This window comes from Pyxicephalus adspersus, chromosome 8, assembly GCF_032062135.1.
Source record: "Pyxicephalus adspersus chromosome 8, UCB_Pads_2.0, whole genome shotgun sequence".
In the NCBI taxonomy this organism is placed as follows: Eukaryota; Metazoa; Chordata; class Amphibia; order Anura; family Pyxicephalidae; genus Pyxicephalus; species Pyxicephalus adspersus.
The window spans coordinates 67,332,997-67,405,085 of NC_092865.1; the positions used below are offsets into that span (position 1 = coordinate 67,332,997).

Sequence of the window (72,089 nt, forward strand, 5' to 3'; positions counted from 1 at the left end):
AGTTGCTGGTACTTCTAAAAGAAAGCTGTCAAGGTAGAAATAAAGAATGGTGACTTTGCTGACCAGTTTTTGTAGGTGCAAGCACCAAGATTGTGGTTGTTCTACTTGGATAATTACTTACTGAACAATTTTGCACACATGAGGTCACTTCTTACATCATCATGTTCTGGGTCAATATGTCAGCAATAGCAGCTTCCATATTTATGATACATTCTTATTTATATTAACCTGTACCAAGATATTGCAAATAAAATCAAATTAAGCATATGAAGGCATAAGCGAAGCTTACATTCAATAAAGATTTCATATAGAAATTTAAATAGATTTAGATCAGCGGTCACCAACCTTTTGGACCTCACAGACCACATGAATTCATCATTTTAAATCACTCGCACCATTAATTTGAATCTTTTTGAAAAGATAAATACATTTGTAAAACAATGATCTTCCTAATGGTGCTGACAAGGACTGTGCAGGTTGTGATTCATTGATCATCTCACCGTTAAGTGAAGTATTACTATTGTTACTATTATCATTAGTTGTATTATCTTTGGTATTACTAAAGAAATGCAAAATATTTGTTTGCTTTTTCTCACTCATTATGGGTTTATTTCATTCTAAGAGGAAACGAGAAATGATAGTTATCAAAGTCAGACTATTTCATGCCATTAAATATATCAGGTAAAGAAAATACACTGTTGAGGTCATACTTACCTAAAAGAGCATCTGAGAAATAAATAAAACAAAACAATCGTATGAGAAACAGTTTTCGCGGAGCAGGGTGGAATGGTGGAAACAATACTGAAGCGTACGGCTCGGTAACGGTTCCCTCATACAACTTAACACTACACTAATGTCACACTGCACCTCCCTTGTTTTTCGGTCTCTAGTACAGTTTGTGAATTTAGTGCAATATAAGGACGAAAATTGTCCTTATATGTCTCCGGAAATGTGAAAATTGTTCGAAAATGTGTCTCAATACAGGTTTCCTTTGTTGGCCATTTTCACTGAAGATTCTGTGGCTCCTTCCTATTGCTGTAGAAAGCTGTCAATGGAGTTTACCATTGATTTTCCTAGGTCTGTGTTAAATGGTGAAAGTGCAGCTATAAGAGTTCTTTGTTATCTTGATGTAGGTAAGTAGAACATTTATATCTCCAATTATATGTAATGCTCAGTTTTTCTTTTCTTTAAAAGAATGTGGAAGGGTTGAAACATTGATTCCTATTGCTGCCTGTGTCTCTGCTGACTATATTCACCCTGACAATTTAGAGGGTTGCTTTTGGTAACTAGTATTTGTGTACAGAAAAAGGAAATCAACATTTTGTGAGCTTTTACAGGGACAAGAGGTGAGGGGAAATTTGTGGGGAAACCTATTATGATGACAACTGTTTAAGAACCAGAAACAATCTACATTTGTTTCTTGTGTTTGGATACATTTTAACCTTATAAACTACTTTGTTTGTTCTTTTTTATGAACTTTCAGGAAAATGACAAGAATTTCCAAATATTGCCTCAGAGCAAAGGTGGTGCATGTTCTTGGCTTGTCTGTTTACCAGATGTAACCCCCAATTTATAGCTTCAGTTATCATTAGTGCTCTCTGGATCATATTCCTCCCTGCCTGGCAGTGCTGTGTTTTTGGCATCATGACAAATGGGTGAACTGTGTGTACTTTCCTGAACATCTCCCTGTATGAACACGCAAATAGGAGACTATTGCCTAAGTAGGTATTGTTCTGTTTTACTATTATAAAAATTGTTTCCTATATTTTGCCTAAAGCAGATCTCGCATCAGATATTTCTTTTTATCCTAAGCATAGCTAGGTAGACACTGTTTTGTTTTTTAACCTGTAAGGCTACTTACTACGTACCAATGTCCAATGATGGTCCAACCTCCTTCATGGATCCATCCTGGTTGATCCAAGAATGACTGCATTGGAAGTGAAGGGAGGAGAGCGCATCGGGGTGCCGCTCGCAGATTCTTCCCCCTCTCAAAGGAACAGAACAGCTGTCAAAAGTGTCCCATCAATTCCTCGTTCAAAATGCCCTTATGCTGGAATTTAATCCCAGATAGAATAGCCAAATACAAGCCCTCGGTTTTAGAGGGTGTGGTGCAAGAAGTCGATGTAGCACATATATGGTGGTCTTGTTCCACAGCCCAAACCTATTGGTCAGAAATGTTTAATATTCTCTCCTCAATTACACAGATTCAGATTGAAAAATCCCAGGAAGATGCTCTTTTTAATAGGCTCTACCAACAACTCCCTAAATATATAAAGAAATGAGCCAAACTTTTTTTCTGCTGGCAGCTCGCATAACATTGGCTAAAGCTTGGAATAAGGATAATATTCCTAACTATCCATTAACTTCAAAATTGTATTGGATTATGGTCAATGACAAACTGTCACACTCTTAGTCATACCTTAGACAAATTTGATCTTATATGGGAACCCTGGAAAACGTACAATGGGTCCTAAATGGTTTTAGTTTTTTATTAACAGATTTTCTAGATATGTAAGTCTCCCCATTTCCCTTTTTTTATTTCCCGTTCAATGTCCTTTCTGTTTTTTTATATTATTTTCCTGTTTATTTTTCATTTTTGTTATAGTTTTGTTGTCTAAAATCGTTATATATGTGTTCTATCCATTTGCCTGATAAGGGTGAATTCTATATTGCTTGTCTTATGTGTGTTTTTTGGTTGTTTGTTTGTTTATTCTTTTTGGAAAGTTGTTAAAACTTCAATAAAAAGATTAAAATACAAAGAACAGAACAGCACTGGTACAACCACAAAAATCTAACGTGGGTACGTAGCCTAACATGTAAGTTCACAGTACTTCCTTGACAATTCTTCCATGTGTTTTTTTTGTTCAGAAGGAGAGTGACAACTTGATTTAGACATCATCCAAAGCCAGTGTCTACTTCCTGGACAGAGTTGATGGCCCAGAAAGTTCTGGTGCCTGTGCATATTTTTGGTTATACAAAGTTATATTGTTACTATTTCATTACTTGGGGAGAGGAAATGCCAAGGGATAACATTCATCTTGGCATTAGTAAAGTCACTTTCCTGATTGCAGTGATTGATTTTTAGAATTTCAACAAAGGTACATTTTTTAACTATACAGATGCTTCATATTGTATTGCTAATGGCAGCTGTTGTTTACCTATTGAATAACAATAGAGCAGGGTGCTCACACTCATCCTATCCTCTCTCTACAGAAACGGCCAAGCAGACTGTCTGTACAGCCATCATTTCTAAATTATCACGTAATAGTCACAAAAGTTAGTTTTGGGCAACAGAAATTGCAAATGTGTGCCAAGCGCTACGGATTGAACTAATTGAATATCAATCCTTCTTCTGGACCAACTCTGTCTATAGGGTTTTAAATCTGGGATATGTTTACGTCCCTGGTGGTTGAACTTGATGGACTTATGTCTTTTTTTTTTTTCAACCTGACTTACTATGTAAATATGGGTAGATATAAGCCATTTGGTGCCCAAGATAATTACCAGTTTATAGTGTAGGAAACTTGTACAAGGATTACATTTATGGCAGATGTGATTACACATTCATTATCTATAGACACAGGTTTTGGCATAGCTGGGCCTCTCCAGTGGCAGATTTGTGATGGTGTAATGCTCAAAGAATGCAGAGCAGATGAGGGCCCATCCTATCTCTCCTACAGACAATAGTCCAAGTTTAATCTGCTTATATGTTGGCTTACCTGCCCTCCTCCCCTTATCAACATTATCATTAAATTATCATTATTAATCAATCATTAAATAAAATATTCAATTATCAATAATATCTTTTTACATTACATATTCATTGGTAAACCCAGTGATGATATCACTAGGTTTTTGACTACTTCCACACGTCAGATGATTCCCTTCCAATAATCGCCTCAGGGCTGATATCGGACGAGAATCTGGCATGAGTACAGCGCTGGTCATCTGTCCTGACGGATCAACGAACGAGGAACGATCGTAATGAAAGTGAAGGGGAGAGAGGGCAGCAGGGTGCCGATCCGTTGTTCGCCCCTCTCCATGGATCAGAATGGTGCTGTATGTACTGCAGTCGTTCATGCATTGTGCAGTCGTTTGCAAGGATCATGAATGATCCTTTCCAACGACAATTATTAACTCGTGTGTATTCACTGTCTTCGCTGAAACAGTTGCTGGTGAAGAATCTTCCAAGTTCATGTGTTTCAATAGCAGTGATTGATTCTCCACCATTAAATGTTTTAAAAAATGTCGGATTCACCATAAACAGACCTGTATGAATGCATAAATTTGAATCCATTGAATTCAAAGGGTGAGCCAAGGTTAGTAAAGGTAAAAAAGTAAATGTGGGAAGCAAAGAGCTAGATAGTGCTGAAAATCCTAGTAAATTTCAGTTGATTACCTTTTTGCAGCACACAACATACCACACTGCAGGGATCTCAATGAGCCCCCAGAATCTGTTCAACGGTTGTCATATGGACCAATGTTAGTGTAATATTTATATTACAACAGCTTTCCTATGTGGATTTAGCTGGGTCCACATGTTTAATGGGTAAGGTATAATAAACTTGAATTACCTGAAGCAGTCAGACCTGGCTGTGATACAAAGTTGTTTGTTAAAGATTTTCAATTCCAATAAAGCTGCTAATTAAGCTTCTGAAGCAAGCATTGTGAGTGAAGCATAGAAATCTTCGCACGCTACATGTTTAAACTTTAAATGTTTTATAAGAAACATTTCTCAAGCCGGTTGACATGGAGCAGATCTGGATAGAAGCAGCCAAGGATGGATCCAAGGTTGCAGTTAGCAAAAAAGAACTCTATGAGTAATTATTCCTTGATCTGAAATACCTTCATTAATATTATAGTATGTGTGTTATAGGTAAAAAACGGGTAGTATTTATTCGGTTTGTGTGATCACACAGCCTCTTCCTAACAGATATCTGGTCAATGGCCAACTTAAAGAAGAATACTCCTATGAAGTTCCATATTTTAACCCTCCCCTATATAATTTAGTTGCAGACCTAAAATGTAGATATTCACTTAATATTAAAGTTCTCACTTTGATGGGCTACCTAGTACTGATTATATTTAAAATGGAACCAAAGCCGGTGCAGGTCACTAGGGAATTTGCACAGCAAGCTTACATGGGGCCCCTGTGCGGCAGCACACTTTGCACTATTCTTGGATTGGGGTGCTTCTAATATAAGCCAATCTACTTAATCAATTAATTAGAGTAATTTGTTTTACCTTGCTTTAAAATCATTGATGGAGTTGGTAGCCTATTGCAAAATACACCTCATGTCTGCAACATTCCAAAAACAAAAAAAGTTCTACTATGATCCAACAGAAGCTTTCCTTCTGCTGCTCTTGGTGAGATCCCAAATATATGTGCACATGAGGACTTTAGACTACACTTGACTTTTCTGATCTGCATATATGGTAAAGATCAGTGATAAATAGAGTATTTTAAATAGATCAGCATGACCAGGAAATAGGTGAATTTCCTCATTTATTTTGTTGGGTAACTTCTTCCTGCAGCTACCAGTCATAATTTTAGTCATATTAGTCAAGAAATGGTGCTACTTGTTGTAGTAGCAGCATTTCCTGGTATGGAGACCAGTCAACCAAGCTGCTTCACTGTGTGCTTGATGACCGGTCTCCTCACCTTGTATCACTGCAAGCTAAGGATCGGGGAACCAGTAGATGATGTCACTCTAAATTCATATTGGGATTTTTATGTACTGAAAAGTAGAAAATATTTAGGTTTTGAGATCATTATTAACCTTGTAACCTGGCAACTTTAAACTATTTTAACCTCCCCTATGACTATATGAAATGGTTCAAAAATGTGTCTATCCAAATAACTAATCAATAGAGGTGAGTAAGCCAGCCTACACACATGAAATTCTTTTTGCCTTTTCTCTTCTAGAGAAAGAGCGGGAAGAAGAGTGAGCTGCACCCTGCTGTGCTCTCCTTACTTGACTTGACTTGACTTGACTTGACTTGACTTAGCACTTGTTTGTGAGTCCATGAATGATGTCAGGGACCGCTGTACACGTCAGAGGAGCAAGACAGTTTGTCGTCGTTCTCAATCGCAATCGTCGTTCTCCCCCTCCCCTTTCCATGGAGCAGAACGGTGCTGTATGTACAGCACTTGTTCATGCATCGTGCAGTCGTTTGTTGTTGGAAAGGATCGTGAAAGATCTTTTCTAATGGCAATAATTTCATGTGTGTACCTAGCCTTAGGCTAGGTACACACGTGCAATAATTGTCATTAGAAAAACAAACAACTGATCTAGGATATTCTACACTTATTGCCCATTTATCCCCCCGGCTTTTTTTTTTTTTTTTTCGTTTTCTTACCTTTTTCTAATCTCCCGTTGCTGTTTATGTAAATTGTCTGTTTTTTACTTTAGTTGTGGTATGTTCTGTGTTTACTGTATTTATCCTTGTTTCCAGCACTAACATATGGGATCTCGCTACTTATTCTGGATTCCACATACTTTGAGCATAGCACTTGCTACCAATGGACATGGACATATACTTTTACTGGACTATCTTTGTTTTTACTACGTGTCCTGCCCTATGTATATTGATCTCATATTTATTTTGCTTTGTTTGTTTTTTGTTGTTCCTGTTTAAAAATTTCAATAAAAATTCAGTTTAGAAAAAAAAGAAAACAAACGACTAAGGACAGATCAACGATTATTCACGATTGTTTTGAACGATCGTATAGTGCACGATTCTGTACATGCTGTAACGATACGATCATCCACCAATAATGTACACACACTAGATACAATCACGACACGATCACTACACGGCCGTACATTCTATAGATACCAAATGATCATCACCCAAACGGATCTGCCAGGGTAGCTATTCCTCATTCATAGGCGTCATTGTGCACTGTTTTTGTTATTACAATTTTAGCAACGGTCATTAATCGTTAGTTTCCAACAACAATTATTGCACCTGTGTACATAGCCTTAGACTTGCTAATTGCTATATGCACTGACAGATCACGCATTTGATAAAGTAAAACTGTATTTGAGAGGAGAAAAATCATTGGGCGTGTTAGCTCAACCTTTTATCAGGTGTGCATTTGTGCAGCAGCACATTTGAAATAGCTGTGAAACAGTAATTATGTTAAATATATTTAACTGCAAATGATCAAAGGACAAACACTGGGTCTGGTTTAGTTCATTACCTTTAGCAGTTTAGCTATTGTTCTTTTTGCTCTGTTTGTATACAAAACAACTCACTTATTTCTTGTTTGTGCTACATGCTTCTACATTGCAGTGTCATATAAATATTGCAGTATTGGATGGGCTTGATTTGACTATATAAATAAGCTTTTTTATATAAAGGTGAACGTCTCGGGAAGAATACCAGTCATAACCTGAGGCTTCCATTTTTCTAACTCCTAGAAGCATAGCCAGTCTGTGTATGCTCCTGCACAACGATGTGACTAGGCCAAAAGAAGCGCTGGGTTCAGATACTAAGGCTATGTACACACGTTAGACTTTTGTCGGTGGTAAGGATCTTTCACGATCCTTTCCAACGTCAAAAGACTGAAAGTTGTATGAATGAGCACTGTACATACAGCACCATTCTTCACTATGAGGAGGGGAGAGGGGAGAACAAAGAAGCGGCACGCCTCTGTGCTCTCTCCCCTTAACTTGAATTGAGGTTGTTCGTGGATCCGCCAGGACAGACACACAAACGGCATCGGACGGCCTCTGTACACACGTCAGATTCCCGTCTGATACAAGTCCTGAAGCGATGTCTTGCAGCCTGAAATGTTCCCTGTGACGCTACATTGCTCAGACACAGAAACACAATTATATCATATTTGGTAAATAAATGGCAAATCTACCAGGCTAAACTATTTTACTAACTTTAATCCCAGTATATATAATACTTGTTGCCAATCACCTAAATTGCAAACATTGAAATCAATTTAATGTAAATTATGTAATTGCTCTTGGGAAATAAATGAAATTTACCTTTGTAGTTAAGAACTTCCTTATAATGTGTGGGAGTTATGTTTGCTTAGTATTACAGCACACTGAAAAAGCATTATGTCTTCAGTCTGTAAAGCTACATACACACTTCCAATTATCATCGTTGGAAAACGAACGACGAACGTTCTTGCACGATATATACGAACGATCGTATAGCACCGATCCTGCACATAGAGTTAACGACACGATCGTTCGTAGATATTGTACACACAATAGATACGATCGTTTGAGCGATAGAGGAACTATGTGCACGACAGGAAAGTGAACGGACATTCGTTCATCACGCATGCTCTGAACATGGACGATCAAGGAACGACCGTACACACGAACGATGCTCAACGATCGTCGTCCAATCCGATCCGTCGGTCCGGTCGTTCGTTTCCAGCGACTTTCCTCGTTCGTCGGCGTCGTTGGTTACTTTTTTACGAACGATTTTTTGCCCAATCGATCGTTCGTCGTTCGATTGGAACGATAAAAATTGGAAGTGTGTACGCACCTTAAGAAGGTTTCCTGGCTTCATTTGCATTGAATTGGCAGGAAACCATTCATGAATCATGGGGGCTGCCATTGCTGACTTCCTATTCTGAAAATGTTGACTTTCCAGCTTGAATTTTCTTGGTTATTCACTTCCCAATGGGAGGGGCCAAGCAAAAACTACAAATTAAATTCCAAGGCTGCGTACACACGTCCAATCCACGGATGATGGACGAGGAACGATCGTAATGGAAGTGAAGTGGAGAGAGCGCAGCAGGGTGCCGCTCCGTCATTCTCCCCTCTCCATTGAGGAGAATGGTCCTTCCACCTGATGGTGCCTGCAAAGTTTGGACTCAGCACCTCTGGCAGAACCAGTAGGATGACACCAGTACTTTTTTTTTTTCCATGTTGCCTCACACTGTAAAGGGCATTCTTTCCTGATTATCATTGTATTGGGGGGATTCCTCCCACCGATATTCAACTCAATTTATCGGGGTCCCGAGAGCCAAAATGTATTTTAAGAATAAAAGGTTAAGAAAGGCTAATGTATATATGGTTACAGTTTTATCTACAGAAAACAATGCTTTTCAGATGCTTCTATCTCATGGCTGAATGATAAGATTGCAGTCTCAATGGCATGCTATTTTCTATTGATTTATCTGTGAAGAATGTTCTAATTTTAAATTTCCTGGTGCTAAATTATTAATATTGGTTAATTCTGCTGTTGCTCCTTTATTTATTGGTTATTTATAAATATTTTTGTAATAATATGTTTGTAAATATTATTATTATTATTATTATCAATATTATTAATAAACAGGATTTATATAGCGCCAACATATTACGCAGCGCTGTACATTAAATAGGGGTTGCAAATGACAGACAGATACAGGCAGTGACACAGGAGGAGGAGAGTACCCTGGCCCGAAGAGCTTACAATCTAGGAGGAGGGGAAGTGTCACACAAGTATAATCTGATCCAGTTCCAGAATGATGGTGTTATGTGTGTGGGTTGTATGATGCTGATGGTGTTGTGACAATGGAGGAATGTGTGGGCTAGAAGGGGGAATATGTTCCTGGTGACTCAGGTAGGATGCACATTACATTGTATTTGTGATAATAATGGCGACACATGGGGGAGGGGTGAGCTGGCATTCTCTATACTGGGATATACTGGTCAGACTGGTGTTATTGTGTTAACCGGAAACGTCTTCGTCTGAGGGCTGAGACGGGGCGGGATCTCGTCCTCGCCTCTGATTGGCCAGGCGTAGACTTGCCGGTCTGTGAGTGGTCGGGGCTCCCTGAACAGCTGAGATATAGCCCAGGAGCCGAGCTCATAGACAGAACCGAGACCCCCAGCCGAGCTCCGGTGTGAGGAGACCGCGGGATTCATCGACAGACACGGCGAGGAGCCAAAGCCCAGGAGCCAGGAAGGATGAGGGGACTATGGCCGCTGGTTCGGGGTCTCCGGCTCCCTGGGACACGTGTCAGGAGAGACCCCCGGGCCGGCCTGTGTACCGCCACCGAGGAGCGCCAGGTAAGCCTGAGAGCTGGGGGAGGGGAGCCCATCAATGGCTGCCAACATCACCTGCCTTACCAGGGGCCCCTTGTGGGCTCCCAAGGATTGGTGTAATGAATGGCCTGAGATGCCCATCAGGTGCAGGAATGGCCCAGATCTTAGAGGATGAATGGGGACACCAATACAAACATCAGGATTGTTATTATATAGGATATATGTGGCAGCAACTATCTATTATTATTATTATTATTATTGTTGTTATTATATAGGAATTATATAGCAACAACTATTTGTTGGTATTATTATTATTATAAAGGATTTATATGGCAAAATCTATTTATTATTATTATTATTGTTGTTATATAGGATTTATATAGAAACAACTATTTGTTAATAATAATAATAATAATAATATTAGTTGCTGCTATATAAATCCTATATATTAATAATAATAAATAGTTGGCACTATATAAATCCAATAATAATAATAATATTATTGGATTTATATAGTGCCAACTATTTATTATTATTATTATTATTATTATTATATATGATTTATATAGCAGCAACTAATATTATTATTATTATTATTATTATTATATAGGATTTATATAGTGCCAACTAATAATAATAATAATAATAAAATTATTAATCGTTGGTGCTATATAAATCCTATATAACTTTATATAGCAACAACTATTTATTATTAGTATAAACAGGATTTATATAGCGCCAACATATTACGCAGCGCTGTACATTAAATAGGGATTGCAAATTACAGACAGTGACACAGGAGGTGGAGAGGACCCTGCCCCAAAGAGCTTACAATCTAGGAGGTGGTATATGAAGATTATTTATTGTGCACCTGGCTGAAATAATCAGATATTGTGACAATTTCTATACCCTAAATCATCCGGAATTCCTTCCATAATACACAGGTGTATGGGGACATCAGTGGTGCACGATACAATCTGCAAAGATGTCTGCAGTCCCGGTTACCTAACAATCCTTTATCATTATTCCATACCAACCACATATGGGATCACAGGAAAGGGATATTCGGAGAACCGTGACTGCTGGCATCATATATTTACATTTCTGTAACCTGACATGACCCCTGGAGATCCTAAGGCAGATCTCTCTCTCTCTATTCTCTGAATCTCATCTATTCATATATATAAATTCTCTTCTATAGATGTAGAAGTAATACTAGACCAGGCACCATAAAAGATTTGCAGATCTTATTCATCATGAAACCCTTATATCTTGTATTCTCAGAAGGGTTACATCACCGTGACAGGTCTGAGTACAGATAGGACAGACAAGCAGTTTGCAGTATTCCAAGGTTTTAGTTAAATCAAAGACACAAATGTATTGCTTCTCCATGAAACATTGACGCGTTTCACACCAGCAGGCACCTAATTGTTTTTTTTTTTCGCTTTTCCTGTTGCAAAATGCATTAAGGTACTAATTAGTATTCATTGATCCTAATGAAACCCATTACTGATAATTGCTCCTCAGATATTTTGAATGTTTTTAGCTGTCTATACAAAGGTGAGGTCTGTGGGAATCCATGAGATATGGATTGTCTACATTCCTGGACAGCAACCTATTTTCTTTACAAATTATTATTTTCAGTAATGGGTTCATTAGAATCAACGAATACTAATTAGTACCTTGATGCATTTTTGCAGCAGGAACTGTGTTTAAAAAAAAAAAAATGAGGATTAGGTGTCCGCTGGTGTGAAACGCGTCAATGTTTCATGGAGAAGCAATACATTTGTGTCTTTGATTTTACTAAAACCTTGGAATACTGCAAGCTGCTTGTCTGTCCTATCTGTACTCAGACTTGTCACGGTGATGTAACCCTTATGACAATACAAGATATAAACCTCTCATCACTGTACATCATCTTTAGTTCGGATCAGCACTGCAAAACATCTAAATTCTAAACAAGCAAACATTTTCATACAACAAATATGTAATATTTATCCCAAAACATCAATAAATCAATATCCCTAGCAGTATCATGTTCTGCAGATTATTATTAAACAATATTTATATAGCGCCAACATATTACACAGTGCTGTACAAAGTCCATAGTCATGTGACTAGTTGTCCCTCAGAGGGATTCACTATCCAATGTGATGTAACTTAAAAGTTTAATATTAAAAGTGCAATAACCTTTTTTTTATATTCGCTCCTTTAATAAGTGCTTATAAACAAGTAATTGATTCCTGAATATATTGCACAACCACATGACAAAATCTTCCTAACCTGGCGCCTCATGCACTTATTTATTGATTCCTGGTGTTAGATTATCCCGGTGAATGAGGGCAGGGGGTATGCGTGGACCTAGCCGGGCAGATTTGGTGTGATCTAGTCAGGGATATCTCACCAGATGGGGACAACTACAACATAAACCAATCCGCCAAAAATGAAAACCAATGACGGGTGAAGTGAACAACACTATTTATAGTACAGTCAGTTCCTTTAAATTAGTTATTAATATTAAACATGATTTATATAGCGCCAACATATTTCCCAGCGCTGTGCATTAAATAGGGGTTGCAAATGACAGATACAGACACTGACACGGGAGGAGGAGAGGATGTATTGGAAGCAGTAAAAATGAGCAAACCCCAGCTACTGTAATTGTAACGGTCAAAGCTTCTACAAAATGTTAGGTTTTTGTAATGCAAATTCTTTAGGCTTTGTTCAGACAGGCAGTTAGGTTTTGGTGTGGTTACGGCTCCTTTACACTACCTGAACCATGCCCTCGGGTGAAATACTGTATGTGAAGTTTCACCCATGGCTGTCCATAGAATAGAGGCGGTAGTAAGAAGTTTGTTGGAATTCAGAGACATTCCCTTGTTAATGTACAACGCTGTGTAATATGTTGGCGCTATATAAATCCTGTTTAATAATAAATTTCCTCTTTAGAATCATTGCCGGGGTTGGAGTAGCTGGTAAGCTGAAAGTGCTGTTACCTCCACCAGTTTAAACATGGCCTTATTATTCATAGGCTAGATTAAGGTTCACCTGCTTGTGAATGTCTTTGTGTATTTGAATACTTTGCATTGTTATATACAGACATATTACACTGTTGTCACCATCAGTAAGCCTGCCTTGTGCACTGACATGCAGCCACCATTGGCCCATATTCATCTAGGTAGAGAATGTCCACTAAAAGATGGAGATTAGCTTCAGGGTTCTAGCATGGCACTGTCATTTATTTTTATAATAAATTTAGAAAATATAATATATATCTTTCTTGCATGCCCTGCCTTCATGTAAGAATGATAGGACCTGATCAGTGGTAGACTTTGTATCTGGCATTGCTAGCAGGGTGCTGCAGTTGTCCCCCTTGGCATGGTGACTCCTGTTCAGGTATTTAATAGCCAGTTAATCTGATGATCGGTGATCATTTTTGTGTGACACATGCTGTATTTTCATTTGCTATGAAAACTGTATTTATCAGTAGACCTCACAAGTGTGTGTGTGTGTGTGTGTGTGTATGTGTATATATATAAATCCTGTTTATACTAATAATAAATAGTTGTTGCTATATAAAGTTATATAGGATTTATATAGTATATATATATATATATATATATATATATATATATATATATATATATATAAATAATTTACACACACACACAATGTATATGTATGGCCATTTAAAAAAAATGCTTGGCGTAGGGGAGTTAGGTGCATTTCAGGTTATTTTGCTGTCTCTGTAATATTAGAAACCATTCCCTTACTTTGCCCCAATAACGGGAATAGAGGGATTCCCCCAGGACTGGGGAGCTGGAAGCAATTATTGTATACCTGGAGTCCACAAACCACATTGCTTGTTGTTTGAACAGGTGTTCCCATCATGTAAGATTTCCCCTTGTACTGGAGACTTTCCCTTGCTTTCATTCTTAGTGACAGCGGTCAGCAGTAGTAGTAGGGTGGGATACAAACTGCAATCCAACCCTTCCCAAATAGATAAGCTTATTTTACATTCCTAAGTCTGCTGGTTGATGATATGCTTTAGATGTATTTTGGAAGATGATTGCTCTCTTATCTAGTTGATAAAGGGAGATACCCATACTGAGCTGGGGCAATAAATCCGACTCTTCTATAGGCATTATTAAGATAAGGATTTATTTCTACCATGCATTCATACAAAAACATATCGGCTTTACTCCAGATGCTAAGGAAATAACTATTCTCACATGATCTAGTCCAAACAGATTATCTGACAATATTGGATAGGTCAGGGTGGTAACTGTAATTGGTTTATTCAAAATTTGTGGAAAAGGACATTGCAAGCATTTCTGTGTGACTGATGATTGTAAGGCTGGGTACACATGCAATAATTGTTGTTGGAAGGGACATTTCATCATTATTTCCAATGACAAAAGTCTGTATGATGCATGAATGAGTGGCATACATACAGCACTGTTCTGCTCTATTGAGAGGGGTGGGGTGGGGGGGGACGATGGAGCAGCACCCCGCTGCGTTCTCCCCCTTCACTTTCATTACGATTGTTCCTCATTTGCGGATCCGCCAGGACCGGCATTCGAATGAACGCTGTACACACTCCAGATCCTTGTCCAATATCAGCCCTGAGATGATTATCGGACGAGAATCATCTGACGTGTACGTAGTCTAATGAGCACTGTTAATGGCGTATATTGGTCAGTTGTGAACAGGGGGTCTCTATATTGGCACCAGGGAAGTTATTATGGTTAGGAAGACATACCTACCCTCACTAGTTTCCATATTAGTCAATGTGACGGCCTATCATTGGTATAAGCTTGTAGGAAAATGGTTGAAGGGGCAGAGCTGAGCTAATTGAGATTAGCAGTATAAGAATGCCCCAGGTTGTGCGGTTCTCTACTATTCCAAAACTTGTCTTTTCTTCACTGCTGCCCTTTGAGGAAACGGACACCCAGGTATTTTCATACACTCTAGAACAATGGTTGCCAAACTTTTCGCACTGTGCATGCGCGGGGAGTTGTGTTTCACTTAAAGGGGAAGAAACTACCCCCAGAGTGATGTCATGGTGCAAGAACCCAGCCTTTCCCATCGCAGGGGGTAGGTTGTGTTCATACAGGGGACATGGTCTGCGGCTCTGGCCGGTGCGCCCCCTAGTGGAATCCTTCTCCTGACCCCACTGGGGGGCGCACCGGCCAGACCTGCGAACCTCTGGTTGGCGACCGCTGCTAAAACATGTGATGACTTGTATACAATTAAAACCAATAGATGGTGGTAGGTGTAAACACATTATTGGTGTTGATGACACAAAAACAAATAATAAATGACTTCATAGAAACAGGAAAGTTATTCCTTAAATTCAGTACTTGTGACATTAAAAATGAATCAAAAGTGTAAATGGGAAAAACACGCACAAGTTTGAATGTGCTAATAAAAAACTACAGGGTTACGTTAAGATGCCAGGGAGCCTTTTATTTCTGCTTACATCCAGAAATAAGGTTCCAGGTTTGCTTATCCATGAGTACAGCAGCATTAATCTTCTCCCATCTATTTATATATCGCTCTATTTATATGCACTAGATTGTGACCTCAGTGTCAGTCGTTGTGTTTTTAGCCTGAAGGGTTCCGAGTTTTCCTTGAAAAGGAGCCTCTGGCATGAGAGATTTGACCTCGGGGTCACTTTCTTGTTTATCCTATGCCAAAAACATTTCAGTTGGTAGAATGAAATGGTTAACAGGTGGAGATGTAACTGGTTAGCACATTTTTGTGACCGGATAATTGCCTACAAGAAATAAAAAAAATCTTCATTTATTTAAGAAGTTTGGACATTTGTATTGTATCCTAATAATAATACAGCAATGGAAACGAGCTGAGACGTGGGAAAAGCTTTAACCCAACCACAGCAATGACTTCATCTTAAAACAAGCATGTGCAAGGGAAAAGTATTCTTACTTTAAATAAAACTTTCCACTAAATAGGTGAGATGGTGAGTTATGGACAGAGGTTGGGTTCTGAGTTCTTTTACAAGCTGAAAAATATTTCTAGATCTAAGGAGAGAGCACACTTCTGGAATAGAACCTGCTAGAATCCTAGTTCTTGTAGTTCTCAGCGGCTGGTTGACCTGACCATGCAGTTTTATTACATCGGTTTAGCCAATGTTTCTGTCAGCTTTGAAATCTTTTCTTTCCTGGACCATTACCAGGCATCTGAAACTGGGTAAATCAAAGTCTTTAGAGGACGTGTCTTGTGTCTGGTTTGATCTTTGCTATTTGCTCTGCAGGGCTGGAGAACAACTCTGCATATGAAATATAAAATTAAAAAAAAAAAAAGATTTTTGGTAAAGCCTGAGAATAATAAGGTATAGATACCCTTGGGTAAGTTTTTGGAGTACGTGGCATATTACTATTGCAGTCCTGTGGTGCTTCTTTTATCTTTTTCTTTGATTTGTGAATTACTCATATTTTTTCCTTTTTATGTATTATTGACTGATAAGTTGACCTAAAGAGCAGCTTATGGGAACTGAATATAATCAAGAGGAAGTTTGTATATTTAGCTATTTTCCTACACAGTTGACTTCCTGCTAGTAATCTATTGACAGACTACACACACCCACCAGTACCAGCGGATGTCAATGAATAGTAAAAATAAAGCTATATATAAAATGGGTAAGAGGAGAAGAATGCTACGTTTATATGCAGTTTTGGAGCTTTAAAGAAATGTGGTGATTCACCTCATAAATAGCTTGCCGAGGAAATAATCACACGGCAACAACAACTCCAACAAATTTACATTTACCCTGTTTAATATAAACAAAGGTTGTTGGTTACACTTATTATAGCGCAAACATATTGTGCAGCGCTGTACAAAGTCCATAGTCAAGTCTTTAGCTGGCCCTACCATAGTCATATGTCAATAATACAGTCCAAGGCCAATTAACCTAGCTGTATGTTTCTGGAATATGGAGTACAACAAGGAAGCCCACGCAAACACTGGAGAACCTGCAAACTCCATGCAGATCGTGTCCTGGCCAAGATTCAAACCTGGGACTTAGCGCTGCAAAGGGCCAGGGCACTTAGCTCTGATCCACCATCATCATTATAAGGGAAAGCCCCGGGGCCAGCATTGTAGACAGCCTCGGTCTGAATGTGTTTGGCATGGTTGCTGGCTCAGTGCATGGACAGCCATCTGCAAACTTCTAAAATGGAAGAAATGAGTATAATAAAGTAATTGCAATGGCAGAAATTTAGGAATTGTTTCACTGAAAGATTTCACAAAATTAATATATTCTCTGTGAAATGCAAGCTGGTTGTTATTGGTGGGAGGGGCCAACAGAATGCTGTACATGGCTTCCAAAAAATCTTGACACCCTCATTTAATACTCCTCTCAAGTTTCCTTGGTCTTTCAGTAGATGACTAAGGCTACGTACGCACGTGCAATAATTGTTATTGGAAAGGATCTTTCACAATGCTTTCCAGGGACTGTACAATGCACGAACAAGCTCTGTAAATACAGCACCGTTCTGCTCCATGGAGGGGGGAGAACGACAGAGCGACACCCCGCTGTGCTCTCTCCTCTTCACTTACATTATGATTGTTCATCATCTGTGGATCTGCCAGGATGGTTGTTCGGATGACAAGCGCTGTATACATGCAAGATTCTCCTGCAATATCTGCCCTGAACCATTTATCAGATGAGAACCATTGCATGTGTGTACGTAGCCTGACTCCTGGGACAAGCAAATCAAAATGCATTTGTGAATATGAATCTGACGGAATGGACATTTTTTATGCAGACTGATCAATATAATTCTTATGCTTACTAAACTATGTAGGGCTAAGTCCAGATGTGACTGCCATTTAATGCATTGGCCACCTGTTTATTAATAATGTACTGCAATGCAGTGCCAAGGCCTAAATGGGCCCAATAAAATTCTGGTCCAAACACCAGTAGGGTATCAAAATGAAAGTTATCATTTGTGAGCTCCCTATTTGTTCCATGCCAGGGCCCCTGTTGAGGAACCCTGCACTAAATGATCTTGTTCCCTTTCTGTGTAATGATTTAAAGGGTTCATTAGGTTGTCATATTTTGCAACAAGTAAAAGGGAAAATGTATTGTAAAGCTGCATGTTCAGAGTTCTGTGTGCCAGTTCTGAGCAAAGCATATAATTACTTGTGACCTTTCGAAAAAGACAGTTGGGAAATGAGAGCATCAACTAAGTTTAGTTGATTTTTATTCATGTATAATTATTGTTGGCTTACTCACGTCTTGGCTGGCTTTTGTATTACTACCCCAGTGACCTCTTTTAAGGTTCACCTGTTTAACAAAGAACGCCCTCACTACCTGACTCCAGAACATTTTCTTCTCGTGTGGCCTGGAATACATAGCTTGGCTCTTGTCACGATCTTCTCCTTTACTGTAATTAAAAATAGGGTGTATGAGCTTCTTTATCATTACATAATTGCTTTATCCTAATGGAGCCCTATAATTGAAATACGTTTTGTTTAGTTTCTTAGATTTTACCACACCCCACTACCTAGAAAACTCTTCAATTGGTGGCATAAAATACTAACTGGGGGAGTGGGTGTTAAGAATTATTGTACATTTTAATTAATGAGACCAAGAAAATCACCCAAAAAGCAGCTAAAATGAAGATGGGTATGTTCTACATCTATGGGACAAGTCATCTATTCTCCATAGAGATTCATTTTATTGTGGATTTTTCTGTACTTTGTGGTTAATGTGAATAAATATTTGACATAACATTGGAATGTTTATTAGGATTATTCCATAATGTTTTGTGTTTGTTTTTTTTCCAGCCGACATTTGGGCTCCTTTTTGACATTGATGGAGTGCTTGTTAGAGGGAAAACCCCGATCCCTTCCGCAAAGAAAGCCTTTCAGAAACTCGTGAATAACCATGGCCAGTTCTTGGTGCCAGTCGTGTTTGTTACAAATGCTGGAAACTGCCTTCGTCAGACCAAAGCTGACCAGCTATCCAATATACTTGGAGTGCCAGTGAGTATATCCACATCCCTCTTCCTCCCAACTTGATAAACGTCTCAAGGAAACAAACCATTGTGTCTTGTGATTTTCTAGTCATTTTTTTTCTTTTACTATGAGGTAGATTCAGATTCTTTTCTTCTTTATTTGTCACAACAAAGATTTTCTGGCAATAAGTAATTTTACCAGTAGCTGGTTCCAGTTGTTATAAATCGTCTGTAATTTTCCTGAATCCGCACTATAGAATTTTCTCTTTTGGATCAGCTGCTCCTATTACTTTACTTATGTGCCATAGAAAAAATGCTGAAAAGTGCATTTTGTTGCAGAATGCTATATTTGTATTGAACACTTTCTATGTAATCAAATTTAACAAACTTGTGCCAATGAAAATAAGTTGTTTTTTTGTTTTATAGCAATCTGAGCTCTCTAAAGCCAGGCTCAGTGATGTATACAAAATGGCATATACAAATGATTGCATCCTCCCGGAACTCCTCCATAATCTAAGCATGTTACATTGGCCATATACAAAGATGTGGAATGGTTAATTAGCAACTATTCCCAAAAACATCAATTTAGAATACCCTTAAGTCTTCATATGTAAAACATGTAAAATTACTTTCCTATACAAAACGCGGGCCAAATCTGTCCCGTCTGTCCATTTTATGTGGCCAAGGGGTGACTGCTGCATCCAAGCGCCTGACATTTGCAGGCAGGAGGACCCGTCCCACAAAGCTAGGTAGAAGCAGGGCGGTCTAGGTAGAAGCAGGGTGGTTTATACAAGTGCCTGACAGTGCTGCAGGCAGAAGGACCCCAGTTGCTTCTTCACACTCCCGCCAAGACCCAGCACTAAGCACGGCTGTACCAGAGTCCCGATCCTGCTGCCAGTACTATGCTGCTGCTGCTGCTCCAGGTATGGAATCTCAGTGGGATGATAGCAATGTCTCCAGAGACACCGGCCTCCACCTCAGTCACTGCCTCCCCTCACATATACCAGGATAGGTCAGGTACACCGACCTCAGAAAAAGCTGCTAACAACAAAAACCAATCACTCCCAAAATGTCCAACAAGAGAAAAGTTGGTGCAGAAGGGAGACAATTTAATGACAGCTGGGAAAGTGAATTCATGTTCATGCTTCACGAAGACAAGCGTGTTCTTATTTTCAGGTTAATACACGAGGATGGGGTGTGATATGGTGTCTCAGGGTGAGGAAGGATCTATACTTCCACTAACACTATGGATCTGAATAAAAAGTTCTGCCCGACATGTGATTTGAGTTTCACATGCTTGCTACACATCATATCATTTTCTTCTGGCCTGGAGGAGCCCTGCCTGCTTTCAAATCTGTAAACCTTAAATAAGTGTCCTAAAATTTAGAAAAGAATTTCTTTTTTTTTTCTCCTAGATCTCACAGGACCAAGTGATGATGTCACACAGTCCACTGCGTATCTTCAGACAGTATCACAACAAGTGCGTCTTGGTGTCTGGACAAGGCCCAGTTCTAGACATTGCTAAATAGTATCCTTTCCTTTGCTGCTTACAATTCTGCTGACACTTTTCACAGCATGTATCTTCATTTCAAAAATATTTTCATATTTAGCTTACAGAATTAGCTAAAAAAAAAAGCTAATGCCTATGCATTCAAACTGCTTTGGATAGTCACTAAGAAGAAATCTAGTTTTGGCTGTCTGAAAGGACTTCCCTATGACAATTTGGCCCATTTCTGGTTGCTCTGAAACACTGTTACTGTATATATTCATTGTACTACAGTAGCACCAAAGATATACCGATAGTTTATTGGACAGTTTTTAGGCATTCAGTACCCTTTCATATTTGGGTATCTTGTGCATTTTAATGTTTTATTGCATTATTTCAAGTCCTTTCATCCTTTGCTGTTGCCTATATTCTATTCTGTTTTAGAGTAGATATTGAGTTTATAAATACAGATGTAAAATTGCCAAGTGTCTTGTCACTTAACAGCAGCCATTTCTCAACCGCTGCTTCTATGCTATGAAGCTATCTGTAGAGGATGACATTACTATGGGGTAAAATTTTGCTATATATAGTTATCACACCAAAGGTTACATATTGGTGCTAGATGAGGTGACGTTCTAATTTATCCTCTCTTTGTTATGAGAGTACCTCCAGTGTGTAACTGGGTTACATGCGTCTCCATGGGCTGAAAGGGTCCCAAATTGTGGGGAGGAGGTGATTCTAATCATTAAATTTGTAAAAGTGGAAATACAAACAAAATGGATTGGGTTTTTATATGATACTTCCTGCACCAGTGTTTAGAAAAAGGTGCTTCATCAGGTTGTGACTATTATCTTCAGTAATATTACTCCAGTATTTATAGTATTATATAGTACAATACTCCAGTATGCTCCAGTGGCAAGTGAATTCAAAGATTACAACTGTTTCTATAAATCAAATATCTGTGTTGCCATGATTTTTCCTTGACTATAAAAACAGTTTAGGATTTTCGAATCCTATAACGGTGGACTCCGTGTGCGAGTCCTATCCATTTCTAGATATGGTGGACCACAGAAGAAGACCTACAATTTTGGTGAGTAAAATTAATTATTAATCTTAGTAATATTTTTATAGCTTGTTGAAGATGTGCAGAAGAGACATGTTCAGTCCTACAGAAATAAATGGTTGAGAGACATTAATACCTGCGTTCCCTACACTTCTGATGTTGTCCCAATCTTCATTGTTTATGGGTATGGGGTACCAGGTGGCGCTTCTTCTGCTTCCCATAGTGCAGTGCTTGAAATGCATTTGGTAAGACTTTATCACTGTCATGGGTTGAGCGGTAGCCCTTCAGACAACCTTGAGCAGTTTCTGGTTGTGTAAAATGATGGGGACGTGTGCTAAAAGTAATTGTAGAGTCTTTGTGGAACCTGCCGACAAGCAAACCTTGCCTAATAACATAAAAGTTTTCTATTAAAGGGTGACTGTCAAATATATAGAAGCATATAAGGTAACAATATGATTTAATGGTAGACATCTGAAGGAGCTTGATACTACTTTTTATTTTCTAGTTTTTGGAAAGGGTCCCCATCAGTCCTTTGCTTGCCTTGGCTTCAATCCCTGCAGAGCCTTTCTGCTATATAGCTTGGCATCTAGTAACATCCCTGATATTGGGATTTTGAGTTCTGGGATTGGGTCATTGTGACCCAGGATAAGGATTCCCCACAATTCAAAGGATTTGAGTAAATTGTTTCTATCAGTTTTATGTTATTTTTAATTAGGTAAATAAGGTTATAGTTAATTTAGCTTTCTATATAGGTAACTGCAAACTACTTATTAACTTTTGTATATAAATGTATATTAGTATATGGATGGTGAACAAAAGAGCAGCTTTATGGACAAATATAAAGGTGTATTTACTGTACAACTGTTTTGTAAATTGCTTTAAAAAGCATCATATTTTCCAACTTTAAAAAAAGGCTTTCCTCAACACATTGAATTCTGTATAGTTATGATATGTTAGATAGGTCAGGATATAAACTCCAAAAAGACTTATGTATTTACTTATTTACATTGCCGTGTTCTGTCCTGTGTCACTGTGACACACTGATAGCACCAACTGGAGGGACTGCGGGCAGCTTGCTTTATCCAAATCGCTGACCTTTATTTCAGCTGTTGAATCGGCTTAGATTTGAAATTAGAGATAATAAAGTTCATGCACAGGAACATGCAGATAAGTGAATTTTTAGGAAAGCGACATTTAAAGGGGCTTTCAATGTGCCTCTAAATTTGCAAATTCGACTCCTTTTAGGAATGTCGTTTCGTAGAATATCCCCCGGATAACTGCAGATTGCACTACATGCGATCATATTACAATGTTAAAATTCCCCGTAGCATTTAGATTGGTTGGTTAGTCAGTCAGTCAGAAGAACAAAGAATTGGCAGGACTGAAAATTGCAAAATTGTAAGCCAGGTTTGTTTGTGTGTCCATATGACCCTTAATCAAGTTTATGATGCTTACACTTGCAGCAAGATCTGACAACTGTGCTGACTCTTGGTGGATTGAGAATTATCATATGTAGTCTTTAAGCCTTAATGCCAATGTGTTTAGGTGACTAACCTTTGTGTTTTTCTATTTTTTACAGCCTTCTACAGCTGTGAATCTGCCAAAGATAGATGGTAAGTATTATATTTTGGTGTAAGATTAGAATACAATAAATTGTGGTAGGTGAAAGATCTTTTCTTCATTTAATGCTCAGATCTGCCAAGTGTAAATGTTTATGCCTTTGGGGATGAAGAGTAAATCATTCCCCACATGACCCAATTCAGACAGAGTAAATCAATCCCAACATGACCTAATTCAGAAGGACAGCCGGCTGCCTTCAAGTATAACTTTGTAGGAATTTTAACATGGGTTAGTTGTACATGTGCAATAATTGGTCGGTCTGTTCATGTGTTTTATAATTGATATGCATTCTCTCCTGGTGGTTCAAACTTGTTCTACTAATGCTTCATTTCAAAACCCTAATACTGTCAAAAGATGACCAGACCACTGGCATTAAAATTGCCATAGCAGCCCATGCAGCTTCTGTCAAGCTTTGGGGTGGAGCGGGGACCCTATGAGGGAGTCTGCTAAGGAAAACTTTATTAACGGGCTAAAGTTGGACTTCAGGATCTTCAATAGTCACAGATTCTCCCCTGTGCAGTAAGAAGCTCTCAGGTACTAGTGCTAGCAGTATAGATTTTTCTCAAAGTGGAACCAAAACTCAAAAAACACACACTTTCCTTTAATCCCACAGATCCGCCTATCTGTTGGGAGGTTTCTAGATGGGGGGGAAAAGATTGCTGATCTCACTGCACATGTGCGAGATCAGCAACTCTTCTTTTTTTTTTTTTTTTTTCTTTATCCATTAATGAAAGGGCTTCTTCCGCGCATGCCCAAAAAAGGGTGTTGCACTTAAAATAAATAATATAAATGTGTATATATATATATATGTTTTACCTTAAACAAAAGGGTTGTCTTTTGTTCTATGTAAATTACACATTTTGAGTTTGGGTCCGCTTTAAAATCTTATAGCACAAAAAGAAGATGTTTGTATTGAAGTATTTGTGTCCAAGAGCTATGACTATATCTGGTAGTAAGCAATATTGGTATTATATTGTGGGGGAGAGATCTCTGCTCTAATATGGAGCAAAAACGTGTCATTGTAACCAGGTGCTAAAATCTTTGTATGTTTTTTGCAGCTGTGATCCTGTTTGGAGAACCTATCAGATGGGAAACCAATCTCCAGATTATTATTGATGTTTTACTGACAGGCGGTTATCCTGCAAACCCCCATCAACTCACCACATATCCTCATATTCCATTGCTGGCATGTAATATGGATTTGATGTGGATGGCGGAGGCCCGCTCACCAAGGTGTGTACTTATCAATTCATGTTTGGGATTTAAATGTCAAATGTAACCACCTTGGTTACAATGCTATTGGGGGGGCTAACATGAACCTGAAAGCCAAAGCCAGTGTACAGCTCCAATCTAGGGGTAATTCATTGCAGCAATCATTTTCTCACTTAGAATATGACTGTTTGCTATGGAATTGCTAGCTTGCATTTTAGTTATTCAGTGATTGCGTTTACCAGAGTTTTGTGTTCGCTGCAGGAGTGATAGTGACATTCGCTGGCAATTCACTTCTAAGGACATCACTGTAAATCCCTGCCATTAGGATTTCAGTGCAGGGCAGCCATATCTGGCATTCTAGAGGACCTGGATTTTCTCTACCAGCATCTTCCTTGCTTTGCAGCACACCAGGCCTCTTCCTCCCTCAGCTCTGCTGTACAGGCATACAAAAGGCTGATATTAGATCAGATTCAAGTGCTTGAAATACTTGTGTTTTAAAATGCATATTAAGGATATAATAATGGATACAGAATTGCTTTACTATTTGCTATTTATTCCTACCGGTATCAAAAGTTCACCTCTAAGCTCTGAAACTTGCTAGGTAGGTTGAATTGTAGAACATTTTAAAGAAAACACTACTTTTTTTTTTTTTTTTTTTTTTTTTAATTACAGGCGTGCTATCAGAAGGCCCAAAAAGTTTTTCTGTTGTAATAATAACAATAGGCAATGATTGGGGAGTTATTTTATTGCTTGTGTTCATGAAATATCTGCTCCCCCTAGTGGTGTTCTGGAAAACTGTAGCCTGAGTATAATGCTTGTTTTATTAGTATTCAGTCAATTCTGGGGAACCAAATCTTTCAAATTATACATGGATTTTTTTGTGTCTGTATCTTTTAGGTTTGGCCATGGAATATTTATGGTTTGTCTTGAAAGCATCTATAAGAAGATTACAGGAAAGGAACTGAAATATGAGGTTTTAATGGGCAAGCCCAGCGAAGTTACATACCACTATGCAGAATACCTCATCCGATCCAAAGCAGCGGAGATGCGGTGGAATAAACCTGTCCAAACACTCTATGCTGTTGGGTAAGGTATTCTTTTAGCTACAGCTAATATAGGAGCAGTAATGGCATGAAATGTTACACCTATTATTCTGATTGACTTGTGATAAAAAATCTATTGTATGTGTAAGTATTGGGCGAGTGATGTTCTGATGCTAATTAACCCCTTAATTGCTATATAAATGTGTTTTGTCTTTTTATACCTGAAAAAAATGTTTTCATTTAGAATAGCTTGTACAGGTAGTCCCCAGGTTACATAGGGACTGTAGGTTTGTTCTTAAGTTGAATTTGTATGTAAGTCGGAACAGGTACATTATTTTAATAAATGCAACTAGAACAAATGTTTGTCTCAACATATTAGGCAGCATGGTGTCAGTTACTGTATAAAATCCTCACCTGAGATAATCACAAACGAAGCAAAAAAAACTTCTAGAGCAAGCTGTGCTTTGATATGCAAAAAGAAACTGCAAATTTTGTCTTGGTCCTTAAAGAATTACAAGAGGCTGCAGAAAGAGCTCAGTCCTTATGATCACCCACAACCTCAGCTGTGTTTAGCAAAAGATTTCTTCTGCAAGTCATGCAAACTGCCCCCATCAAGCCTCCAACCTACACACAGCAAGCAAGGAAGCCCGTTCGTATCTAGGAGGCGTCTGTATGTCGGATGTACTTAAACCTGGGACTACCTGTATAGTTTTAAAGGTGATGGTTATTAGCGTAGATTTTCAGCTGAAGTGTGACTTTTTTTTGTCTCTCGTTCTCCAGGGACAACCTAATGACTGATATCTATGGTGCTAATCTCTACAATCGCTACCTTCATGAGAGAACCGATAGGAAAGGCTCAAAGACATTCGTGCAGACCGGCTCCGGAGCCCAAGTTACAACTGTTTCTCAAGAAGTAGAGGCAGCATGGGAAAATGAGCTGTCCTGCCCCAGTGCCACTAACTGTAAGTCTGTTCTGGTTTGCACTGGGATCTACAACCCTCACGCTGAAGTGCCTGCTGACCCCACGCAGTCAGTTACTGAAACAGTATTTCACGGTCATAGAGATTTCAGGATCGACCCTGCCTTGGTAGAACCCGACCATATTGTTTCTGATGTTGATGCTGCCATTGATCTGATCTTCCAACTAGAAGAGTTTTTGCCATCCGATGACAACAGGACACACTAGAGATTGATATATATATATTATTTATATATCTATATATTTAACACTATCAGGATATTACGACTCCTCTAACCTCAAATTTCTTTCATATATGTTAATTTTACAGCACTTTACTGTCTTCCTTCTCTTTTCTTCCTTCTTTTTCAAATGTAAAATATTTGATCTTTCAGGCCTTTTAAAAAAAATAGGTGTCTCACTTTCTTTTAAATAGTTTTATCCTATATTTATATTGTTTCATTTGAAAAATTAGGCGTGTCTGAGGGTCCAAAATGTGCGCATGTGTTTTTTTTTATTTTATTGGTAAATGAAACGGTTGCCAAACCACATTAGTTCCCCTCCTATTTTTCTTGTAGTGTTTGTGACTTTGTTTTATGTGTACTTTAGTTTCTAATTTTTAGTATTTTACGTACAAGCCAATTGCTCACCTGTTGCCTAATAACAATCCATAGCCAACATTATATAATCATAGGTGGTGTTTCAAAGACTTCTCATTAAAGCAAGATACTTTGTCCCCTGCTTACCTTGATTATTTTAAAGAGAATTTGTTAGCATAGAAATATTTGAGCTATCATTCTATTGTTTATTGTGCAGAGGTTAGGTTATCATCTTGACTATGCTACAAGTCACTGACTGGATTAGGGCTATGTACAAGTAATTGTCGTTAGAAAGGATCTCTCGCAATCCTTTACAATGACAAAAGACTGCACAATGCATGAACAAGCTCTGTACATACAGCACCATTCTGCTCTATGGAGAAGGGGGAATGACAGAGCGGCACCCCGCTGAGCTCTCTCCCCTTCACTTCTTTTACAATTTGTGGTTTGTGGATCCGCCAGGACAGATCCATGAACAATGGACGTCGAGCACTGTACACGCACCAGATCCTCGTCCGATACTAGCCTTGAGGCGATTTATCAGATGAGAATCATCTGACGTGTGTGTGTACATAACCGAAGAGTGCAGGACAAGAGTTCAGATGCCACTGGCTGCATGCTTGTTGCAGGTGAGTGATGAAATAGTGGTGCTTTTGAAAACCGTTGGCATTGGTAGTTTCACATTTATTTTTTATTTTTTTGGGTCATGTGATCTCTGCTCAAAATGAGGATCAGCCATTCTGGTCTACAGCAGAGGTCACATGACCAAACATTATAGGTTTTAGTCACATGTGTTCCTGCCATGGAATGTCTAAAGCAGAACTAAACTAGTTGGTGGGCAGTGAGCTACTGCTATATTCAGCAAATACTCACAGCATACTTACTGATCATGGCACGTATTTACCTTGTGCTGCCTCCCTGCACAGTTTCACAGCAAACTTCTGTGAAGATGGCGATCACCCTCATGATGTAACTCCTGCGCGGAGTTATTTATCTAGTCAAAATTGCCATTACATTTCTCTTCTGTCAAATAGTACAATTTTCGTGTGTGTGTTTTTCGTTTTCCAGGTATAGGTGCCCTTTAGCGTTGGTTTGTCCAGCCAAGCTTTACATTTTGTTACTTTTGCCACAGTTTCATAGGTAAGTTTGAGCTATAAACGCGCAATGGTTCTTTTCTGTTGATTGCCTTAGAATCTGGCGTGTGTACAGCGCTTGTCGTTCAAACAACTGGTGAATCCACGGACGAGTAACAATCGTAATCAAAGTGAAGGAGAGAAAGCACAGTGGGGTGCCACTCCCATCATTCTCCCCTCTCCATAGAGCAGAACGGTGCTGTATGTACAGCGCTCATCCATGCATTGTGCAGTCGTTAGAAAGGATCGTGAAAGATCCTTTCCAATGACAATTATCGCTCGTGTGTACGCAGCCTAAGTAATTTTTAGATAGAATGTTTGTGATAATAAACCACAAATGCAACACCATGTGGAGGAAGCTACATCTAATAGCATATGCAAAGGTCCATTGCGCATGATTGAAATATAGTTTGATCATCGAGGAGTTGATTGCCAGTACATGGTAGCAGCCAAACTAAGCTATCTAGCCTAAACAGGCTATTGCCAGTAATGCCAGGGTGAGGTGTGTTGTCAGTAACAAAAGAATAAAGAGACACCCTTACCTTACCAATGCCAGGCAAAATGATGGTGTCCCTGGAAAAGTCTACCCACCCTTCATCCTTTGAACCTCCTGCTTAATCTGAGCTCTGTTTCTTCCTATGCAGCTGGCACCCATCACTCCTCAGGCCATGTGACGTGTTTGGGTCATACCTGGAACGGTAACATTACAAGCTGGTATGTGGAGTATTAGGGGTTGGGGGGATGCTTTTCAGAGACGCCATTATTATGTGTGGGCAAGGTGACCGTATGTAACGTCCCGTGTAGTGAGCAAAGTGTATTATTTTAATGAAATGTCTTGAAACATTGAAATGTTGCATTGCAACCACATTCATATTGTCCGCTGTAAAATGATTTGTGGTTGCTTCAGGCTGCACACACAAGTGAGATCTGTGCTGAACATCCGGTTATTGTCCGTAGTGCTGGTTATTTCTATATCAACACAGCAAAGGAGGCCAAAGCAAGCCAATTCTTGATGCCATTTTATACCCACTGAGGAATATGAAGTTGGTTGCTTAGGGCATCACTTCCCTCACATTTCTATATTTCCACCACATAGGAGGGGACCAGGATTAATGGTTCTGTTTATGTTCAATAAAACTGTGTGATCCAGGGTAGAGAAAATCTTTGCAACTATGTTTCAGTGCAATATTAAGAAAAATACATATCTTTTTATATTCAGAACATTTCCACTATTTTTCAAGGGGCATTTTAAACTGTATTGAAACAAATAACTTTTTTCTACTGTTTTACACTAAATGGGCGCCATCTGCCTACTTTGTGACTTGAAATGTGTTTTGTTGTGACTGCATTTGTCATGTGTATTTAATGTCTGTCATTTGGTATACGCATTAAGGAGCTCGTATTGTTCTTTTATTTATGTCTGTTACAGATTATTTCCTCCTTACAGTTTTATTAAAGTGATTTACAGCATAGTTGGTTATGATTTGTTTTCATTTTGAAATGAGTCTGACGTGAGAGCATGGATATATCGGAGTGAATGGAATATTGAATTTGTTACCGCCCTAAAATTTGCAGGAATGGAAACCAATAATCTGATTGGTTGCTCTGAGCAACATGTCTGCTTTATTCATTCTCTGTACATGGGGCCCCTCTTTCAATGAGCCTGATTTATAAAAGCTTTACATGGGGAAAATGTGGGAACCTGGAATAGATCTGAAAACTAATAGCAAATGATTTTTAAGAAATCCATTCCAGGGTTGCTGGAAATCCCCACTATTTATTAACAGGACTCGACAGAAACCATCCCCATAGCTGGGGGCTGTCGGTGGCGGAAATACTCCCCAGAGCAGATGGTGCAGGAGCCAAAAATTCCCATTGTCTATCCTGACATCCACTGCTGATGACTTGGTAAGGAGAATCGCACAAGAGAGCCATGGGAAACATATCCAGGTAAATATATGGATAAGATGCACATGCAGGTAAGCAGAGTGAGTTTTTTTTGTCCTTTAAGACCTTATGCTACCAATGATCCATGGTAAATGTGTTCACACAGTTTATTACATTGTGCACAGTTCACAGAACTGCTGCATATCATCTCTCAGCGCAGATTTCCTATTATGATTGCATAATATGTGTTGCAATAGCCTATTGTAATCTCCATCACATGCGAGGATGTGACGGGGACAAGGTGTTGTCTCGGTATAGTATGGGCACCTCCATGGTATAATCACAGGTATTGGGAATGGAAGGTTGAAGATTCAAATATAATAAAAAATTTAAATTTTAATCAATTGAGAACTAAAATAAATATCGCCTCACTTGTAGGAAATGTTACTGACTAGGTAAAATATACTTTAAATAAAACCCTGCTAACCCAGTTTAGCTATAAGGTAAACCTCAAATTGCTATCTTTATAAATATTCTTTCATGATCAATTCCAGTGACATTTGCTGTACATGCGTCACTGCTCAGTTCTATAGAGAGGGGAGGTGGGAGCCACCCCGCTGTATCCTCCCCCATAGGAAAGCGGACATCCCTGGTTGGTTGTAATGATCCGCCACACCAGAAGTGGGATGGTTTGATAGTAACCTTTTAGTAAAAACTTCTCTACAACATTTTGTATACATATTTTTTATTTTTTCCAAAATTAAAGCCAGGCACTTCAAAAGTCAGTGTAATAAATGCTAATTCTATGACAGCTGCCTTCCATTTCCCATGCACTGCGGTAATAGTTTAAAAGTCTCATAAATCTATTTGGTTCTAAATACTGCATGAGTTGAGAATTAGGTTTTTAGAAATATTTCCAGGGTGGAGAAGCCAGTGGGTATTAATCAGGGGTCCCCATACTTTTCAATGAATATGTTCAATACTCAAAGCCTAGAACACTGTTTATGGAGCAGACTTCTGGGTAGTGAAGAATAAAACCGCTCTTACATTGGTGTTTAGTGGAAGTGATAAATGTCCTTGGTTTAATGGTCAAAGTAAAGTATGCTTCTGCTTCATTGATCTGTGGAAAAAATATATGCCTGTGCATCAGTTAAAAAAAATCTCTTGTGTCTGAGTTCAGTAAAAGTAAACCAGGCATCAGCAAGAGTAAAACATGCCCCTGCAGAAGTAAATGTAATACAATATTTAAAAAGAAATCCCCAGCAACTGTCAGTAGGGTCTGATTTATTAAAGCTCTCCAAGGCTGGAGAAGATACACTTTCATCAGGGAACCTGGGTGATCCGGCTAAACTGGAATGGATCTGGTTCAGGATTAACAACATTTGCCAGCAAATTAATTTAAAGAATCCTATTTCAGGTTTTCTTGGACACCCAGGTTCACCAATGAAAGTGTATCTTCTGCAGATTTGAGGGCTTTAATAAATCGGGCCTATTATGACAAATAAATATACCATGCACAGGGGAGGCTTTGAGAATAGGAGGAAGCTGGGGCCTTTTGTGCAAATGCCCAGGCCTTTCACATTTCCTTGTATTGGGCATATCCCCAGCAAGCAAAACATTCTCTAGTAACAGATACTCCAGTAACCAGCAGATTCCCCAATAACCGATATCCCGGTGACCAGATTCCTGGTAAAAGGGTATTTCAGTTGTAGGCAATTTTATAAATAAAAAAATTGGCACCCAGGGCAGGGATCAAATAAAAGCCCCTCTGGCTGGAGTATTGAAGGCCATTTGATGGGAACAAAATACTCATTTGTGTCTTCACCATTTTGATGTAATTCAACTAACCAAAAAAAGACTTTTCACAAATATTCATAAGGTTCATATTTTAGGAAAATTTGGAATAATACACCATAAGTTTTTATTTTGTGAGAGGAAGGAGTTGGAGGATTAGGAGACAAAGCTGGCAACAGATATACCGGTGGCAACGGGATGGTATAAAAATGATCTAGTGAGTGCAAAAACAAATACCTAAATGAATATCAAAACACCAATATATTAAAATAGAACATTAATACTTTTTTATAAGTTAGGACAGTACAATGCAAACATGTAACAATTATTTTAAAACCATTGGATCAATTACTTAATGATAACAGAATTAAATCCCCCAAAAGGGATTAAACTCTACTCCATGCATTTTGCAGATTTCCCTAATACAATTTATCAGAAGGCGGAGGCAAAATATACAGATTGCTAGATAACTGATTCTATAGATGAGGTGGAATTTAGGATTTAGGTCTGGCTGCACAGTTGGAAAATATTTACTGAAAATGAACTCTTAGTGGTGCTCTGTTCTGCTCCTCTCAGCTGTCATCCCCTGCTTTGTTGTGCCTTCACTTTCTACTAGTAGATGAGAGATGGGTAGAGGAAATGGTTTCTTTTATAGTTGATTTGGATCATTTTCCTAGTTATCTGTATATTTTGCTCCAGCATACTTCTGATGAAGCTAAGGAAGTTTGCGAAATGCGTCAAGTACAATCTCCCTTCGGGAATTTATTTGTTATCATTAGGATCTTGATCCAATGGTTTTAAAATAATTGTTACATGTTTGTATTGTTGTCATGATTTATTAAGTATTAATGTTCTATTTTATTATATTGGGATTTTGATATCTATTTAGGTGCACACACCCGTTAAAATGCCAATTGAAAAAAGCTGGTCTTAATCTTGCTGAAGCAGGCAACTGCGGAAATGTCAGGAAAATCCTACTAGGATAGCTGAATTCTATTTGGAGTTAATTGAAGTCATGTGTTTACCCAAAAAGACCGAATGTTGTAATTAAATCAAAAGGTTTAGGGCAGGGGTCAGCAAAGTTTAATGGCCATTTATGGGGTGGGTAGGAGCACACTAGGCCAGACCTGCCCACCACCAGGGAATGCCCCCTGAAGTGACAGCTCTCTCTTCCGTATGCATTCCTAACGCCCCCTGGTCGATCTGCCGCCAACCCGCGGCTCCTGGGCCATGGGTTGCCGGCCGGCATTAGGCTGGAACGAACTACCGGTTAGGCCGTATCTGGTCTAAAGGCCAGAGTTTGCCGACCCTTGGTTTATACACATGCAACTAGCCTATATTACAATTTTTAAATTTCTTCCCTTAACAGATTTGTTTTTAAATTGAATTGTGCAGGGTATAGGTTCACATTAAAGGTGGAAAAGTTTTGAAATTATTATGCTTTTTTTTTTTTTTTTTTTTTTATGGGTGCATACACTTTTTTTTCTATCCAATGTATAAATCCTTACTGCACATTACAAACAAACACAGCATTTGTAACACTCACACTGTGCCTGCATAAAGACAATTCACAGGCCCCCTTCTGCTCTTTATTCCCAATACTTGTATATGAAGTGGTAAAACTTTCTGTATCCTGCAGCCTATAGTATGGACAGAGAAAATGTGTGATGCTCTGTATTGCTCTTCTGCTCTAGATCATACAGCTTGTCTGGAAAGGTGAGATATTGGTAGGTGAGAGAGGAGATCCTCTGTTCCCATGGAAATGTGAGGAACCTGGGCAGTTGCCTAGTTTGCTCAGCCAAAATGCTGGCCCCCTAAGCCCAGTGCCAGGCATATTCTCCAGTAACAGACACTCCAGTGACCAGTATCTCAATAACAGACAGATTCCCTATTGACAGTTACAATTGCTCCCTACTCTGGTGGCAACCGGTGCTGAGCACTTCTCCATTGCTTACTCTCTGCATAGTAGCCTTGGCAAGGACTCCGTCACCCAGCCCCCCAATTTCTCCCTTTCCCACTTCATTATTGCATGTTATATTTGCCTTACCTTTATACTGGAATACTGAAGGGATCTGGAAGAAATGCACAAATCACACTAAGATTCAATGAATAATATACATGCACCTTTGTATTTAGCTGTAATTCAGCTATAAAGCAAAATTAAAGTTCCACTTTACAAATTTGAGATTTTTGAGTTTTATTGGAGAAAGGGGCAGGCAAAGTCTTTTCTGTAATAGGCATTCTTACCAGCCCGATCACTACAATAAGCTAATAAAATCACGGAGTTGCACATGCTTCTCTTTGCTGGCACTAAATGAATTCCCATGTGCCTGCGCAGGAATTACATCGTCCCAGCCTGGCCAATCAAGCTAGCTAAAGATCGCAAGAAGATGGCAGCACCTCCAACCAAATAGGATAAGGGGAATATATAATAGAGCTATAAATTAGAGACAGCTTCTCTTCAAGGACAAAATCAAAGATTTATTAATTTTACCATTGTGGCAGAATTATATAACTGAGCAATGGCAGCCCAAGGCACACTCACACACACAGACTACCCATTTATTGTGATAAAGGCACAACTAAACAGTCAATGTGGACAAGAAAATCAAACTCATACTTTTAAAATTATTTATTTCATACTTCTACAATTATTTGAAATTTATTTGCTGGTGATAAATATTCTATTTAAGAGAAAACACTTTGAGTAGTATACAAAACATCCTCTGAAAAGTCAATCCAGGACAATTGAGACATTGCACATCACTCCCTGTTTTTGAAATGTTCACTTGGTCACCCAAAAGTTCAGAAAATTTAGGAATGACTTCAAAGTATTAGGCCAATTGTCCAAAGAGCAAGCATGAAAAAAAAACATTCATAAAATAGATTTTTTTTTTGTTCCAAATCTTAGAAAACAAGTTCCAAAGTTTAGAAAAAAATATCTACAAAAATCCAGGTGGTCCTACAAATTGTCATAGGCTTCCCGCCTTATGAAGGAAAAAAAAAATTACATTCTAACTACATACTAAAATGTTATTAAAAAATCACGCAATAGCATGGTCAGGAATCGGCTAAGGATCTCAATGAGTTCAAGGCAATCGTTGTGGTTCATATAGAAGTTACAGTGCACAGATCCCGGTACCAACATCTCTGCATCGCTCACATAGGTGGACACCAGTTCCACAATTTTGGCCATTGGTTTCCCATTTCCACTTTTGCTCAATTGAAAGGTAAAAATGAAAGGAAAAAGAAAGCCTTGTTCACATATAATCCTCTTATATAAGAGTAGTTTGTACAGAAAACTATTGCAGATCTTTGCCTTTGCTTTGTTGAAACCTTTTAGATATTCAGATCTTAGTAGGAGTGCTGACTGCATTAACAAAAGTTAATTTAGGCCATAAATTAACTAAAACCCCCTCTATATTAAATATTTTTAAGTGGTATGTTGCATGATTTTTATTTAGTAAAAATATTTATGTATACGCACAAAAAAGTATATTTGTAAATGATTCCCTTGTAAATCTGACATAGAGTGTACTCTTGTGATTGCACTTTGACGATTGGCTTCTAAGCGTCAGAATGAGACCGGCAATCTTTTCCCCCCGCTACGTCTCCGGATCCCATGCCTGCACAGTGTGGGATCGGATGACGCAGGAAAGAGAACTCGGAAGAAGATGTTGGTGCCCGGTGCAAAGGAAGATGGATACTGGGACGACGGGGAACCCAATCCGACGGATAGATGTTCTGCCGGAATAAAGGTGTGTTTTTTTTTTTTTTGTTTTGAATTTAGTTCCTCTTTAAACAAACTGCTAGCATGCTTCAGTGCTGGATTTTAATTTTCCAAATTTTTGGAAAGCAGGGGGTTCTCAAATTGACGCTAACATTTCAATAATAAATCCCTGCCCAGTAGGGCAACAAAATAAACCAAAAAGGAATTACACAAATGGTAATAAATGCATATCGAGCAGTTTAATTACCAGATTCTGGTATCCGTTTCCTGCACTCCCAGTACAGAACAGCTAAAGTTCTCCTTTTAGGAATACACAATCTGGCCGGTCAATATTGCAGAAAGAGACAGGCGATGTCCCATCTGCAATTATCCATCCTACTTGCCTAATCGCTTTGGGTTACTTGTGAAAAAGCTTAAGCAGCATTGCCAGAATCCCAGTTTCCTCTGCACGGGCCTGGGATGACTGAACTCTTACACGCCTGCGCGGGAGTTATGTTATCCTGGCCAGCCAATCAAGAGAGGCATGCATGAAAGGAGACGATGGCAGTGCCCTTTCAGGAGAATGGAGTTTCCCACTTTAACGGGGGAAAAAGCACCATCATCCACCTATTAAATAAGAGATCTTTGGGATGCAAATATATTGATAAAATGATGGCACACTGAAGGTGTGTAGTGTGTGAAATACGGGGATGGAAGCAGCAATGGGAGTACAATGTTTATATTATTGAGGAACAGATAATGGGCAGTGACACAATACCACGTCTTGTCACCGTTGTACAGAGTTATTGGACAGCTCGGCATATGAACAGTCACCGACTCCTGGTAATATGTCACTAATAATTGCCCACGGTCAAGTCGTTGTTCCACATAAAATGCAAACATCTCCCTGCCGCTCCCATGTCAGGCTACACTTTCCGCTATGGTACGAATAGCCGCTGGCCCGTCCTCTCGCAGCCATTGCGGTATATACACCAAAAGGCACAGCATTACCTAAGTGTGTGGGGTGCCCTGACCCGCTGATAGCAAGGGCAAACACAACAATAACCCAAACGTTAAACTCCTTAAAGGTTTCAACAATCAAAAGCCAAACACACTGCTCTTTTATAAGCTGAGGCCCACGTGAACAAGGCCTAAAGAAGAAATGTTGGCAAAAACAAATCAGGTTCCCCTATTTCATGTCTGAAAGAACCTGATCAGCTTTTACGAGCAGCTTGTCTGTCAGGTACCTAAATGTAAGAGCTCTGGAGAAAACTATTCATTTAGTTTAGAGTAGAGTAGAGTAGAGTAGAGTAGAGTAGACAAACTTAGAAAACAATACAAATCACCTCCAGTCCAAGTTACATGAAAGTAAATATGTTGAATGGCTCAAATGTTTAACAAAAGCTTCCACCACTTCCATTATTAGAAATATTCATGGTAAGGACACAAATTTCCACAAAACTAAAACACAAAAGTTTGTCCAGAGTTCTACTTTTAAGCTTAAGACTTGCTGCCTTCAAGTTCAACTAGACTCTCAGCATGCAAGTTGCATATTGGGAGTTGTAGTTTGACTAGAAGTGGAAAAGCCCATAAACCGATCACATATTTCTAGAACTAAATGTATTCTTCTAGAAAAAACAAAACAAAAAAGAAAAAAAACAAAAAACGGTCATCAGCAGCCACATCCCCAGGAGTCGTCGGCCAAGTCTTTGCTGTCCAGTTTTATACTATCCGTAGATTTGTCATTAAAGATTGGTCCTCCGTGCCTCATAATCAGTTCCGTGGCCATCTTTTCAAAAGCAGCATCCACATTACTGGAATCCTTTGCAGAGGTCTCAATGACGCTGATGATGTCATAATGTTTGGAGAGATTCTCTGCTTCTTGTTGTGAGACTTCTCGAAAATCTTCTCTGTCAGATTTGTTTCCTGTAAGGCCAAAAAGTTGCAATTAGAATTTCTGCACACATGAAAAAGATCTGCCAACTACAGATCTACCAACATCACAAAACTATCAACATGCAGCTCTATAGGCGGATTTAGACCTGCTTTGGGATCAAGTGATCCCGTATGTCTCCCCACAGCTGGCACCGTGACAGCCGCTCATTCACTGGCACCGCAGAACTGGTTCTTAATGATACGGCGTCTGCGGTAAAGGTGGCAAAGGTGAGTAGTACTTACCCTATAAGCCTTTAAATAAACATTCCTAAAACTATATACATGATTCTTATTGTGTTAGACTGCAAGAATTGTCGATTATTATCTTTCACGATCCTTTCCAACGTCAAAAGTCTGAAAAATGCAAAAACGAACTCTGTACATACAGCACCGTTCTGCTCTATGGAGAGGAGTGGGAACGATGGAGTGGCACCCCGCTGTGCTCTCCTCTCTTCACTTGTCGTTCATGGTTTGTGGATCTGCCAAGACGGATCCATGAATGATGGCAGACGAGCGCCGTACATATGCTCGCCAGATTCTCGCCTGATAGCTCTGAGGCGATAATCAGAGGAGAATGATTGGACTGATTAGTTGGGAGGAAACAAACTTTTCTAACCGTGTTCGGTATTCTCACTATTTACAAATACCTTCAGTGACAGGCTGGCAATATGTAAGCAGCAAAAATCTGTGAACCAACGTTGGACTTCTACATGAGGGGAAAAAAAACTCAGAATATTGAGCATCTGTTATGTTATTGTGTGAAAAAAGTTAAAATATGACGATCTTTTAAAGTGGAAAGATAAAAAATTGCAAGCAGGCGGATCCTTTATTGCAGTGGTCCCCAACCTTTTGGATGTCACAAACCACTAAATTTACAGACTCCGGACCGCGAATGCGTGGGGAGCCTTGTCTCACTTAAAGGGGAAGAAACTTCCCCCAGAGTGACATCATGATGCCAGAACCTGGCCACTCTCCGATCGCAGGTCCAAGCCTGTCCAAGGGCACAACCCGCCCACCCACCACCCTGAGCCTGCGATGCATACGGGAGACACGGTCCACGGCTCTGGCCGGTGCATCAGGAGAAGGCCCCTGCTGGAGGGTGCACCGGCCAGGACCCCTTCACACAGGTTGGGGACTTCTGCTTTATTGGATGGAACAGACGATGTATAAACTTTTCTGCCTGATCTTTTTTTTTATCATTGTCCTGGCTCCGGCATCGCCATCTTCACCCAGTCCTCTTTTGGGTTAAGGCCATGTGGGAACGAAGTTATTGAGCATACGCATGAGATTTAATTTATTTACTTTTAATTTTTAACTGGCAGACGGGTAAACCAGGATACCTAGCACCGTACACGGAGCTGCACACATGCTAGATGACAGAATGAGGGACTTGGGTCTGGAGAAGAGACACCTTCATATTTTTGGGAGATTGGGTGGCAATGCTTGCTAGCTGTACTGTACAGAACATCTTCCTCTCTCCCTATTCCAATAACATGAGGGGTATCCTCTTGTCCTTGCAGCTTATTTCTCACTGCTCTAAATAACAAGGGATCTGCACACTTACTCTTCTGGCAGAATCAAACATTTTTTTTTAAATTTTTAATTGGAAAATAAAACATTTTCAAACCAAAAGGACGCAAATAAGAGATTTAGGTTGATTGTTATGTATTACATATACGGCAATGGAAGCACCACTAGAAGCCTATACTAGTCCTCTATTTGATCGCGCACTGCTCCATTCAACCCGGAGAGTGAACAAATGTTGGAGAAAGAAAGGAGTCCCATGCTTAGGAGTACCCAATATCATAGTGATGGTTCTTGATGTCTGGATGCTAAGGCACCCAATCACCAGTGAACCGTCATATAAGACAGATAAGTTCGGGGCTGGAGACCTTCATGAATAACCCCTTTACTTTTCAGCAACCTGCAGCCCTCACATGGCTAACTCCCTTCCCTCTGCAGCTAAACAGAACCACCATAATCACGAGGAAGGCGAGTATAGATTGTAAGATTCCTAGATTGTAAGCTCCTCGAGGCAGGGTCCTCTCCTCCTCCTGTGTCACTGCCTGTATCTATCTATCATTTGCAACCCCTATTTATTGTACAGCGCAGCATAATATGTTGGCGTTTTATAAATCCTGTTTATTAATAATAATAATAATAATAATAATATAGAGTCCTGGTGGGCCTACCATCAAAGTGGACCAATTATTTTGCTGAGCATTATCACAGCACTGACTTATTTAAAACCAATGGCTTACAAACAGATTGGTCTCAATAATAAAATCTTCCTGGGCTGTTCTATATATTGCAATAAAGAAACTAAATGGGTTTATCAATAAGTAAGTGGTTTCCTTAACTAGTAACCCATACAACCTGGAGCATAAGGACAGCTGGTGACACGGGCAGATACACCTTGGTCACACCCCTGTCCAGGGGAGCAGATGGGACACACAATGCAAATACAAAAAGTTACACAATAGAGAGCAATTATTCCAGCACTGACCAAGACAGTGTATTCATATGAGGAAGAATACAGGCAGCACTGCAATATGTACTTACCATGTGTGCCAACATTGGAGATAGGAAGTCAAACATTCCACCTTTGCAGGCCTCCTATTTATTTGACATACAACCTAATTCATGTGTTTCTAAACACATCTCAGCTTCTGACAAAAGCAATTTTGTCAATAGGTGGAAAAGTATATATTTGGGTGTCCTTGTAAATAGCACAAGGGTAATCTTTGGATACGGCTGTAGTGAGCAGCGCTCGTGTCATTTCAATGGGCATAAAAAGAAATGTTTCTAAATAGTAAAGACAAGGCAGCTAACACTGCAGAAATATAAAGGAATTGTTTTAAAAATGTTTTAAAATTTGTTAGAATAAAGTTACATAGTAGGTTAGGGTAAAGTCCATCAAGTTCAACCACTAGGGAAATAAACATATTCCAGATATAAAACCCTATAAGGCATAGTTGGTCCAGAGGAAGGCAAAAAACCCCGGGTACAATTTGCTTCAACAGGGGAAAAAATGTTTTCCTGATTCCATGAGGCAATCGGATGTTCCCTGGATCAACAGTCACTGTTATCTTTACTTTAAATCCTTAATCCCCAGTTATATTCTGTGCTTCTAGAAATCATCCAGCTTTTTCTTAAAGCAATCTATAGTAGTTGCTGAAACTACTTCCTGAGGGAGCCGATTCCACATTTTCACCTTACAGTGAAGAATCCCTTCCTTATCCGGAGCTTAAACTTCTTTTCCTCCAGACGCAAAGAGTGCCCCCTTGTTCTTTGTAATGATCTCAAAGTGAATAATTGGGAAGAGAGTTCTCTATATGGACCATTTACATATTTATACAGGGTGATCATATCCCCCCTTATACGTCTCTTCTCAAGGGGGAATAGATTCAGTTCAGCTAATCTCTCCTCATAGCGGAGCTCCTCCATTCCTTTTATTAGTTTAGTTGCCCTTCTCTGCACTCTCTCCAATTCCACAATGTCCTTTTTGTGAACTGGTGGCCAAAACTGGACTGCATATTCCAGATGTGGTGTGACCAATGCTTTGTACAGGGGCAGGATTATGTCTCCATCTCTGCAGTCTATTCTTCTTTTAATACAAGAAAGTACTTTACTAGCTTTAGATATTGCAGCTTGGCATTGCATGCTGTTATTAAGTCTATAATCTACCAGAACCCCCAGATCCTTTTCCATTTCTGACTCCCCCAAATGTATTCCCCCTAGACAGTATGAAGCATGGATGTTGTTAGCTCCCAAGTGCATAACTTTACAATTATCTATATTAAATGTCATTTGCCACTTGGCTGCCCAATCACACAGTACATCCAGGTCTGCTTGTAGATTATAGATATCCTGTATGGACGTAATTCTATTACATAGTTTGGTGACATCTGCAAACACAGAAATGGTACTTTTAATCCCAAACTCTGTATCATTTATAAAGATGATAAAGATGTTACAAAATATATGGGAAGTACGGTTGTTCAGCGGTTAGCAGCGCTGGGTTCCAGGCTCAAATCTCGGCTATGACGATATCTGCATGGAGTTTGCAGGTTCTCCCCGTATTTGTGTGGGTTTCCTCTGGGTACTCCGTTTCTTCCCACATTCAAAAAACATGCAGTTAGGTTAATTGGCTTCAGTCCCAAAAAAATGACCTTAGACTGTATTAAAAGACATATGACTATGGGACATTAGATTGTGAGCCCCTATGAGCTACTATGGACTTTGTACAGTGCTGCGTAATATGTCAGCGCTATATAAATACTGTGTAATAATAATGATTAAACTTTATTTTAGTTTCCTCCACTGCTTCTACTAGGAAATCAGACAGATGAAGTTAGTTGTAGAGCCCAGGGAAAGTAAGGCTTGGAATTCTAATATCACATAATAGGAATACCAATCTATTTGGTCAGCACTGAGCCATTTTGCTAGTTTGACATTTGTACCTAATTTGTAGGCTTCATGTGCAGAATAATTTAGGAATTTGGCCCAGCATGTTTTTATTTTAAATGTAGAAAATATCAGAGAAGTAGGAAATATCAGGGTCATTTTCTGCAAAGTCTTACAATGCTTGTTCCATAAAATAAGCTCACAGGGAAAGATCATTACACTCACCAATCAGCAGCTGCACTATGTTGGAGCCGGCATGTTTTTTTACATCCTCTATCCAGCGAGGAATGGAGTCGAATGACTTTCTCTTGCTGATGTCATAGGCGATGATGGCCCCATTAGCGCTCCTGTAGTAGCTCTGGGTTATTGTGCGGAAACGTTCCTGTCCAGCAGTGTCCCAAATCTGCAACTGTTAAATGAAGAATATATCAGCTATAAAATTCTCATTCTGCTGTCTGTAATAGAGCGTAAGACTGAAAAGGCATGAAAGAACACAATAAAAAGCTATTACAGTAAAAGAGCTCCATTCATACAGGAATGACCCTGCCATGACCAGTGGATTAAACCTCCAAGCAAGAATATTAAACTTGCATGGTACCACCATGTTTTTTTAACATTGTACAAAGAATGCCCTGCAGCTTGCAACTGCTTGATTGCTCTGTCAGTAAATATCCTAAACTGCGCAAAATTACATTTTATAACAATGAAGTGTGACAATTTTATGAAGTCGAAAATTAGAACTTTCTAATGCAGCTGAAAACCCACAATAAAAAAATGTATGTAAATTGTTCCTGGCAATATTTAGCATACGCTGCTCCATACCCCAGGGCCAGGCTGTAGACATTCAAATGTATTCCTAACAAGAAATAAAGACCTTCAGATAAAGCCCTTACAGACCTCGGTAGCTGCAGACACTGTGAATATGAATTAAAAGTTTGCAAAGAGTGGCACCAAATTTGCACAATTTGCCCTTTGGTGTTTTTGGCATTTCTTTCTGCAGAGAAGGAAAGGCAACCACATGGCTAGCGGTGACATGTTGGTTTCAGGAACTGCACCCCAACTCCAGTGCAACCATATGGCTAGCAGCAACATGTCACTTCCAGGAACTGCACCCCAACCCCAGTGCAACCACATGGCTAGCAGCAACATGTCACTTCCAGGAACTGCACCCCAACTCCAGTGCAACGTCGCTTCCAGGAACTGCACCCCAACTCCAGTGCAACCACATGGCTAGCAGTCAGTTGAACAGAAGTTGAGAGCATGGTTGAGCCCGTGGTACAACAATGGGGTAACCACAAATTATCCTAAGCCTTTTTTGCCAGGCTCTAAGTTCTAAAAGCTGGACCTGCACAATCTAAATGGTAGCAGAAGATAGATATGTTTTTGAAATACCGGAGTCCAAAACTTATGGGTTACACATGCACTATGAAGCTTGTAGGCAAATGACCCAAAAATTGGTTATTTTCCATACAAGGGTAAATAAAGAGCTGGAGGCTTTTTCCAAGACTTTCAATGCAAGGTCCAACAATAATTCAGATATATATTTTTATGTGCTTTTGCGGTCTATTTCACCCATTACATTTTGCTTACTTTCTATCACTATTTTTATAGCGCTATATCCATATAGAAGAATATAAAATATAACCAGCATATAATACACATAATAATCCAGCTACAAAAGCCAAACTTCTGCAACAAGTTAATTATTGCCCTAACTATTGCAAAACTCTTATCTTAGCAACTGTTCCTTCATTACCAGAATAACAGGAGGTCCTGCATCTTGTATGGGTTTACATGGTATTATTCTTCCTGGAAGGTGTGGTGTACCCAGGGCAGTGTGACTCAACTATATTGACCTTCCCCTCTAGGAATTTGCATACAGCTTCATTGTTTTTATAGAAATGTATCTTGAAAGCAAATACTGCCTATCCTATTAGGCCCTGGTGATGATCCCCTGCCCGTACCACTAGGGTTATATCTCTGCCATGGCACTGCCTTTCTACTATTATATTAGATGCAGCTTAAACTCCTTAATTACTGCTTTATAACTATGTAGGTGAAGAAGATGATGTAAACCAGCTCACGCAGTATTCTCTCCAGCTAGGTGGGAAGAAATTGTAGGCAGGTGGTGGCCCTTGTATTGTAACCCAACTTTCAGTAACCACCCAAAAACAGCCGGGCGTTTACTGAAAAGTGATGGATCCCCCTCGAATTACAGAATTAGATTTCTTGCAGAGTGTTCACTTCTTAAGGGTTAAAGAGGAAAAAAATGGTCAAAAAATAAAAGGATATTGTTTTATTAGATGATGGAGTAATAGTTTGATGGTTCCCTTTTATACTTCTCTGCAAGACTGTTGGTGATATCTATGCATTCTCCTGGTTCCATACCAGCTTTTCTCAACCTTTTTACCCCAAAGGAAACCTTGAAATAATTTTTAGGTCTTAGGATACCCCTACTAAAACCATTTTATTGGGATATCAGCGGATAAACTGCTCCTACCTTGGTGGTCAGGAGGATACAAGGACATCAGAGTTGTCACTCTTCACAATGACAGTCAAAATGCCACCCTTACAGAGAGCTAAAACAATCATTGGTGTCCTGCAGATGGCTCCGCCAAGTGGTACTGGCCCTGGAACTAGGCATCCAACTGGTGGTCAATCAACCAGAGGTCAAGGAATCCCTAACAACTTCTGGTTCCCCTGGTACAGAATGTCATTTTCAGCTGCCAGTATGAACCGATCACTTCCAATAATCACACCAATATATGTGTAGCGTGAGATCTATACTTCATCAAGTCACAGCCATCAAAAATTTAGTGGAGTCTTCCTAAGGCTGCATACACGCATTACTGTATCATGAACGATCTTTCCAACGACTACACAACGCATGAATGTGTGTTGTACATACAGCGCCGTTCTGCTTTATGGAGAGGGGAGAAAGACGGAGCGGCACCCCGCTGTGCTCTTTCCCCTTTACATTTATTACGAACGTATCTCGTCCGTGGATCCGCCTGGATGGTCGTACGAAGACGGGCGCTGTACACATGCCAGACTCTCATCTGATATCAGCCCTGAGATGATTATCAGACGACAATCATCTGTCAGGCCTAAGGCTACGTACACACGTGCAATAATTGTCGTTAGAAAACGAACGATTAACAACCGCTCAACGATTATTTTGTGTGCGATTCTGTACATGCTGTAACCATACGATCCTTCAAATATAATCCACCAATAATGTACACACAAGATACGATCATTTGAATGATGTAGAAAGTGACATGTACAGGAAAAAAAAAAAAAAAACACAGCACCATCCACGATTACTGAACGACTGTGCACAGAATAGATAGCGAATGAACGTCACCCAATCAGATCCACCAGGGCAGTCGTTCGTTTCCAGCGACACTCCTTGTTCATCTGCGTCGTTGTGCACTTTTTTTGTTAATGATTATCGGACGATCGGTCGTTAATCGTTCGTTTCCAATGAAAACTATTGCACGTGTGTACGTAGCTTAAGTGTGCTATGTAAGATAACACAACAAGCAGAACTCAGGCATTCTTTGTATACAAACACTGATGAAAGCCAATACTGAGCATTGTTCAGGTGTAAGTTGTTGTTTTACCAGCTGACACAAGAGTCATGCAGCACACCACGGCCTCATATCGGACCGGCTGAGTCAGATCTCTCCATAAGAAAAGAGCGATCTGTGGATAATATCTGTGTCCATAGAGTGGGGTTTCAGCCAGTTACATCAGCATGCTAATAAAGCACACAAGTGAATGTTCCCTTCTTCGGATTGTGATTTCTTCACAGGATTACATTGGCTGACTAAACTGCAAAATCCCCTAAACTTCACATAAATGTAACGGCCATTTATCAAGTCACAGTCTGACCAGTCTCATGCAAAATATCCGACCACCAGATTCATAAATATAAATGCTTAGCTGTTTTATTCCTAAAATGCCCATTAACACCAATGTTTTCCATTGCAAAGCTTTTAATGAAAACCTGTTTAAATGGGTAGCTGAATGTAACGCAAAAGAACAGCAACACGGATCAAAATCACCGCGTTAGCATTTTATGTACCGCATTACCTTGTAGTGTGATACAGATTTTTGGGGAAGCCTTCACAATTCATGGCATTGCAGCACACCAATGCATGGGACATGCGTTACAATAGTTCACAGGGTAATGCAGATCAATGCTGGTAATGGGCCCTCAAGGGACATCAATATAACCTATACACACTTTGTTGTACTATGCAATCTTCTGTCCATTTCTCTGCATACAATAAAGAAATGTAAAAATCATTTAGTCATAGTCAAAATAAATAGTTACAGTGTTCTTCCCAACCCCTTTTAGCTGGGCGCACCACCGGGCACTGTTCAGTAATCACCCAGCTGTTTTAGGGTGGTAACTGATGAGCTGGGAACTGCCACCCACTTACAATTTCATTTCACCCAGCTTAAAAAGATTTCTGGGTTCAACACCTGGGTTTTTTCTGGGTTTAGATGTAGAAGACGGTGATTGGGATTTTAGGGGAGAGAAAAACAAAACCCCAGGATATATAGAAAACCAATAACCTGAAAATCTTAGACTAGTGCTTTACAACCCCAGACATAAATCCAGGTGAGAATTTATAGCAAGCCTTGGGAATTGGGGATCACCAACATCTGTTGAAAATAACCAAAATTAACATGAGTATGACTTGTATATTAGGATAATCGGCCTACTTGAAAGCAAACTATCAACCATGTTATTTGTGGAGATGGAAACCGACCCTAAAACAACCATAGAGGAATTGCTAGGCAGAGACAATGATTAATCTTCCATGAGTGGATACCTGAGGATCAGTAACACATTGGCCAGTTTGACCATTTGGTGGTAGTTCCTGCCTAACCATAGTTAGAGTACACACGTGTAATGGTTATCGTCTGATAATCGTCTCAGGGCTGATATTGGACGAGAATCTGGCGTGTGTACAAGGTTCATCATCCATCGTCCGAAAAACGAACGATCGTAATGGAAGTGAAGGGGAGAGAACGCAGCAAGGTGCTGCTCCGTCGTTCTCCTCTCTCCATAGAGCAGAACGGTGCTGTATGTACAGGGCTCGTTCATGCATCGTGCAGTCATTTGTCTTTGGAAAGGATTGTGAAAGATTGACAATTATTGCACATGTGTATTTAGCCTTACTCCTGGAGGGGTCAGGGGTCGGTCTTAAACAAGACTTCACCAATGATGGATGTGACTTGTTCTGGACTTGCAGATGGGAGGGGTTCAAGGAGAGAAAACTCTGGCTTGTATGGTTGTGCGAGTTGGAATGACCATGTGCTAAGTATACAGCAAGCCCCCTTTCCTATACGCCCTTTACCTTCTTCCACTTTTCTTGTAAATTATTTTAATATAATATCCTAAACAAAAAAAAAATTCCTTTTATAACATCTATTGGTCCTTTTTTAAAATGAAGGCACCCCAAACAGCATTCTACACCATCTAAAAGAACAAAACGAAGCTCGGTAATTGGACTTGGGCTCTAATTATGCAACTTGTGACCGGCCTTGATCTAGGTATGTAAGGTGTAATCTTGCACATCTGAACGCAGCGTTTATAAACCAGGGTTCTTCCGGAGGTTGTTAGGAGTTCCCGGAGCAATTTGTGGCTCTCAGGTCAGTTTATCTGGTCATGTAAAGAATAAAGAGGGCGATGAACTTTTGTTTGATGGAGTGTTTTTAGCCGGTTACACGATATCTATGTAGGCGACTACTGACGGTTATAAAGTAACAATATTACTACACGTCGTTTACATAGAATATAGGAAGTGAAAGACAGAAATAGGCCAATGTATTATTGTGATTCATTCTACAGTTAGATGTGGAGGATGATAACCATTACAAAAGGTGCTCTTATCTGATACACATTTCATATGAGAAGATACTGCAACTAACTTTATATTTCTTTATAAACATCTGATTTTTTGCTGGAACTTTCTGCATACTGGTTGCCCTACAAAATGAATGTATTTGTCATGAGTTCAGTTACAGAAATGCTTCACCTAAAGGTAAACTCTAAAAGCTAAATACGCAGATGTACAAGAGTTTGTATTTCATGAATAACATTGGCAGCACTTCAGCTTTAATGGCAACAAGAACACGTTCTCCGTGAAGTTGCAAACTCTTTTTATTCACGGCTTTGAATCACTGACCCAGAACATGTAAACAAGCTCTTCTAATTCTTCTCTTACTTTCCTGGTTTGCATATTTCATCTAGGCAGGTGAATCAAAAAGTACTGAAGCAGAAAATGTAAAGGCAGAAACAATGAGAACCTCCTTCTCCTACCACCATGACATGAGTCTTGCAGCAAGTTCAGCTCTCACAACATACAGCTTATATGGAGCAGAGCATTTTTTACATTTCTGCTTAAAATCTTTTAATTGGTAAAAAAACTTGTCCTGAAAAGAAAAAAAATAACCTAAAGCAGGTCATCAGAAAGTAGATGTTTTGGATAGAAGATACGAGGGGGTGCTGAGAAGTTCCTGGCTTTGCCCCCTTCCAGATGAAATAGAAAAATAAGTGTGGGGGCATATGACAGCCTAATATCTTAGTATGAAACTGTGCAAATATCAGGTCTTTGTGATTCTTAAAACTGTTTTTTCTTTTAGTGAGAAGCTGTGACGGCAGAGGCACAAGGAAGTTTCACATCGTTGGAGTTACGGGCCGTCATGAAGTTTTTGTTCCTCCAAGGAAAGGAAGGCCACTTCCCCCCAGTGTTTGTGACATCTCAGTGTGAATGTCCTTTGCTGACTTGTTTCCCTGGAGAAACAAAAACTTCATGACGGCCCATAACTCCAATGACGTGAAACTTGCTTGTGCCTCTGCCGTCAAAGCTTCTCACTAAAAGAAAAAACAGTTTTAAGAATGGCAAAGACCTGATATTTGCACAGTTACATACTAAGATATTAGGCTGTCATATGCCCCCACACTCATTTTTCTATTTCATCTGGAAGGGGGCAAAGCCAGGAACGTCTCAGCACCCCCTCGTATATGCAAAGTCTCCTTCTCAAAGAAACCATTTCCCTGCAAGTGATGGTCTTTTTTTTTGCTCTGTAGAACCCGAATCTTTTTTTTAGCAGTACCGAGAACAGACCAAGAAGCCAGGCAATTGTTACTCGCATGCACCTGCTGGGGTTACATTATAAGTGGCCACCCAATGGCTGAAGAGGATCCTAATGGACTCAAATGGGTCATTAACAAGGAAGATGGGGGATGAAGCAGTGATAGAATTCTGAACCTGTCATCACTATAGGGCCCCCAAAAAATAAAGTGTGGCTCGTCATTGGCAGGTATCAAGAATTATGCACAGTCTAATGGCAAAAGCTAACCCACACCCAATGTATTTCCACTTTAGAATAAAGTTAACAAGGCTTGTGTTAGGGATGGTCTTGCAAAAATATATTAAAACATCTGGTTAATGGACCAAACCACCAAAACCTGAATATGCCCAGAATCCTGACAATGAGAAGTGTTTAGAAGCACTGATCCGAGTAGAGTAATTTACACAGCAATTCCAAGGGGTGTGCATACTGGCCAAATATGGCAAAACCTCACCACCCACCAAGGACTTGGGTTGTGTTTTTAAAATAAAGGCTCAAACAAGGCTTTCTTTAGCAATCGTATTGTTAAAATTATAATACTTATTTGTAACATATTGATTAAAACAGTCTCTAAGTCTGCTGTTGAGTTGGCTGCACCCTTTTGCCTCCCGTACTGCACTACTGGCCATTTACCATGGGTATTGGGGCAATTCTGTGGCACAGGAGAATTGGGGCCATTGTTGACTTCAAGCTATGAAATAGGTATACCATAGTTCCCCACTGTTTTTCGATTATTTTTTTTATCCCTAGTTTGCAAATACCTGCCAACAACTGGATAAATCTCCCATGGCATGAGATCCAACCGACGATGGCATGAGATCAATCTACCCACCATGATAAAGCAAGCCACAGACACAGCATGGCACCCAATAGCTTCCACTTATCTGAACAAGATTCTTTTCCCAATGCAAATGAAAGCTGGTACAAACTTTTCACTCTAAAAATACTAGTTCACTGGCTGCCACACTCCTCATACCCATTTTTATTAAGACAGCAATGATGGCCTCCATATTGATAGTGAGAAATTTTAGACCTGAATAAGGGCTTAAAGCAGAGCTAAAGTTATTGGTGTGTTTTTTCCATGTGTACCTACTGAATATGGCACACACTTACCTTTTGCACCCAGAAGAGGTGTCAGGTCATGGATCCTATCACTGTTGCATTTTCAACGCTGGGTCTTTAGGGTCCATCTCAATCCTCTTTGGCCACTCATGATGGAATTCCTGCACTTGCTCATGGCATCTAGGGCTACTCTTGGCGGTGCAAACTTGCCGATTAAGGCACACACCTAACACATCGAGTCCTCGAGGACCATCATGATCCTCTTTGGTAATTGGGCAGCCATTGATGATGTAACTACTCGGCATGCACAGTTACATTTTCCATGGCATCCAGGTCTATTCTTGGTAATGCCAACAAATAATAAAAAGCCACCTGCACCTGGAGGAAAGTTTTTCTGCCGATAGAGACTTTGCACGTCTCCTTTGCCAAAAAACTTTCAGGTTACTTTTATGGATTTCAATGGGTGGTACAAACACTAAATGAGTTTCCAGTTCAGTATTGTCCCCAGAATTTTATTTAAGCTGGGTGGGTAGAAGCTGTAGGCGCGTGACAGCCCCTGTAATGTGACCCAACTTTTCAGTAAACACCCAAAAACAGGCGGGTGTAGCACCCAGATAAAAGGGACTGCAGTGTAATACATTGAACACATGGAATTAGCTGCACGGTCTGCTATACACCAGGAAGGAAAATAATTATCAGATTTGACATCTAAACATCTCAGCTATTAGAATCTACCGTAAGAGCTTTGGTTATACTACAGTTATCGTTTCATATTCTTATTATAGCACAAAAAAAACCACCATGACTAAGAACAGATATCACCACAAATACATCTGTGAGTCTTGCAGATTTTCTGTGCTAACACCTGCTGTGCAATACCAAGAACTTCAACAATCCTGGGGTGAACCTGAGGCCTAATTATTAATATTGAAGTAAATGAACTCTGCAACAAGCACGCACTCATCCTCTGTAGCTACATGTGCTGTGGAGCGATTCATCTACAAGGTTCACAGTAGAAGCATTTAAGTCCTTCAAGTCATTGTCAAGTCAGTGCTCCCCTCCCCTTTCCCAAGTTTCTGTTCTGTTTTACATTGGAGATTAGAAAGCTCTCATGTGCCTTTTCTGTTTTGAGAATTAATACCTCTACAGTGCCTGGAGCTATAAAGGTCAGTGAGGGTTTGTTAAATACTCCTTTATGGCTTGTTAGGAATGTGGAAATGCATCGCCTAACCATAAGACATACTTAAGTGTTGGGGATGAGAATGTTGGAACATACTATAGGGGGCGCTAAAAAGTGTTGGAAACAACAAACGGGAGCACTAAATTTGTTGTTACCCCGCCCACTTTTTGACCACCCCCCTACAGCTTCTCCCCACCCAGCTGGAAAAAAACAGTTGTGGGAGCAAGCAGAAAGAAATGAGAATTCTACCTGGGAGATTTCCTTTCATTTCCTGTTGTGACTCCAGGAAAGAAGAAATCATTTAGCTTTACATAAACTTTGAATATAACCAAAGGCAAAAGTTTTGAAGTTTTGAACCTCATTCAGGATTTTATTGCTGTCCGAGTCCTCGTCTCTTGCTGTCCAGATCACCCAGAATTAAAGGGAGGGTAAAGCCAAAGTTTTAGGTTCCCCTTTAAGAAGAAATGTTCATATGGCAGACACTTGTTTCTGTGATAAACATAAAATGGAAAGTCACCTAACATTGTAATGGAGTCGCCTCACTTCCTGCCATGTGTACAGGATAGGAAGGGAAATCCTCCTAATACAATGATCAGGCAGCACTCCCCAATAAATCCTTCCCTGCTCCTTCTACAAACAGTTGTGTCTGCAGTTGCCCTTCATACGTCACATTGTGTTCTGCTGCTTACACAAGGAACACAACAGGATGTGTGTGTCTTATTTTGCAAGAGGACTTTCCCAACTAGAGCAGAGAATAAAGGAGAGGGCAGCTCTATGACGGTGACACAAACAGGACAAAGCTGTTCAAACAACTTGTACAGGAGAGAAATTCAATGGCTGCCCCGGGCTATGTCCTGGGCAATCCCATGTGATGCTTCATGTATTGTAAGCTTTGTATAGAGGGTTCAACTCCAGGGGGCGCTAGGGGGTCCTCCAGCAATGGGCAGTTTGTGACACCAAAAATCTTTAAGTCTATCTGTAAGGGGGGCATTCTTACCACTGACCCCACACCAATGTACCTGAAAATATCTCTGGGGTTCCCAGAAACACTGATCTAGATAGAAAAATAGTGGGAGTGTAACAAAGTCATCAACCTTTACCTAAATTAAACAAATAAACAGACATGGTCTGAAGTGTGAGAAATGGCTTGACTGATTACTTGGATGGGGCCCTCCTGCCCCTGGCACCCCACGGATGGGGACCGCCTGCCCCTGGCACCCCACGGATGGGGACCGCCTGCCCCTGGCACCCCACGGATGGGGACCGCCCCGCCCCTGGCACCTCACGGATGGGGACCGCCTGTCCCTGGCACCCCACGGATGGGCATACACCATATACAATTGAAGTGCTAAAACCCCCACCAGGTTACATAATGCTGTCCCTGGACCTTTGGGGAATGTGTTCACTTTTCTTGCAGACACAGAAAGTTGGAGGAAATCTATAAAAGTGAACCTGGAAGATCTCCCCAAGTTTGGTCTGGGTGACAACTCCAACATTTTCGCCCCCCTCCCTCCCTCCCTCCCCCCTTTTATTTCTGGGTCACCAATACAAAAACAAAGAAAGGTCTGACACAGCATACAAACCAGACAAAACTCCAATCCCCCACAACAAGACGTTTTACACTTTAAAAAGTTGTTAAAGTTTCATGCTGACTGCTGGTACTTGTAGTGCCCCTGCACCTGAGCTCGCCCCTATGAATGCCCTGGCACAGATCACACCCCATGGCTCACCTTGACCTTCTTGCCCTGCACGCTCAGGGTCTTCATAGTGAAGTCCACCCCGATGGTGCTGCCCTGACGTTCTATGAAGACGCCGCTCTTAAACCTCTGCACCACACATGTCTTCCCGACCCCTGCATCCCCGATCAACACAAGCTTGAAGAGGAAGTCATAGGAGTCGTCTGTTTCCAGTGGGGTAGACATGCCTGGGTCCTAGGAGCCCAGACCGCTTCTAGCTGTACCTGACGTGCTGTGAGCACCAGCAGGTCTGACAACACGGAACTACAGGACCTCTGCTAGGATACCGGGGCTGTCCCACCGCTGTGCCTAACTCTATTACATGGCAAGTAATACACCACTTTCACATAGCTGCCCTCTACTGCCTGTCTCAAATACAACAGAAAGAATAGACCACTTTCATATTACTGTCTTTTGTACTGCCTGCCTGGGAATGAGAGGGCCTCAGAAGAAGTGAATATGAGAAACACTGACCTGTGTTGTTTAGTTAGTTGTGTTAGTAACAGAAATGACTTGCATATTTGTGTCAGGTCAATAACTTACTAATAAGCAAGGGAGATTAGAAATGAGCGCCTTACAAAAGATTAAAATATATAATATATATATATATATATATATATATATTATAATTATATATTATTATTAATAAATCTTATTATTATTATTATTATGATTATTAATAATATTAATAATAATAATAAACAGTATTTATATAGCGCCAACATATTGCGCAGCACTGTACAGTAAATATATATATATTATATATATATATATATATTATTATATTTAAAACCTTTTCACAGTCCCATACACCTTTACATATATTTGTAGCTAACGTTTCCTTATAAACATAAATTATTGGTTCACATATTTTACAATTATATTTATTTCATATTTTATTATCAAGTATTTATATAGCGCCAACACAGAAACATACACAGTCCATAGTCATGTCACTAACTGTCCCTCACAATCTAATGACCCTGCAATAGTCATATTATTATTAATATTAGTAGTAGTAGTCATATGTCATGCACAATCTAAAGTTTTTTGTGGGACAATTAACATTTCTGCTTTGGGTGGGAGGAAACCCCCAGAAACACCGGGAGAACATATAAAAGATGCATTGGGTATTATTCACTTAAGAAAATGGCAATGGAAAAAAATTATTGGATTTATGTGTGTAATATAGCAGTGTGTTTGGGTAACAGAATGCATTGCCAACCAATGTCTTCCCCTTTATATGATATTGTAAATGATGGGAATGTGCAAAAATATTGGGCTTGATTTATTAAAGCTCTCCAAACTGGAGAAGATAGACTATCATGGGAAAACCTGAGTGATCCAGCATACTTGAAATCTTCTCCAGTCTTGGAGAGCTTTATTAAATCAGGCCCATGGACCTGAAGTGTGTGTTTTAATAACATTGTTTGTGATAAAACAGTTACAAATAAATAAATCATCTATCATGGTGTTATTACTAGTTATGCCTTACAATAATATAAAAAAAGTCAAAGATTACAAAAAAGATATTCATTTTGTGAAGGCCTTACAAATCTAGTGCTTTAAAGTTAAAATCCTAGATTGTAAACTCTTCGGGGCAGGGTTCTCTCCTCCTCTTGTGTCACTGTATCTGTCCGTCATTTGCAACCCCTATTTCATGTACAGCCCTGTGTAATATGTTGGCGCTATATAAATCCTGTTTATTATTATTAATAATAATAATAATAATAATAATATTAATGATAAAAATGGTGAAGCCATGTGCTCCCTTAGCAACTGTACATAGTGTATAATAGCAAAAGAATCCACACATGAACAGAACATTTAGTACAGTAAACAAAAATGACACCAAGGTTTTTTTTTTTGCTCATCACATTTTAAAATAAATCGCCCCCTTCCTTTTAGAACTCCTAGGAGGATTTTGGCTTTGTCTTATTGATGTACCCAATCAGCCAGAGGTGAATCCCCCCAACTATAGTAATGGGGATTTCTAGGAAGGAGGATGAATCTTTGCTTTCAGGCCTTCAGGCAGACCCACAAAATTGGAGCCTTTGTTTTTGTTTAATGGGTCTGTAATTAGTGTGGCCCCTGTGTTTGGAGAGAGCTTTATCTTTTGTTTGTAGATCTTTTGCATATAAACAAGTTTTTCTCCTTTTCTGTCTCTTAGCATGCCAGAAACTTTTTGATGATTAGCAGCATTTGTCAAGATAAGACCCCCACACCCTACAGGGAACAATTTGAATTCTTGCATTTCATTATCAAACCTGCTGAGCAAGTGTGGCCATCTTTTGTTGAAGAAACCATGATATCTTATATGAGAAAGCCTCATCAAAAGAGGCTGCCGTGATTATGCTGATTCTGTATAGGACGTGACACTACATGACCCAAGGGGGGATTCAAAGACTGGGATAAAAGGTAGTGTTTGGAAGCATAGTCACTCATTTAGAGATTTCTCTGAATATTACTAATATATATATACAGACTATACAGAACTAATGGGGTTTTAGTATCTAAAACAATAGGTTACCCTGAAAAATGTGTCTTAATAGTTTTTACAGCACACCAACAACCTGGGGTTGTATCCCCCCTGAAGAAGCAGAACAATTAATCTGTGAAACGCGTTGGGTGAATATTGATACTGCCTTTTGAATACTAAATGCCTTAAAAAATTATTTTCTTTTTTTGTCATCTAAACTACATGTCTAAAGATGTACTATACTATGATTTGTTTTTAAATTTTCTTGATCTTGCAAAGGTTAAGAGGCTGGCAAGATTAACTTCTGCAAGTTAGGGAGTGGTGCAATACACTATAAACTGATAATGATGGGCGTTTGCTATTCCGACCAGCAAAAAAGTAAACCAGCAAAAAAGTCCCATCAATCCAAATATAAACATGAGGGTGTTGTAACGTAGAACGCATGTGCCTTTATTACTCAACGCGTTTCGCCCAGTATAGGCTTTCTCGGGGGTTAGATGAATATTGATACTGCCTTTTGAATACTAAATGCCTTAAAGAATTCTTTTCTTTTTTTGTCAATTAAACTTCATGTCTATAGATGTACTATGGTATGATTTGTTTTGAACTTTTCTTGATCTTGCAAAGGTTAAGAGGCTGGCAGGATTAACTTCCGCAAGTTAGGGAGTGGTGCAATACACTATAAACTGATAATGATGGGCGTTTGCTAATCCGGCCTGCCACTAGTAGCCATTGCCCGATCGGTGTGCAGTGCAGAGTTTACAGAGGATTAATTAGAGAAGGCCTTTTAATTCCAATGAGGGGGGATGCTTCCTCCTGCCAAAGTATACTGCAGAGTGTTATCACTGGCTTTGTGGCAAAGACTAAAGCTACGTACACACGTGCAATAACTTCAATGAGAGAAGGACAAAGATTTGTAACATTGTACATGCTTTATCCATATGGATTAATACACTGCTGCATTCGAAAATACCTTAGAGGAGAGGAATTGGTGTTACTTACAACCTACACACTTGCAATAATTGTCCTTAGAAAATGAACGACTAACAATTATGATTATTTTGAACGATCGTATAGTGCAGGCGTGCTGTAACGATACGATCGTTCAAATATAATCCACCAATAATGTACACACGAATGTTTGAACGAAGCAAGAAGTGATGTGTACCGGAGAAAGTGTACTGCAGAACAATCCACGTCACTGAACGACCGTACACACAATGGATAGCGAACGATCCTCGCCCAAACAGATACACCGGGACGGTCGTTCGTTACCAGTGACAATCCTTGTTCATCGGCGTCTTTGTGCACTTTTTTTGTTAACGATTATCGGACGAACGGTCGTTAGTCTTTCATTTCCAACGATAACTATTGCACGTGTGTACGCAGCTTAAGTTTGCTGCCGGAAAAGGGTGGGTTGGCAATAGGAGAGAAATCCTAATGTATATTGGCAAGATATTTCTAGGATATCTTACAGTATGGTATGCGGGCAATGTCTACTATGTTCTGCCTATATTATTAATAAAAAAAAATGGTGGACTGTCTCTTAAATAATGTTGTAAAAACATTGGTTTAGAGATTCATTCTTGAGCACTTTTATTGTTCGCTAGGGTACAGTTACTAAAACCCCCGTAAGAGAAAAACAAGTGCTACACTAAATATTTGGGTAAATTGCTCTTTAGTATATAGTAGGGTTTTCTTGCCTATACCTGAATTGACTGAGTCTTAGTTTTGAGCCACCTCAATTAGGTTACATAAAAGAAATACTAAAGTCGAAAGAAAATTGCTCTTTATTTTGGAGAAGAACTAGATGATCTAGTAGTGGGGTAAAAAACACATTGATAAATATTAATTCTTGTAAGATGTTACCAAACCCATAGTAAAGAAAGTAAGGCAAACAGAGTTTTTTTGGCAACAATAGTATTGTATTAGTGATATAGTCTCATAGTACAATACAACAATACATATCCAACATAATACAGATCTCACATGATTTTGGTGATGGGTTGATTCATAGGCAGAAGATTGGCACTAGACACATCCCATTAGCAAAATGTGGCTAGTAAATAGACCAGCAAAAAAGTCCCATCAATACAAATATACACATGAGGGTGTTGTAACATAGAACGCAAAAAAACACATTGATAAATATTAATTCTTGTAAGATGTTACCAAACCCATAGTAAAGAAAGTAAGGCAAACAGAGTTTTTTTGGCAACAATAGTATTGTATTAGTGATATAGTCTCATAGTACAATACAACAATACATATCCAACATAATACAGATCTCACATGATTTTGGCGATAGGTTGATTCATAGTCAGAAGATTGGCACTAGACACATCCCATTAGCAAAATGTGGCTAGTAAATAGACCAGCAAAAAAGTCCCATCAATACAAATATACACATGAGGGTGTTGTAACATAGAACGCACATGACTGTATTACTCGACGCGTTTCGCCCGGTATAGGCTTCCTCAGGGGTAATTGCACGGTAGTGGAACATAGTCATTAGCTGAATAAATTATGAATATTTATAGGAACACATGTCAGAATTGATCAAAACATGTATAAAAAAATACAAAGTCATTAGAACCAATCATTTATCTATAGTGGTGAGTTCCTAAGATATTTTATATTCCTATTATATATTTATAATAGGAATATAATAAAATATTATATATAATATATATTTATTTTAATATTCCTATTATATAGAAATAATTAATAGTGTACAGATTTGTGTCATAGGTTAAGATGTGCCTAGTGCCAGTCTTCTGGCTATGATTCAACAGATCCCCAAAATTGTGTGAGATCTGTATTATGTTGGATATGTATTGTTGTATTGTACTATTAGACTATATCACTAATACAATACTATGGTTGCCCCCAAAAAAACCTTTGTTTGCCTTACTTTCTCTGCTCTTTATATTGATTTTTCTAGTAATAACTACATTTTTGTTACTTGTGGAGTTTTCATCATCATATCAGACTCTATGAAAACTATCCCTAACTATTATGCTATCAGAAAACCTCAGTGAACCACAAAGCCATTTATAGGACAATTTGCCTTAATATATCCAAAGACTTATGTGTATCGCTTAATCAGAGCTAGGATGTGATTTTCCGCCTGGACAAGTAAATTGACTGCACAGAAGCTTCATCAAGGTCTTGTACTCTGCTTTATATGTCCAGCTGTTCGGACACTAAAGCGGAGATCTGTTCTGGGCAATGTCAACTAAATATACTTTAATCAATTAAAGTAGACCTATCACAACATTTTTAACAATATATAAAAGGGTGGCTAAAATGTGGTGTTTTTTATTAGTTTTTTTTAGAATTTTTGGGGAGGACCCCTCCTGAAAAGACTGAAGGGGAAATCTGCAGCCTTCTGGAATACATACATCTTTTATCCCAGGAGGCTGCTCCCTATGCTTATGCCTACATTCGGCATTGATTCAGAGAAAAAGGGCCAATCTAATGCATGAGTAGCCTGCGCACCTGTGCAATGCAAATTCAGGTGGCATGAGCAGGATCCAGAAGAAACAAGAAGAAGATGGCCATGCCCGCTGTCACATTCATGCTAGAAAGAAGAAGGAAGCCAGGATGGCATGGGTACTACTGGGCTTAGGTTCGGGAGGGTTAAAGGACCTTTAAAGAGTAAAGGTAATTTAAAATATGGTGTTCTGCTTTAACCTAATAAATAATGTAATAATTTAAAGAAGTACTTTTGTGGGTACTGTTTGCACTTAGCACACAATACCACTGTTATACCATAGCTTAAACAGTTGGCTACAACAGAAAGAAAGATCTTTAGGTCTTGTGTTGCACCACTATATAGTACAGAGATAGAAAAATAGTCATATTTTAGGGAAACCTGTCATTCTAAGATAAGGGTAAAGGTATAAAATGCATAACCTAACGTACATTCAGGACTTCTCTACAATGCTGAAATTACCGAAGCCTTGGAGTAGTCCAATCTTCAACTTTCAACAGCTCCTGATACTGTGATCCTTCCTTCCAGCCATGGTTCCTGTTTCGATCAAGACTACCCAATGGGGAGAAGGGTTATTAGAGTAGTTTAAGAGGGCTTGGATTTCATAACCATTAACAAAAGTTAAGGCTGACAGGTTTAGAGTCCTCTAGGGGTCCAAGAGTTCCAGGACGTGAATGGGAATTCAAATCTTGTATGGCTTGACACCAAGCAACATATATTACTTATATTAAAATAAAAGGAGAAAAGGAGCTTTGCTTTGTACATGGAGAGTATACAATTTGGTCAAACGGCAAACTAAGGCTGGGTACACAATAATTGTCATTTGAAAGGATCTCTCACGATCCTTTCCAATGCCAAAAGACTGCACGATGCATGAATGAGCGTTGTACATACAGCAATGTTATGCTCTATGGAGAGGGGAGGGGGGAGAATGATGGAGCGGCACCCTGCTGTGCTCTCTCCCCATCACTTTTACTATGAATATTTGACGTCCATGGATCCGCCAGACAAGGGAACAACGGACGACGAGCACTGTACACACTCCAGATTCTCAGCCCTGAGGCGATTATTGGACGTGAATCATCTGACGTGTGTACGTAGCCTAAGGCTCTAGTTCATCTGTTCACTACCCCCCTTCTTCTTAAGTCTTCCCTTTGTTATCCTATATTCGCCTCCTTTTCTTTAACAGACTGAAAACAGCCTGAGATCCCTACAATACTCCTTTGTTACCAAAGAAGAACAGAACACAGAGCTCAAAATAATAGATCTTGGATTTGTAATACTCGGTTCCTCTTTCAATGAAAATGTTATATTGTTTTATGCATCACTTGTTTCACAGTTGCAGACTTATAAATAAGGAATTGTAAAAAATACCCTTTTCTTTAAACTGTACCATATATGTGTCATTTTCCTTCTCAATACGCACGTAAGGTTTAAGGGAAAAATGATTCCTCCTCCAATGATTTAAAGCAAGTGAAAAGATAATCAAAATACATCACAAACACTCCAAGAAATATTTATTTTATTTGAAATGAAGGGCTGGTGACTTTTGGTAACCTATTTGTTCAATACTGTTTCTGCAAGGCACCACCTGGTGTGATATGAGAAAGAAAGGGATAGATAGTGGATTCTTCCCACTATAACCATAAGGAACCTTTATGGTTAGCTGCCAACCCCCTTTATTGGATCATGTAAACATAAAATGGAAGGAAAAACACGTTTTTTTAGGCAAACAAATTATTTTATAAACATCAATACAATAGTGCATGAAAAAACATCAGATAGTTTACATTGTAATAATTTTCATTCGCTAAGAAATACAATCGTCTCTGTTAGGAGAAGACATCACTGTGGATGTGCGATATCCATACAGTATAGTACATTGGTTGTAGGATTATTGGTTGGTAGTCATAGAGAAATATTGTAGTCTTCATCCCAACGCGTTTCACCAAGCTTCCTCAGGGGACTCTTTAGAGACTTTAAACTAGTGGATGAGATATACTTCACATTAACATATTTATCTGGTATGATAGTATTTCATAACATTATAGGTACAAAATAAGGTACAACAAAATCACTGGATGAACATCTATGTTACATATTTACATGTGTATAATGTCGATGAGTATGTGTACGCACTGTTTGTAGTCTGATGAGTACTTGTATATAATGTTTGTGGTCAATGTACTTAAAAAAGCCAGCTGGTGTTTTCATGAAATCATCCACTGTTTACTTTGGCCAAATACTACAGAAAGAGCAGCTTCAACACAAGCTATATCTGTTTTTAGCATGGCGAGCACTGGATAGTCTGGACACCATGAGAAAGCTTCGGTTTCTATGCAAAATAATTATATATTGAACATTTTTATAGACTATAACTTATGAAGTAAGCCCTGGATATCCCACTGTCTTCTCTTCTCATGAGATAAGCATGAGCTGGTATTAAAGAGATTTATTAGTTCTGCATGGGCCTACTGATCTTGATCCTGAATATTTAACAAGATACAAGAAGGGAAGGGATCCTTGGCTGGACGGAGGATATTCTTATTGTATGGTGGATCATGCCTTGGCGATTGAATAATTTTGGCGATGTGGAGTTGCAGACAACCCCATTCTGTGAAGGAACCACCCTGTTATTTTTAGGCGTGCCTACTACTTATGACGATAGATGTCTCCTTGTTCCGCGAAACACGTAGAACACATATATGAGTCTACAAATCACATGGCTTTGTAATTTGATTCTATATTTGTTTAAAATGGATTGGAACTGATACAAATAAAACGTTTTCTATGTTTTTGATAATGACAAATTATGTGTAAGTTCTGTTTGATTAGTAATGCCTTTAGTCTCAATGTCTAGTTTTTCTTTTTTGTTGTTTAAACAAGATATTAAACTTAGTTGAACTTAAGTTACACATGTGATAATATCACATAAAAGAAAATGGAAAATATTGAGTTTAGATTAGTTTGTCATATCACATGCATAAATTCACTGTCTGGAGGAAAAGAAGTTTAAGCTCCGGATAAGTAAGGGATTCTTCACTGTAAGGTCTGTGAAAATAGCAAATTGTACCCGGGGTTTTATTTTTGCCTTCCTCTGGACCCACTATGTCTTATAGAGTTTTATATCTGGGATATGTTTATTTCCCTAGAGGTTGAACTTGATGGACTTATGTCTTTTTTCAACCTGACTGTTGGTCAGATAAAATTACATTTTCTGGGTTTTCCCATCTTTTGTGGTCATTACCAGGAGTTCCCAATAACCCTGCTGGCTTTTTATATTTATTTTATATCGCAGACTATGCAACAAAAGGAGCTGGCTAATGCAGAGGCAATTACAAACACCTAAATCAACTATGTCAGGGGTGTCAAACTTTTGCTCGGGGGGCAAATCTGGTCCCCAACGTCCTTTTTTTTGGCCCCCAAAGGCCCGCCACTGCATTGAAATAGCGCCGCTACTACAATTCCTGGTATCACTCGCATCTATAGACCTGCAAGCTCTCTGCCTATGCGTGGCCCCGCATTGGACTGTTTTATAGATGCAAATAATGCCAGGAATTTTAGTAGCACCACTATTTCAATGAAGAGGGAGTTTCAGCGGCGGGCCACTCACTTATTATTGTTAGCCTGTGCAAAAAGGTTACCACTGAAGTTTAACTCAAAAGGCTACAAATAGAGAAAGAGGCATACGATTTTTTCTTAAATAAAATCAAAAACTTTTTTTTATGCTTTTATACTTTCTCTACTATAAGCTTGTTCCAGATTGAATGTGAAGCAAAACCTTTTTGTTTCCATTTGAAAAGGGTTTATATCTAAAGAGAAGGAACAATTTCCTCAATTTTTTCAATAAGTTTTTAATTTTGGCCCTCTGTGTATTTGAGTTTGACACCCTTGATCTATGTGGACAAGAGCTGTGTTTGTTAGATCTTATGATTGGAGTGTTAAAGTCTTCGGAGCAGGCTCCGTCCTCCAAATTTTACATAAAACTAAAATATTTCTTCAGGTGGACAGTGCATATAATACAACATTATTGTTTCAACAAGAAATACCAATTGTATATAAAATATAATACTTGTGTTTATTTATTCTAATGAAATTACCAGCTGAATGATTTACTGTAGATCAATACAACAAAACATCCAGATTTGTTCTGCTGCAGCAACTTAAGTTTCAATTTATCAGACAACATTGAACATACAGCGGGGCCGAAAAGAATCTTATTAATTGTAATTTATCTCTATAGAGGTCATTCATTGAGCTTTTAGTCATTTGTGTGTCATTCTTCCTATTATCCTAGGTACCATTAATTATGAAATGTTGCAGAACATATTGCTATAATAATCTGCTATACACACAATAGTCAAATCCATTAAATGGAAGTAAGAGGCAAATGCTTTTAAGGACATTTTTATATATATACAATTGGAAGGTAGAAATAGTTCCACTGAATATAAAGCTGCAACATTGACAAAAAATTTGACCTTATACATGAGATATTTTAATTGTATTATTCAATTCATTTAAAACATACCTCTGACAGGAGCATACAAAATCTCCAGTTGTAGCACATATGTACTAGTAATTGTAAAATTAGAAGACTTTGTCCTGTTTAAATGGATGACCTGATGCTGGTATAGGCACCCGAGCCAATGCAAGAAAGAAGTTGGTGCCACATATCATATATTGAAGCTCTTACTCATGATATCAGTCTTCCTAGCCCTTCTTAGAGCTGACATGTTCCAATAAAGTATTGAGAATAAATAAATAAGATCTTGTTCTGGAAACTACAATAAATTTCTAAACCAGTACACCAGGCAGATTTGGCAGGATTTGATTTCTGCACAACTCTTCAGACGTCTGGAGGACATTATGAGCCTGATTTATTAAAGCTCTCCAAGGCTGGAGAGGATACAGTTTCATCAGTGAAGCTGGGTGATCCAGCTAACCTGGAATGGGTCTGGTCCAAGATAGAAAACTTTTGCTAACAAATAGCAAATTACAATAAATAAATATTTTCCAGGTTTGCTGGATCACCCAGCTTCACTGATAAAAGTGTATCCTCTCCAGCCTTGGAGAGCTTTAACAAATCAGGCCCAATGAGCACAGTAGACATAATGCGGTTGTAAGTGAGCAATGGTCAACTCATATGCAGAGAGCTGATGCAGACAATGTACTGCTAACAAATAGCAAATTACAATAAATAAATCCTTTCCAGGTTTGCTGGATCACCCAGCTTCACTGATAAAAGTGTATCCTCTCCAGCCTTGGAGAGCTTTAACAAATCAGGCCCAATGAGCACAGTAGACATAATGCTGTTGTAAGTGAGCAATGGTCATCTCATATGCAGAGAGCTGTTGCAGACAATGTACTCTAGTATAAGGGCAAAACAGACCTGGGTCATGGGTACAAGGTCAGTCCAGGCAGCATACAATCACAGGGTCAGAAACAGGCAGGCCTGATTTATTAAAGCTCTCCAAGGCTGGAGACGATACACTTTCATCAGTGAAGCTGGGTGTTCCAGCAAACCTGGAATGGATCTGGTGCAGGATTCAAAACATTTGCTAACAAATAACAAATTACTTTGAAGCAATCCATTCCAAGTCCTAGTAGCCAATGGCAGAGCAGAATGAAGCCAAGGACTAATCTGCTCCTAAAATTTCCTTCCGCTGTGTCCTTGCTGCATCAAAAGACACCGTCAGATAGAATAAACTATGGTGGTGTCTCCTAAAACCTTGGATTTATAAAAGACAGAAGGTCCTGGTTTTCTAAAATGGGACACTTGGATGAAATAGTGGAATGACCGCAGAGAATAAAAAAAGGATTTATACCATAGTAAATATATTTTACTCTTTTCTGTACTGCATTCAGACTTATGCACTTTTCTATCCCAGATAATAACTTATATAGAAACCTGTGCAAGCCTAATTTTAACTTTCAGGTGCTTACACTAGTTAATTTAAAATAATATTTAAAGTATACTAAATGAAAGCATAACTCACTCTTTATAACTGATTTATGTCAATAACTTGGAAAGTAATGAAGCCTTTGGACCAGCATGACAACTAGGTAATAATATTTCTAGAAGTAGAAGTAGCAGTGACAGCTTTGATAAAAGTTTAGTTTAAAGTGACCCTGTAAGCAATTTGTAAATGTGAAAAAAAGGCAAAACTACCTGAAAAAAGAACAAAAGTACCTACCTCCTCTGCTGCCTGTACTGTCAGATGTCACTTCGATCAATGAGGTGTAGGAGGGTGATGTATCTTATGAAATTGACACTTCAGGAAGTGTCGATCTTCTGTGTCCCCTGAAGTACTCAATGGTCCGTAGAAAGAACTACTGGGGGGGGGGACACAGGAGATTGACACAATAGGAAGCACTCTCAATAAAAGACAGCAATTCTTTTTGATTGGAGTGGCTGTAGGTGGCTTGAGCAGCATGGGACTTAAATATTCATATTTTTGCAAAAAGCAAGAATTCCACATAATGTTTATGGCTTGTAATTACTGTTTTTGTATTTTATTATTAATACACAGTATTTATATAGCGCCGACATATTATGCAGCAGTGTACAAAGTCCATAGTCATGTCACTAACTGTCCCACAAAGGCTCCTTTGAGGGACATCTAGTGACATGACTTTGGACTAATATCACAATTGAATGTCCATACCACAGTCATATGTCTTTAATACAATCTAAGGTCAAATTTGGGGAGAAGACAATTAACCTAATTGCATGTTTTTGGAATGTAGGATGAAACCCACACAAACACGAGGAGAAGCTGCAAACTCCATGCAGACAGTGTCCTGGCTGAGATTTGAACCTAGGACCTAGCTCTGCAAAGGCCAGAGTGCTAACCACTGAGCCACCATGCTGCCCAATTTTCTTATACCCCCTTGAACACTGGTTTACCAATTAACATAATTTTTTCATAGCAAATTGTTATAAATTAGATTATTCTGGATTATTTTGATCCTTTTTTCTGATGTCCTGCAGATATTGACGTCAATGCTGACTGAGCAGATGTTTTTCCTCAATACATTTCTTTTGGCAGCACTAGATGGCAATGGTGGCACATTGCTGCATTTTAAATGTCAATTCTTCTTTCGCGATTCTTCATCTAAGCCTTTGGACCATGCATACAGTTTTGTTTAAAAATATTTTCAAAAGAGATCTATTTTACTGTTATTTAACAAACTGTCAGGTTTGTGAACAATTAAATTTATCAGTTACGTGAAGTGAATTGTAGTTGGTGCTTAGGTGAAACCTATTAAATAATGTACTAGGCAATGCAAAGATGATATAATACATATGAAGGAATACACATTATGACATGACTGCACTGCGACGCATAATTGTTAGACATATTCAGTGCTTGTGATTAGTGGCCCTCCAGGACAGCCATGATTTTATTATAATAAGTGAGCCAGACATAATGCAGTTATGGGACTGAGATAAATATCTAGATGCTCCAGCTGAAACACATACTCGTATAGTATGACTGAATATCACAGACATTGTCATTAAACTTAAAGCGGACCTAAACGCAACATAGAAAGTTACACAATCCTTCTATAGACAGTAAAAATGTTTGTGGCTTTTAAGTGCAAAAAAAAAAAAAGTGCAGCATCGCTCCTTCGCGCCGCAAGACGTCACGCATCCCGGGAGTCTCTGGCTGCTCCTTCTGTGCATGGCCTTATCTCTGGCATGTGTAGAAAAGACATTTTTCCACCAAGGGGAAAGATATAATGATCTCACGCACGTGCAGGGACATCGGCTCTTTTTTTCCCCCCCTTCACAGCGGCTACGTCACCGGATCTCACACCTGCGCAGTGCGAAATCGCGGGATGAAGAAAGAAGACTGGAAAAGGAGATAGAAGATGGCGGCGCCCAGCGCTTCCTTTGCACTGGGATGAAGAGGAATCCCAGGAAAACGTGGATTGTGGGAAGGACCAGCGCCATGGAGGGACCTGTGGGATTAAAGGTAGGTGTCATTTTTTTATTTTTAGTTCAGTTCTGCTTTAAGCCAGTAAGATCTCTATATCTGAGTACTGTCTGTAAATATTGACAGCGGTTCCATATTTCCAGTTGGACATTTCAAGTCATGTTATATATCATTAAGTTATGGGAGTAGTCATGGGGTCAAAATACCAGAGTTCCTTAAAATAAACATTTTTGCTAAAGCACTGCATATCATAATCTTATCTTTATCTTTGCAGTGACTTTCCTTCCCCATGTTCTCCAGCAATAGCTGCGCTGTATTACTGCATGTGAGCTTATACACTTTGCAGGAAATGGGATAATGTGAGTCTGTGCATGCTGAATGTTACCCCACTGCTCCTATTGCATCAAATTGCACAGTTTGGCCCTGATTTATTAAAGCTCTCCAAGGCTAGAGAGTATACACTTTCATCAGTAAAGCTGGGTTATCCAGCACACCTGGAATGAATTTCTGCAAAGTCATTTGCTATTTCCTAGTAAATGTTTTGAATCCTGGACCAGATCCATTTGAGGATTGCTGGATCACCCAGGTTCACCGACAAAAGTGTATCCTCTCCAGCCTTGGAGAGCTTTAATAAATCAGGCCTTTGTCTCAGCCTGGTCATGGTTACAATCCATTCATTTGGAAAGCACTGTCTAATGCAACACATCCCATTAAAGTGTTTTTTTTTTAAATAGAGTAATACTGGTGCCCGGGACCATATGTATTTTACTACGTAAACATGTGCAATTGTTCTAGTCTGATAATTGTCTCAGGGCTGATATTGGACGAGAATCTGGCGTGTGTACAGTGCTCGTCATCCATCGTCCGAGAGACCATCCTGTCGAAACCATAGACGACGAACGATCGTAATAAAAGTGAATTGGAGGGAGCACAGTGGGGTGTAGCTATGTCGATCTCCTCCTTCCCCTCTCCATAGAGCAGAACGGTGCTGTATGTACAGAGCTAGTTCATGTATTATGCAGTCGTTTGTTGTTGGAAAGGATCTTTCACGATTATTGCACGTGTGTACGTAGCCTTAAATGAAACTATTCAATTTATGTAAAATGTGTATCAATAGGTATTTACTTGTCTCATTCGCACTAATATTTTAACTCTTTTATATGTTCAAATTGTTGGTATTTTTTAAAATGTTTAATCAATGTATTTTGTATTTTAACTGTATCCAATTGTGGTATAATAACTTAAACTAAAATCCCCAATTATCCCACATTGTTTATAGTTTTTCTTAAAATACACACACACAAAAAAATAAAACAAAAATGTGTGTTCTTAATAAAACAGCAAGTAAACTAAAATATAAAAAAAACTCACTCACTTTACTTGCGCAGATCCATCGATTCCTCTGGAGGTTTCCCGCGCCGTCCAGTTGTCTGCCTTCGTCCTGGCGCCGCCATCTTCTTTCCTGTCTTCTGCCTGTGTCACCTGACCTCACACTGCGCAGGAACGACATCGGGTGATGTAGCCTGCTGTACATGGGGAAAAAAGAGCCGATCTCACTGCACATGCATTTCAAATTAATATAATTTACTATAGTGACTGCTGTGCTTGTGTTGTTGGCTACTAAGTGGAAGAATAAGCCTTGGATTTAGAGGACTGTATAGGGATTCAAACACATCTGAATGAGAAAAAGGGAAAAAGTGATGGGCAAATAAGTTATCAATGCATCCCATAGTGTTATATTATTTTATCAAAAGCATAACTATACTACTAATATACAATAACAAATAAAGACACTTAAAAAGGTATTGAGACATGCCATTTCCTCTTTATCTTATATTTAATGTAGATAGCTAATTCTGGTTACTGGGCGCCAACATAGACTACTTTCTGCAACAAGATGACTTCTTTTCCATCGCATCAGCAAAACAGTAGCTAGTTCTCTTTACACAGAAAATAATAAGTTCAAATTATGTTCACAAAAAGGACATTAGCTGAACTGAATTTATTCTTCCCTGAGAAGAGACGTATAATGGGGGATATGATCACCCTGTATAAATATATAAATGGTCCATATAGAGAATTCTCTTCCATTACAAAGAACAAGAGGGCACTATTTGCTTCTGGAGGAAAAGAAGTTTAAGCTCCGGATAAGGAAGGGATTCTTCACTGTAAGGTCTGTGAAAATGTGGAATCGCCTCCCTCAGGAAGTAGTTTCAGCAACTGCTATAGATTGCTTTAAGAAAAAGCTTGATGATTTCTAGAAGCACAGAATATAACTGGGGATTAAGGATTTAAAGTAAAAATAACAGAGACTGTTGATTCAGGGAACATCCGATTGCCTCATGGAATCAGGAAGGATTTTTTTTCCCCTGTAGAAGCAAATTGTACCTGGAGTTTATTTGCCTTCCTCTGGACCAACTATGTCTATAGGGTTTTATATCTGGGATATGTGTATTTCCCTAGTGGTTGAATTTGTGGATTTATGTCTTTTTTCACCCTAACCTACTATGTAACTTTGTTCCCTTCACTACCTGTGCTGTCTTCATGACAGTAAGTTAAGACAGAAATATAAAAACTAACTTCTTTATTCCTAAATAAACCGAAACATATGTACTGTGATGCACTCAAAGATGTAATATTTTGTAACTTACTAGTTATTAAAAGTATTGGGTGCATTTGTTTTCTTTTTCATGCTTTCCTTTTTTTTGTAACCAATAGACTACCCTTTTGGGTGATTACACATATTTACTCCAGTGTATGTATTGGAAGAGCCATGACTGCCACTCTAACTGGATTTCAGACATGTTTTCTTTAATAACACCATCTTGTAGAGGTGAGATTTGTCATTTACACATAGAATACCAAAAAATACATAAAAATAACATTCCTTTTAGCTGATTGGATGTTGCTCTTTGGCAAGCCCAACGCTTGATTTATCTATTGCTTGAAAATGTTTGGTAAGCGAGAACTACCCAATTCGCCGCAAGAACGAAATTAATAACTTAGCTCGCTTATCCCAACTCATGGAACCCCTTGAACCTCTGGAGGAACCACAAGGTTCCACAGAGCCCTGCTTGAGAAACACTGGGTTAGATGAATCATGTAATTTGATCAATCATTATTTGTAGCACCCCTTTTGTATGATAGGGTCACTTTAGGATTTCAAGTGGTTCAGGATTTTTAGCCTGTTCTAGAACTTGGTTCTTCACAATGGGGTGAAGATTTGATGCCTGGTACTGCACTGTCCTAGAGCAAGTCCTGTTCCCATTTAATGTGTATATATATATATATATATATATAAAAGGGACCATAATTTCTAGGTAGCTATTGCTAATGTAGAGCTAATAAGAGATTGATGTAATTTTCTTTTTTTTTTCTTTAATTTAAATTAGACAAAGTAATTAAACTATTGCAGCTTTCTTTCTGGTTGTCTGATCTAAGCTTTCGGTTCATACTAATTAAATCTGACTTGGACCTTATGATTAACCTGCACTGACTAATTAAATGTGAACATCTACAGGGTCTAACTATGAACGTTTTCACCAACATTATACCTTAAATTCACAGATTTTTCACATTGGATTCAATAAGAAAATGTATAAATCATAAACATGGATAAAAGTAGGGTAAATGTTGGCTGAAAACATTTATAAATAGACCCATTTAGGTGCAGATTTCCAATGGCATAGACACTGTGGATATAGAGGCATCTAGGGAGCAGTTAAATCATTTATAACCTATGCTTTGTACAGCTTAGGCATGGCTGTTCTGAAACTGAATTACAGTCATTATAAAGACAGGCAAGAGACTTTGTAATGGCAATATGAATAAAATGTAGAGTTGAATATTAAATATGCGGACTAAATGCGCTGTTTATTGCTCCATATGTTGCTTCTCTTGCTGTCAAAATTGCATTATGCTATCCTCTTGTGTGAGAAAAGGAACAATACAAAACACTAGCATGCTTGCAATGACAAATACGTATTGTGCATTCCAACATCTTCTGAGGAGATCTACTTGTCATTTGTAAAGGGTATATATTGCATCTGGACAATTTACATTTAAAGCTATACTCAAGGCAAAATTATAAAAAAATACATACAATCATTTATTTGTAGCTAGCACTTCTTTGGTATGATAGGGTCACTGTAAAAATTCAAGGGTTTAGGATTTTTACCCTGTTCTAGAACTTCACATAGGAGTGATGATTTGATGCCTGGTACTGCATAGGTGGGACATGAGTGGGCATAGGTGGGACATGGGTGGGTTTAGGCGGGACATGAGTGGGCATAGGTGACAACCAATGACTGTTCTTTTGCAGTCATTCTGTGGCATTTGGGTTATTTTGATGCCTGTTTTTTTGGGTGGGTAGCTTTCAAATGTTAAAATATGTGAAAACTGAGTTAATGAAGGACTCTCTGGAAGTCATGGCATGATGATAGGGTGCTTACGGTAGTCGGACCTGAAGGCCTCTGTGCCGTGGCAATGCTGAGGCCAGAAACTGTAAACCCTAGGGTTAAAATCCTGCAGGAACTCACATACTGGGATAAGAATTTTAGGGTAATTCTAAGGCTGGGTACACACATGCAATATTTGTCTTTGGCAAAGATCTTTCACGATCTCTTCCAGCGACTAAGAGCTGCACGATGCATGAAGGAGCTCTCTACATACAGCACCGTTCTGCTCTATGGAGAGGGAAGAATGACGGAGTGGCACCCCGCTGAGCATTCTCCCCTTTTGCTTCTATTAAGATCGTTCGTCATCCATCGTCCATGGATTGTCCATGGTTTGGACGATGGACGACGGGCGCTGTACAGATGCCAGATTTTTGTCGGCCCTGAGCCGATTATCGGACGAGAGCCATTGGATGTGTGTACATAGCCTAACTCTACTTTGGAGGTGTTATTGTCTTTAGATCTTCTTACACATGATAATTGTGATGAGACTGCATCCTGAAGGAAGTTGGATTGACCATTGGGGTGTTTAGCAAACATAAACCTCTATTCTGTGTGTGTTAGATCTTTAAAATAAAATTATAAAATACAGTTTGTTTCAGTGAGCCATTGTGAGATTCTGGAGTCACCTATCAGGAAGAACCAGCCACTTCGAAGGAAGGAAGGTAGTGTTTCATTTATTAACAAAAAAGGTAAATACAGCTACCATCACTACCTGTAGGTAACATGATTTTAACCTTTTGT

General features: G+C 39.1%; 2 protein-coding genes across 2 annotated transcripts; one reads left to right on the forward strand and one right to left on the reverse strand.

Moving 5' to 3' along the window:
* Positions 1-9,782: 9,782 nt before the first annotated feature.
* Positions 9,783-29,578, forward strand: LOC140337319 (haloacid dehalogenase-like hydrolase domain-containing 5). The gene is made up of 8 exons (XM_072421009.1): positions 9,783-10,034; positions 18,825-19,022; positions 20,410-20,522; positions 21,477-21,570; positions 23,123-23,156; positions 24,222-24,396; positions 25,273-25,461; positions 26,199-29,578. The coding sequence occupies exons 1-8, from the start codon at positions 9,933-9,935 to the stop codon at positions 26,602-26,604; spliced, it is 1,311 nt and encodes a 436-aa protein (XP_072277110.1). The 5' UTR covers positions 9,783-9,932; the 3' UTR covers positions 26,605-29,578.
* Positions 29,579-34,406: 4,828 nt separating this feature from the next.
* Positions 34,407-53,242, reverse strand: RAB43 (RAB43, member RAS oncogene family). The gene is made up of 3 exons (XM_072421011.1): positions 52,968-53,242; positions 42,066-42,249; positions 34,407-37,424 (listed from the first exon to the last, which is right to left on the reverse strand). The coding sequence occupies exons 1-3, from the start codon at positions 53,157-53,159 to the stop codon at positions 37,171-37,173; spliced, it is 630 nt and encodes a 209-aa protein (XP_072277112.1). The 5' UTR covers positions 53,160-53,242; the 3' UTR covers positions 34,407-37,170.
* Positions 53,243-72,089: the final 18,847 nt, after the last annotated feature.

What these genes read in the sequence shown, in the direction of transcription:
- LOC140337319 (XM_072421009.1), top strand. Translation starts at nt 9,933, where the DNA reads ATGAGGGGACTATGGCCGCTGGTTCGGGGTCTCCGGCTCCCTGGGACA. An exon ending in CCGCCACCGAGGAGCGCCAG is followed by an intron (nt 10,035 to 18,824) that starts GTAAGCCTGAGA and finishes TTTTTTTTCCAG; the next exon opens with CCGACATTTGGGCTCCTTTT. An exon ending in GTTCTAGACATTGCTAAATA is followed by an intron (nt 20,523 to 21,476) that starts GTATCCTTTCCT and finishes CTATAAAAACAG; the next exon opens with TTTAGGATTTTCGAATCCTA.
- RAB43 (XM_072421011.1), bottom strand. Translation starts at nt 53,159, where the DNA reads ATGTCTACCCCACTGGAAACAGACGACTCCTATGACTTCCTCTTCAAG. An exon ending in TGCAGGGCAAGAAGGTCAAG is followed by an intron (nt 42,250 to 52,967) that starts GTGAGCCATGGG and finishes TTCATTTAACAG; the next exon opens with TTGCAGATTTGGGACACTGC. An exon ending in CATAGTGCAGCTGCTGATTG is followed by an intron (nt 37,425 to 42,065) that starts GTGAGTGTAATG and finishes TTGGCCTTACAG; the next exon opens with GAAACAAATCTGACAGAGAA.